The sequence below is a fragment of the Aulonocara sp. 'chitande type north' Nkhata Bay genome, linkage group LG8 (assembly GCF_057382095.1).
Source record: "Aulonocara sp. 'chitande type north' Nkhata Bay isolate Kocher_YH1m ecotype deep benthic linkage group LG8, A_spYH_male_GT1.1, whole genome shotgun sequence".
Classification (NCBI taxonomy): Eukaryota; Metazoa; Chordata; class Actinopteri; order Cichliformes; family Cichlidae; genus Aulonocara; species Aulonocara sp. 'chitande type north' Nkhata Bay.
The window spans coordinates 9585298-9646351 of NC_141351.1; the positions used below are offsets into that span (position 1 = coordinate 9585298).

The 61054-nt window shown below is 41.5% G+C and overlaps 8 protein-coding genes across 20 annotated transcripts; 3 read left to right on the forward strand and 5 right to left on the reverse strand.

Annotated features, from left to right (window-relative positions):
• Nucleotides 1-298: 298 nt before the first annotated feature.
• On the reverse strand, nucleotides 299-11208 carry LOC147323164 (lysosomal dipeptide transporter MFSD1-like). Of its 4 annotated transcripts, XM_086303359.1 has the most exons (15): nucleotides 8555-10909; nucleotides 8391-8475; nucleotides 5117-5220; nucleotides 4699-4799; nucleotides 4494-4603; nucleotides 4355-4410; nucleotides 4109-4252; nucleotides 3853-4011; nucleotides 3656-3771; nucleotides 3419-3519; nucleotides 3125-3236; nucleotides 2757-2894; nucleotides 2479-2618; nucleotides 1587-1698; nucleotides 300-1490 (listed from the first exon to the last, which is right to left on the reverse strand). In XM_086303359.1, exons 3-15 carry the CDS (start codon nucleotides 5205-5207, stop codon nucleotides 1335-1337), a joined length of 1536 nt encoding a protein of 511 aa, XP_086159485.1. In that variant the 5' UTR covers nucleotides 5208-5220; nucleotides 8391-8475; nucleotides 8555-10909; the 3' UTR covers nucleotides 300-1334. The 4 variants fall into 4 exon arrangements, with proteins under 4 accessions (XP_086159486.1, XP_086159485.1, XP_086159484.1 ...); XM_086303360.1 differs by lacking the exons at nucleotides 8391-8475; nucleotides 8555-10909 and adding an exon at nucleotides 10924-11208 and having other exon boundaries at nucleotides 299-1490; XM_086303358.1 differs by lacking the exons at nucleotides 8391-8475; nucleotides 8555-10909 and adding an exon at nucleotides 10918-11208.
• Nucleotides 11209-12928: 1720 nt separating this feature from the next.
• eme2 (essential meiotic structure-specific endonuclease subunit 2) lies at nucleotides 12929-16186 on the forward strand. 3 transcript variants are annotated; one of them, XM_086303367.1, is made up of 8 exons: nucleotides 12929-13476; nucleotides 14069-14190; nucleotides 14272-14373; nucleotides 14467-14591; nucleotides 14711-14774; nucleotides 15236-15351; nucleotides 15435-15624; nucleotides 15701-16186. In XM_086303367.1, exons 1-8 carry the CDS (start codon nucleotides 13056-13058, stop codon nucleotides 15854-15856), a joined length of 1296 nt encoding a protein of 431 aa, XP_086159493.1. In that variant the 5' UTR covers nucleotides 12929-13055; the 3' UTR covers nucleotides 15857-16186. The 3 variants fall into 3 exon arrangements, with proteins under 3 accessions (XP_086159493.1, XP_086159494.1, XP_086159492.1); XM_086303368.1 differs by having other exon boundaries at nucleotides 14275-14373; XM_086303366.1 differs by having other exon boundaries at nucleotides 14272-14591.
• An 8-nt stretch (nucleotides 16187-16194) lies between these two features.
• spsb3b (splA/ryanodine receptor domain and SOCS box containing 3b) lies at nucleotides 16195-22180 on the reverse strand. 4 transcript variants are annotated; one of them, XM_086303365.1, is made up of 7 exons: nucleotides 22047-22180; nucleotides 19864-19999; nucleotides 19193-19373; nucleotides 18472-18659; nucleotides 18271-18373; nucleotides 18067-18192; nucleotides 16195-17246 (listed from the first exon to the last, which is right to left on the reverse strand). In XM_086303365.1, exons 1-7 carry the CDS (start codon nucleotides 22085-22087, stop codon nucleotides 16744-16746), a joined length of 1278 nt encoding a protein of 425 aa, XP_086159491.1. In that variant the 5' UTR covers nucleotides 22088-22180; the 3' UTR covers nucleotides 16195-16743. The 4 variants fall into 4 exon arrangements, with proteins under 4 accessions (XP_086159491.1, XP_086159488.1, XP_086159490.1 ...); XM_086303362.1 differs by having other exon boundaries at nucleotides 19193-19460; XM_086303364.1 differs by having other exon boundaries at nucleotides 19864-20032; nucleotides 22047-22120.
• Nucleotides 22181-23486: 1306 nt separating this feature from the next.
• On the forward strand, nucleotides 23487-25938 carry LOC147323167 (cytosolic Fe-S cluster assembly factor nubp2-like). The gene is made up of 4 exons (XM_086303369.1): nucleotides 23487-23641; nucleotides 24072-24187; nucleotides 25073-25271; nucleotides 25546-25938. Exons 1-4 carry the CDS (start codon nucleotides 23626-23628, stop codon nucleotides 25779-25781), a joined length of 567 nt encoding a protein of 188 aa, XP_086159495.1. The 5' UTR covers nucleotides 23487-23625; the 3' UTR covers nucleotides 25782-25938.
• A 28-nt stretch (nucleotides 25939-25966) lies between these two features.
• Nucleotides 25967-29175, reverse strand: LOC147323168 (V-type proton ATPase 16 kDa proteolipid subunit c-like). Its single transcript, XM_086303370.1, has 2 exons — nucleotides 28917-29175; nucleotides 25967-27436 (listed from the first exon to the last, which is right to left on the reverse strand). The coding sequence occupies exons 1-2, from the start codon at nucleotides 29162-29164 to the stop codon at nucleotides 27229-27231; spliced, it is 456 nt and encodes a 151-aa protein (XP_086159496.1). The 5' UTR covers nucleotides 29165-29175; the 3' UTR covers nucleotides 25967-27228.
• Nucleotides 29176-29863: 688 nt separating this feature from the next.
• Nucleotides 29864-33459, forward strand: LOC147323169 (cytosolic Fe-S cluster assembly factor nubp2-like). Its single transcript, XM_086303371.1, has 7 exons — nucleotides 29864-30017; nucleotides 30448-30563; nucleotides 31449-31647; nucleotides 31922-32076; nucleotides 32319-32429; nucleotides 32636-32705; nucleotides 33136-33459. The coding sequence occupies exons 1-7, from the start codon at nucleotides 30002-30004 to the stop codon at nucleotides 33273-33275; spliced, it is 807 nt and encodes a 268-aa protein (XP_086159497.1). The 5' UTR covers nucleotides 29864-30001; the 3' UTR covers nucleotides 33276-33459.
• A 28-nt stretch (nucleotides 33460-33487) lies between these two features.
• LOC147323170 (V-type proton ATPase 16 kDa proteolipid subunit c-like) lies at nucleotides 33488-41495 on the reverse strand. The gene is made up of 3 exons (XM_086303373.1): nucleotides 41195-41495; nucleotides 36440-36623; nucleotides 33488-34959 (listed from the first exon to the last, which is right to left on the reverse strand). Exons 1-3 carry the CDS (start codon nucleotides 41268-41270, stop codon nucleotides 34752-34754), a joined length of 468 nt encoding a protein of 155 aa, XP_086159499.1. The 5' UTR covers nucleotides 41271-41495; the 3' UTR covers nucleotides 33488-34751.
• A 2772-nt stretch (nucleotides 41496-44267) lies between these two features.
• Nucleotides 44268-58088, reverse strand: tbc1d24 (TBC1 domain family, member 24). 5 transcript variants are annotated; one of them, XM_086303374.1, is made up of 8 exons: nucleotides 57777-58088; nucleotides 55588-55677; nucleotides 52068-53174; nucleotides 50961-51119; nucleotides 50598-50661; nucleotides 49405-49500; nucleotides 46633-46879; nucleotides 44268-45300 (listed from the first exon to the last, which is right to left on the reverse strand). In XM_086303374.1, exons 3-8 carry the CDS (start codon nucleotides 53051-53053, stop codon nucleotides 45146-45148), a joined length of 1707 nt encoding a protein of 568 aa, XP_086159500.1. In that variant the 5' UTR covers nucleotides 53054-53174; nucleotides 55588-55677; nucleotides 57777-58088; the 3' UTR covers nucleotides 44268-45145. The 5 variants fall into 5 exon arrangements, with proteins under 5 accessions (XP_086159500.1, XP_086159502.1, XP_086159504.1 ...); XM_086303376.1 differs by lacking the exon at nucleotides 55588-55677; XM_086303378.1 differs by lacking the exons at nucleotides 55588-55677; nucleotides 57777-58088 and adding an exon at nucleotides 57052-57750.
• Nucleotides 58089-61054: the final 2966 nt, after the last annotated feature.

Sequence of the window (61054 nt, forward strand, 5' to 3'; positions counted from 1 at the left end):
CGACAGATCTGGTTGACATTCCTGCTGTCAGCATGCCAATTGCACGCTCCCTCATTGCTTGTGGCATCTGGGGCATTTTGCTGTGAGTCAAAACTGCACATTCCAGGGTGGCCTTTTGTTGTAGGCAGTCTGAGGTACACCTGTGCACTACTCATGATGTCAGATCAGCATCCTGATGTGGCACACCTGTGAGGTGGGATGGATTATCTCAATATAGCAGATGTGCCCACTACCACACATTTGGACTGATTTGTGACCACTGTTTGGGAGGGATGGTTATATTGTGTATCTGGAATGAATTTTAGGTCTCTACGTCCATCCCATGGGGAATGGGAGCAAAAACAAAAGTGTTGCGTTTATATTTTTGTTCAGTGTATATAACATGATTTAGTAACAGCAGTAATGTCCACACAGTTATTCATGGCAGTAGTTATTATAGCTATTTCAGCAGAGATAAAATGTGTTTTAAAATTGAATTATCTACTTATGTCCTGTAGATAAAGTCAAATAAATGAAAATCTGTCATTTAATAACCTGAGTGAAATCAACCTGTGGTAATGAGTTAAATATTGCTTAAAAACAAACAAACAAGCAGACACATACCTAAGTAGATGGTAGTTACTCATTCACTGCATGTGAAGACGAATAACATGACATCGAAGAAAATCCACGCTTACAAAATGACTTCAGAAGCATTCAGGAACACTTTGACTTAAAGAACATTGAAGTAGAAGACCTTTTGATTTGGCAGGACTCTTCACATGCTTTTCTTGCAAGAAGTATCTCAGTCAGGGAGGCGACCAAGGACCTGAGGTTGACTTTAATGGTAGTTCTGTTATCTCTGACATGAGAAATACTGCTGACCACCATTTCAGCAGCACCTTACTCAGTCCCTTTATAGTAGTGATGCTTAGATTCATTCACTGAATTCCAACATTATACTGTCTAGTGTAAAGACAGTATAAATGGTATATTTGCCCAAACTGAATTTGGTAAGAGAGCTTTTGTTCATTTAGCACCCTTAGCTTGGAACAAACTGCAGAACGAATGGAAAATGACTGAGTTCATTACATTAAGTGCTTTTAAATCTAAACTACAAATCTTTGAGGCCACATCTGTAACATGCAGCTGTTTCAATTAGATTGATTGTCATTTTAACAGTTCTTGAAGGACAATTCAGTAGAATTGTCCTTCAAGAACTTTTTACTTGCCTACTTTGAGTACATTTCAGAGCCTGTACTTTTTCTCTCTTGCTTAGGTAAAAAAATTGCTTCAGTAGTTCAACTTTTAATTGAGTATTTTATTTTAACCCAGGTATCTGTACTTCTACTTTACTAAAGAAAGTGTGCACTTTTTCCTTTCTGTTCATTTGGCTCTTCCTCTCCTCTGCCTGGGTGAGCGGCTTTCACTTCAAGTTTCTCTGCGCCCGAGTTCTTGGAGCCTTCTTGTGCCTGCCCTGACTTCTTGGTTGTCTTGTTGAGGATCCCGTCCTGTAAGGGTGGGGGGCATCATTAACTTTCTGCTGATAGTGTTTCGAGAAAATAAAGTCATGAGGTAACCAAATGAGGTAACCTCAGATGTCTGACCTGTCTGTGATCAACAACGTTAAGCAGCACTGAGGTCACAATGCAGCTGATGGTGTTGGCCAACATGAAGATCATCATCCTCTGCCAACGCCACAGCGGGATCTTAGTTTCACTGCAACACAAATGGAGAAACTGCAGAGCTAAACAAGACTGGAAGGACAATTAGTGCTGTACAAAAAGGTAGAATTGTGTGTGGGATTTCCCATGTACCCTTGAATGCACCATAGGTGTGCATGTGGGCAGCTTCATCTCAGAGACAAACAGCAGCTAAACAACTGACAGTGCGTGTGCTCATGAGACCGTATGTTTAAAGATGTACTTCACTTAGTCATGTTTTTGTTTAGCCATGTTTAGCGTGTTTGATGACATATGAGCAGTTCTTTGTGCTTCTGTTTAAATGAGGTTCTGCATAAGTGGCAGTTCGCTAACATAACAGATTTTATTACTGACTAGCTTCTAGCAGAGAGATTTGTTGTTTCTGTGCTCTGTGTACTGGATGTTAAATAGTGTGAAGTTGCTTTCATTGCATAGCTGTATGTGTGTTAATTCATATTATCTGACTTTAGGTTTACATAACCAGTCTGAAGTAATATGCCAGCTTATTTATTTATATACTGCATTTGAGTACAGCTCAGCTGTATCTTTATGTGTATGATGTAATTTGAAGTGTAACTGGTTTGCATTATTATGCTTTGTACACACACACACACACACACACACTTCTCAATTTTAAATATGAAGAACGACAACTTGGACTCTGCTGTTTTGTTCCACACTCATGTGAACATTAACAAATGTTCTGACCCGACACTCTGAAGCGATTGCTGCAGCTTTCATGGTACCTTCTAAACAAGTGCACTGCAATGAGATTCTAATGTCAGGTTCTCCCCACCTGGACTTGGTGCCTAGTATCTGTCCAACAATGAGATTGGAGATCCCGACCCCAAACATCTGTACGGAGGTGGCCAGGCCCATGGCAGTTCCCAGAGTTGCCTGAGGTATGACAAGGGGAATAGACGGCCACATGCTGGCCTGGAATGCCACACAGGCAGCAACAAGTTTAACATACTAGAAAATACATTAATTCATTGTAATAATTTACCATTTTAACTCTGACGTCTAAGATTTTATTTATCAAAAATGAATTTAAAAAAAAAAATCCGCACTCACAGCAGCAAAGGAGTAGGTGACTCCCAGCCATATGGTTGAAACCAGAGGAGGGACAAAAGTGAAAGCCAGGAGTCCAAACACGGGCAGCGTGAAGACGGCGCTCGCCAATGCAAAAACTCCCCGCAGACCCACATAATCCTGGAACGCATGACAGCGAGAGTGTTTCAAGATTCCTCCTGTACCTGATGAAGGTTTATTCCTATTAAAAGAGAGTTTTTCTTCCCACTGTCACAAAGTCCTTGCTCATGGGGGGTCTTAGCATACCATATAAAGCACCCTACAGGGACAGTTGTTTTGATCTGGTGCAGTATGAATAAAATTGAATTGAAGACAGGAATAAGATTTGGGTTTAAATTAAAGATACGTACAATGAGAATGCCCACGATGGCTGAGAGGACCACTAAGCTGTCATAGACTGCTCCCACAATATAAGCTGCCTCCTCCTGGCTGTAGTAGCTGTACTTATCCTGGATGAACTTGCTGGGATATGGAAAAAAAAAAGAAAAAAGAAGAAGACAGATGTAAATGTTTGTGACACTAGTATCACTTGCAATACGTGCTGTTGTATTTAGAGGAATGCAGGTTTAAGTTTCACGGATGACTCTGAAAGCAGCTCTGCATGTACAAGTCTTTATGCTCACACTTTATGTTGAGAACTCTACCTTGCATCAGCAATGAAGGGGAAGACGCCGTTGTAGAAGAACATGATGGTGAGAACCAGCAGCCAGTATCTTACTGACAGGAGCTTCACATCCTGAATCCTCTACACATAAAAACACACAACAATAAATGATGCTCCACACACAGATCACTAGTGTGTCCATAATACTGAAAAATTAAGGTTTTAATCTTCAGTGTTATGTATGCATGTTGTTATTATTAAAGGATATTGATCGTACCACTTTGCGAGACTCTTCTTGGATGGCTCCATCGAGACCCAGCTGTCTCACTCCAATCTTGTCCAAGGTGCTGACAATGACAGCGGAAGTGAAGCCCAGCACACACAACAGTGCGCCTAAGAAACAATAACATAAGAAACCCAGGTCACATGGCACCACACCATAAGCCTTGAGATTTCTACACACTCGTCACCTACCACCCCAGAGTGTCCACTGCATGCCATATTTTTCTTCAAACTTCTGCGTGAGGAAGAAGTTCAACACCGAGCCCAGCCGCGAGAGGGCCAGGGTCAGGCCGAAAGCCAAAGCCAACTCCTTCCCTTTGAACCAGAAGGCTGTGATGCGATTCTGAACAACTAATGAAGAAGGAGAAAGGTAACTGAGTGGTTAAGAAATGCTCCTCAAAGGCGATGCTGCAGAGAATATTTGTTCATATCCATGAAGAGAACTTACTAATCAGAGATCCATTGCCTGATCCAAACAGCAGACGGCCGGTGAGCATTAGCGGCAGCAAGTAGGGAGATCCCTTGAAGTGGGAGCCGAGAGCAAACAGCGATGAGCCCAAAACACAGAGAAAAGAGAAGAGAAACACACCGACTGCAAAGAGGAGCAAAAGAAATGGTTGTACCATCATTTTACTGTCAGTAGATTAAAAATAACTGCAGACCATGCAGAGAGAAAACATAAAACAAAACTTACAGCGATTTCCTAATTTGTCAATCAGGAATCCAGCCAGGATCACCACTACTGCATTCCTGTTGATAACAGAGAGAAGCTTCTCATTGATAAGCCACTTTTCTGCATTTTCACAGTGAAATCAATGCATTAACGTGCTTACGTCCAAGCATAGATGGCATAGAGAAGATTGTACTGCTGAGGGGTCATCCCCAGTCCCTCCACACAGTCCACTGTCCCATTGATCACCGTCGCATTGGGACACGTCAGGTTCTGTCAAACATTAAAAACAACATCAGTCTTTCCCTGCTGATAATCAAGTCGTGCAATATTGATGCGATCTGTAAGCAGCGCTGCCTCTTGCTCACCCCTTGGAACTGATCCTGTAACACACTGGGAATGTCGAAGCAAAAGTAGGACCCAAAGGTCAGCAGACAGTTAAAGAAGAGCACCACAAAGCGATAGTATGCTGCAAGACAGTGAAGCACAATAAAGAAAGGGCAACATCAGGTGATTTAAAAAGGCAACAGCCTCAGATCAATATAACAAATACTTGTCTTTATGTCTGAGGACATTTTTGGCTTTCAACAAAGCGCTATTGTGCGTTTTGGTTTTTAGCTTGTTTTTAAGGAGAAAAAAGTATGTAATTCTGTAATCCCAGTGGAAGTATAAAATGCTGAGATTTTAGGGAAGCGTGTTCAGGGTCACAAGCAGAGGTCTGGTTCGTATCAGTAATCTGTGCTGACTTGCTGTGTTTTTAATAATTAACTTTGCAGTGAGACGTACCTTTTTCCGCCGGCTGCGCCATCGTTTTCGTTGTAGAAACAGCGTCAAAAATCATAGCCGCTTCTTCTGTGGCTGATACTGGGAAACTCATATCTTAAAACCACCTGGACAGAAACGTATGTGTTTGTTGCTAAGTAACTTACAGGTGTCCTAGAGAAATAAAACATTATATAAATTACAATCAGGGTTCTGTACTGCTCATTGGACTGATTATAGTTTGATGTTGGCCATTTATTTTTGTAAGTACATTTAAACAACTTAATACCCAAATTTGCAGTACAGTACAGTATGTGACAGTATTGATTGAAACATCAATTAGTTATTTTCTAATAGAACTACAAGCTTTTGAACAGGTCGCTCAACTACGTGAGGTTTGTGTGCTGTTCCCTGCTTCTTTATTAAGCCTCGATCGCCAACTTGAAGCTTGACTCTGCGGACCAAACCGTCATCTTCTTCTGGAGCTTCAACCACTCGAGCCAGTTGCCACTGATTTCTGGGAAGCATGTCTTCTTTGATAATGACTATGTCATTGACTTTAAGATTTCGACGTGGTAGGTGCCATTTCTGTCTCATAGATATGTTCAGAAGGTACTCTCTTTTCCATCTACTCCAAAACTGCTCAGTGAGATACTGGACTCTGCGCCAACGTTTCCTTGCATATAAGTCCTCTTTCACAAACTTTCCTGTTGGAGGCAGTGCAACCTTTGATTTTAGTCTTTCCAACCCATCTTTCCAGTCCTCCCACCGTGAGCGTAAGTTGTCAGGAAGGGGGTCATCCCATTCAATGCCTCTGCGACACAGTTCCTGTAGGATACCTTTGCCTCTTAAGGTGAAGGGAGCTACGAACCCTAGTGGGTCGTACAGGGATGAGATCACTGACAGTATGCTCCGGCGAGTAGGAGGTTGGTCCTTAGTGTTTATTTTGAAACTGAAAGTGTCATTTTTGATTGACCACTGGATGCCGAGCACATGGCCTTCAGCTGTTGTGTCAGGTTTGAGATCAAGCAGTTCTGTGGTGTCTGCTCTGTCTGAGGGTTCCAGCTGGGAAAGCGCATCACTTTTGAACTTGTGCAAATGTAGACCGCCAAGTCTACAAAGTGCTTGTGTTTCGGTGATGAGTTCTTGTGCCTCTTTAACTGATGGGACACTAGTTAGACCATCGTCTACATAAAAGTTCTGTTCAACAAACTCTGAGGCCTTAGGATAGTCTGCTGTGTACTGTTGTGCCAAATATTTCAGGCCGAAATTAGCACATCCAGGGGATGAACTGGCACCGAATAGATGTACAGCCATTCTGTATTCTCTGGGTTCTTTGTCTAATTGTCCATCCTGCCACCACAGAAATCTCAGATAGTTGCGCATGTCTGGACAAACAGAGAACTGGTGGAACATTCTCTCGATATCACAGATTATGGCTACATTTTCCTTTCTGAAACGACAGAGTACCCCCACCAATGAGTTGATAATATCTGGACCTGTGAGAAGAGTGTCGTTTAATGAGACACCGAGAAATTTTGCTGAACAGTCAAAGACAACTCTTAGCTTGGCTGGTTTTTTCGGGTGATATACCCCATGGTGTGGGATGTACCATGCAGTCTTGCCTTCAGACAAAGGAGGTGCTAATTCTGCATCACCACTGCTGATAATGTCTCTCATAAAGGAACAGTAATGTTCATGATACTGTTTATCAGCCTTTAGCCTTTTCTTCAGGTGTTGCAGTCGGACTGTGGCTAACTTCTTATTGTTGGGAAGCGCTGGTGGATCATTGCCCTTGAAGGGAAGCGGCATCTCATAGTGCCCATCTGATCTTTGTTTTATTGTATCACTGAGGATTTGTATGAAGCGAACATCATCCTGTGATACATACTTATCCTCATAGTTTCTCTCATTAAAGTCAGTCTCTAGGACTTTGAGTACTTCTGTGGCTGATGGTATGGGCATTTCTTTGACTGTGATCCTGTGCACATAACTCTGGTTACCTTCTCTGTCTAGGTGAGGATTACCAGAACCAATAATACTCCATCCTAGTAGGGTTCTTTGTGCGAAAGGTTCGTTTATTTTGCCTGTGACGATCTCTAGGGGGGCTAGTGCTGATGGGCAGTCATAACCAATCAATAGACCTACTTCACAGTTCTGTAATGGCTGTAACTTGTTAGCTAAGCCTTCAAGGTGTGGCCACTGAAGTGCAGTTTCCTTGGTAGGGATATGAGACTTGTCAACTGGGATAAAGTCACGAGAGTAGACGTGTTCTATTCGGACACGAGTCTCAGAATCAAACCCACGCACCTGTAAGTTGTTGGCAAGTTTACTTGCAACGACTGTGTCGACGGAAGTCATGGTGCTAAGCTTTAACTGCACTGGTTGGGCGTCTACATTTAGTTCTGAGGCCAAATCCTCTAAAATAAAGGATGAGTCACTCTGGGTGTCAAGCAGGGCATATGTAAGTATTTCTTTCTCAGGCTCAGATGCAACTGACACAAATACTGGTACTATGCTGGATGTGGAAGATAGTTTCCTTGTTAGTACATGAGTCATAACATTATGCACTTCCTTGTTTGCACCTTCATCTGGGGATTTAGAATCCTCAGTTTTCTTTTCTTTAGGTTCATTCACTCTTTCTGTGTGTAGACAGGTGGGGTGACGCCGACCACACTTACTACAGGAGTGACGTCCTCTGCATTCTTTGGTTACATGACCCCTCCTCAAACACCCAAAGCAGAGACGATTTTCTTGAATGAAAACTTTCTTGTCATCACTAGTTTTCGCTGCAAAAGCAGGACACTTAGCTATGCCATGCGATTCTTCTTTGCAAAACAAACATGGGGGTTTAGGTCTAGAAGTAGATACTGGGATTGGTGGAGACTTTGGTTGGATGGTAGTACTGAGTGCCTTCGCTCTTTTAACATGCCGCTCTTCTGATGCCCTTTCGTTTATTAGGAATGGTGAGGCAACAGGATTGCAAACTACTTTAGCTTCATTTTGTATGAACTTTGTAAAGCGAGCGAAGTTGGGGTAGTCTTGGCTTTTGTCTAGCTCCTCCACCACAATGCGGCTCCATCTCTGCACTATCCACTCAGGCAGTTTTCTTAGAAGCTTGTGATTTTCCTCACAATCATTAAGGATCTCTAGGCCTTTGACTTGAGGGATAGCCTCTGCACAGCTTTGGAGAAAATCTGCCAACTCCCTCAGTGCTTTAGGATCATTGGCAGCTATTTTAGGCCATTTTGTGAGTTTAGCCCTAAAGGCTCTTTGGATAACAAATGGGCTGCCATACCTTTCCTCTAAAACGCTCCAAATGCCTGCGTATGCCTGCTCACTGTTGCGGAAGAAATATCCCTCTACTGCCTTTCGTGCTTCACCTGCAAGATAGCTCTTTAGATACAACATTTTCTCACACACAGGTAAAGGTTTGTCACCAATTAGTGCCATAAAGGATACCTTCCAATCCATAAACTTTAGGGGGTCGCCACTAAAGATGGTGGGCTCAGGTACAGGAAGCCTGTTTAGGGTAAGAGAGCTAGCGAGGGCTTGAACTAAGCTAAGTTCTTCACGTTCTGGAGTAGTATTGTGAGGTCTAAATTAGGGCTGCCACGATTTGTCGACTAGTCACGATTACGTCGACTATCAAAATCGTCGACGACTGATTTAATAGTCGACGCGTCGTTTGAAGCTTTGTAAGATCCCAAAAGACGCAGGAATAAGTAGCAGGATTTAAGAGTGTAATAACGGACTGAAACAGAAGATGGCAGCACTGCATGTACAAGGATGCCAGCTGCCGTTAAACCCCGAAGAAGAAGAAGAAGAAGCAGCTGTGTCCCAGAATTCATAGCGCGGCCCAGCTCAGTTTCCAACAATGGCGGCAGCTAGTTAGTTTTAATATTACTCTTATTATTCTTTCTGGGTCACAAAATAAACGTTTAACATATTTTCAGGCGAGAATGTAGCTGTGTAAACCTCAAATATCGGCTCAGTTTATCAGGACACCACATATTTTCAAAAGCGCTCCGACGTTTTCGGAGACGTCTGTTACCCACTAGCTCGATAGCTAGCCGGGGGCTAGGTCACTAGCGCCGTGAGAACACCGGACTCCCGGCAAATTGTTTTCAAACCCACCGCCGTCTTTCGCTACTCAGGTTAAATATATATGAGTCACTTAGATAAATTAAAAATGTTGTTGTTTGGCTTTTTTTTTTTTTTGTATTTTATTTGTTCCTGAGTAAATCGGTTTGTCTGAGATTAAAGTTATAGTTTTTACACAGCTGAATAAACGTCAAGCAGACAGCTGATTATCAGAAGTGTGAGATGCTGGAGAATATACTCCGTTGTCCTGTTATATTTTAGATAGCAAGGAGTTTATTAAACTTCACCGAAACAATCTGCAAATTTCATTAAAATTGAATAAACTATCATCTTGTCTTTATTTTTAGTTAGCACCTTAAAAGCTTAAAGCTGTAAGCTAATGATAGTTATATAAGAGCAGATGCTGCTGGTGCAATAAGCTGTAGTTTTACGTCCAGTGGATGATGATCTGATTAGTCGACTAATCGCATAAATAATCGGTGACTAGTCGACTATCAAAATAATCGTTTGTGGCAGCCCTAGTCTAAATGTTGGTGCTTGTGGATTTAAAGAGAGCCGTGGTGCGCTGTTGGGGAGATTTGCGGAATTTTCTAAGTTGTAGCAGGACACTTGATCATGGCTTTCAATGTCATTTTGAGCGCTAAGGGCTCTTACTCGTGCAGCTGCTACTTTCACTTCACTGTCTGCCTTTAACTGTTGAAGTTTAGTCTTTTCCTCCTCCAACTTTGCCTTTGTTTCCACTTCCTTTATTTTCCACTCATTTTCCATTTGGCTGATCTTGGTTTCCTGTGCCAATATTTCTTGTGTGGCCTTTGCTTGTTCCACTTTGGCTGCAAGTTCAGCTTCTGCTTCCACCTCACGACTGCCAGTAGAATCTGCCTTTGAGCGTGCAACTGAACCCTCTGGGAACGACGTTTCAGTTTTTGTATCACCAAACACAGAACCATAGTCCCTTTTGTTTAACATCACTCGTACTCTTTCCTTTTCAAGGCGATCGTTAAAGAGCTGATCGATATTTTCCTGTCGTTTAGCAACAACTTCACAAATGTCAGTTGTAAGCACTGCACAAGCATCCATTCGCTTAACAATGTCGGGCGTCATGGATTGGCTGCGGCGAACGGGTTCATAATGCTGTTGTACTACAGCGTGCTTGTCTCTTATGTCATGACTGGCATTGTTTAGCTCTTCAGGTGAGCAGAAAGTTTTCAGCTTTGTTCTGATTTCTTTAGCTGCCTTCTTCCAAGTGTCATAAGCTTTGTTAAATGCCTTCTCATTTTTCTTTGCCTCATATTCCTGCATTTCTTTACCCTTTTCAGTTAAATGCCTTTCACGATTGCTGGATCTTACTCCTTGTTGCTCTGAGTCGTCGGCTTCTTCAGCAGCGTTCAACATTTTGTTACTGTAATGTGTATGTTGCTCTATGCGATAACGTCTGGACTTAAACTTACGTGAGTGTTACTTTTGGAAACAATGCTCACATCAGACGTTTACATCACATAAATAAACAGATTAGCACCCACATATTAGACAAAATGTAACTGTAAATACCGCTGATATACGTTACTTTCAAGAAGAATAAACCCATACAATTTAAAGATTGTAATTACTCAGTGCAATGCAGTATACCTTTAAGGCTGTAACCACAAAAATATTTAAGGCAAGTAATTCTGAATTAGAGTGCAGAGTCCTGTTATCAGCAAAGTCCTTAATGGGCATAATACCTGCACCTTCGTAAAGTGACCATCAGAGTTCAAAGGGGAGGTAGGTGAAGGAAACGGTTTCCAGGGCCTAATCCGTGGATCGACTTCCTCCGAGGCGTGGACGTCTATCAGCAGAGAATGTACCTTCACCTATCAGCAGAGAATGTCCCTTAGTCTGTAACACAGTCAAATATATTCTCAAGTAATATTCAAGCATGCCATTCAGCGTGTTAGTACGAGCTCGGGAGCAGCTTGGGAGAACAAGAAAACAGAGACTGCTTCAGGTTGTCTTCCCAAGACAGCAGATTTATCAGTTTAAACCAGTACAGACCAAGATAAGGCAGCGTCTTCCTGCCCATGGGTGAAGAAGCATCCTTTGTGTAGTTTATCAGTTCAGCTACAATTGTGATTATCTCAGCGACATATTTTCAAGGCACAAAATAAAGAGTTCTTTCATTAGTGAAATCTGAAACAAACCATTTGGCCTTCAACAGGCGTCTAAAAGATTAAGAAACTAATGTAGCTGAGGGAGTGATCTCTGTGGTATTTCAACCTTGTACCAGCCTGTGATTCTCACACATCAATTCTTGGGTCAAAGAGAAAAATAACTAAAACAAAGGGGCCTTATTGAATGACAGAGTTTTCCTGCATAATGTCACTATAAAACAATATCCAGTAAATGCTCCCATGGTACTAAAATACCTAACAGTAGGCAACGAAGCAAAGATGATCTTGACTGGTGTAGAAATCTCTCACAGCTGACACACGGACCCAGCTCGTGGCACGGGCTGCACTCATCTGGCATGGGAGCTAGCAAGTAGCCTTCACTCAGCGATCAAGTTTTCACTGTAGCAGTCCCCCGGACCAAGGAAGAAATAGAGAGAGCCTCGACGGGTGCAGTAATTTTTACTTTGAGATTCATTCAGAATCTAACAGTGCGCCAGGTGCGCCAATGCACCGTGAAAACTAAACAGAAACACAAAATACATTTTCTTAGACGCTTATTACAAATATGAACTCAAATAAAGCAGAAAATACAACAAAATATCAATTAAGCAAAGAAATACAACTTAAAACATGTACCTCGCTCCGCATTCCAAGGGCTGCAAATTACTCTACTGGACACTACGCGTAGCTGTTCAGGCTTAGATCAATAAACAAAACTGGACCTTTACAGAATGTGCATGCTCTTTTTGTTTTCATATTTTAATTTATATTTAATTGTGTTGTGGTTTGCAGTGTTTTGTGTTGTTTCACTTTTAATTTGTTTCACAGGAAAAAGCTGAAAATTTAAATGGTTAAAAGTAGAAATGTAAATAGTTGTTTTTAGTATTATAAGATTTATTTATTACCTTTTATGTGGAGTGAATAAATTAAAGTATATTTACGGTGGGCGCTAGAGACAAAGCATGTACAAACCCCGAAGTACGTAAAAACTCCAAAACACGTCAAAACTCCAAAATACGTAAAAATTCCGAAGTATGTACAAACACCAAAACACATAAAAACTCCAAAACACGTACAAACCACAACAGAAGTGCTCTAGGATGCTAGGATCCTAGTGGCTACACAAGCCAGAAAGTACCAACGACCGGATTTGGTGTGTGGTAGTAACAGGTAAATGAACTTTTTTTTTTTAATTATTTGAATCTATATGAGTGCTTGTGTATAAATACACAAACAATACACATATGCTTTCAATTGTGTAATTTAAGTGATCTAGGTAGCTCTGTTTTGGAAGTTCAGTTAATGCTAGAAATGTGTTTTGGAGTTTGTACATGCTTTGTCTCTAGGGACCACCGTATATATTTATATATAAACATATATAAATAAAACCACTTTTTTTTACAATAGTAATTCCTTTTGAGCACAATTTTATATTGTTGTTAATAATAAATTAATTAAAGCAACAAAACAACCTGAAGAGTCGGCTGGGAACCGAAAGAGTCGAATCTTTTTAGTGAGTCGAGCCGAAAGAGACGGTTCTCTAAAAAGAGCTGGAAATCCCATCAGTACTAAGTATCGCGAGTTTTGGGTGATTTGTCCCTCATCGAACACCATCGTGGGCTTATACAAACAATGCCGTACCACTCAGATATTCCCAAGTTTTTTTCAGGGTTTTACAAATAAGGACTTCGGCTGTGACTCTAACATGTGAGATGTCTTTGTTACGGAGAGCTAAAACGTGGGAAATCTCTGAGTCTGAGGACAGCGACGCTGAAACAAAACCCGGTTTGGGCAGCGATAACAGCATCCAGACAGCCAGCACAGAAAAGCAGGAGCAGGGTTCACACAATTCAACAGCAAATAGGGGGGGGTCTGCTGCTCTGGCTCCTCCAGCAGCAGGTGGGTCCGGTACACCGAGTCCTGCCAGGAAACGTCGCAGTAAGGAGGAAATAGAAGAGGACAGGCTGAAAGTGAAGGAGAGGAAGGAGGCGAGAGAGAAACAGAGAGCGGCCAGAGCCCAGGAGCAGGAGGAGAGGAGACGGGAGCAGCAGAGGAGGAGAGAGGCAGCCAAGACCCTCAAGAGTCTCCGGCCAGAAAACTGCCTCAAATGCATCACTGTCTGCATACACCCAGGTACACACGGACACAGGGATGCCTTCAGGTGTCGCCGGAAATTAACTTTACAACTACAATTTGGGGCCAACTTTAAAAAATAAATAAATAAATATGTGCAGATGTAAAATGACACAGGTAGGATCTCTTTTGTGTTGACTGTATTTGTGCCATGTATGATCCCATCCCTGTCTCTTAAAGAGTATTTTCTGTATTTCTAGTTTACGATACAGTTTTCCACGGCATCTTTACTTCTTCAACACCCTGCATAAGCTCAAAAGCGTTCACGCCCCCACTCCACAGTCATTACCAATAACAAGATGTCCAGTTTGAATTTAAGGGGGAAAAAGTGCAGCAAAGTCAAACTGCAGTCTTGCATTTCCATCCTGGTCTACGTTCCACATCAGTGACTCAATGCTCCTTGCAAGGGCCTGTCTAAATCTTTAAGAACCATTACCTAAGTACTGTTTAAGTAATGGCTGTTGTTTCCAGCCTAAAAGGCACCACCTTAAAAATGTCATTTTCCTTGACTATGACTCCTGCGGGGATGGCAGTGGGCTTTATAATGCACAAAAACGCACAAATTGCTGTGTTGTTTTGTATCTTTCTTCAGTTCTTCTGCAGCAGGATGGCTCAGACGTCCTGCTGGACACTCTGGTTTCCCTTGACTGGAAGTTCAGCATCGAGAGCGAGCAGCTCGTTGGCAGCATCGCCTGGACCCAAGATTTACCTCAGGTAGGCAGCTCACTCAATCTAGATTTAGCAATTTGCTACATTTTTGTTGATTCCCGTGAGGGATTACTGTTTTGGCTTTAGCAGGGAGAAGGTGGCATGGTCTCAGTGGTGGAGGAGGAAGAGCAGGTGCTTCTGGTCCTGAGTCTGGCTGATTTCATGGATGTAGTGATCTCTGTGATTAGAGTAAGCAGTCCTTTGAGCTGTTGTAATGGTGTCATTGACTGTATGAAGGAGCTGTGGCTCCTCGAACTCACACTGCGCTCTGCCACTCCGCAGATTATCCACAGCCAAGCGGTGGAGACGGGGGTGGGGTCTTTCTGGAGTCCGATTTTGGAGTTTCTCAACCGTGATGGCAAGAAGGTGGTCACTCTGTTAGTGACAGACTCTGAGCCAGATTACAGGTCAGCTTAACTGGGAATACTTAACTTCCTCTGTTACCCAGTGGCTCCTTCACTTCTCCACTTTCTGATTATAAGTAAAGTGCGGAAACTGTATGACCTGATCTATTGTTTACCAACAGGTCAAACGCCCACAGTGTGCCTCTACAATACAAATTGGGGATGGATCATCTGGACATTGAGGAGGTCAGTTTGCTTTGAATCTCTGTCTTTCTTTCAAGGATTTGCGATTCTTACTTCCTAATTTTATCACATGTACACACAACTCACAGCTGACCTACGTCAACTGCAATTTGCACATCAGGACACTTTGCACACTAAGTTCATTTTGTACATTAAGCTCCTTTGTACATCCATTTACATCAACATCTGCGTACCTCACTTGTCTTCACTTACTTATTGTTGTACTTATTTATTTATCTTTCATTATTTTTATCCTTATTGGTCTTGTTCCTTCAACCCTATCTAACTTGGCATTTGTGTATGGACAGCAAAGGAAGAATTTCATTGCACAGAGAGATGCTATTTCTCTGTACACATGACAATAAACACTTTGAATCTTGAACTCGTATACATCTTCAAAAAAGCTTGATGGATAACAAATAGCTTTCTCTCTCTCTCTCTTTTTGAAACGCTTTCATCTCCAGGTTCTCATGTATCTACAGCTCTACAAAAATATCTCCGTGGTTTTCCTGGATAGCTGGCAGGAGGTCACCGATCATGTTTGTGCTGTCACCAAAGCTTTGTCCAAACGCCCTTTCAAGTATGCCACAGTTCTGTGCCCTGACATAGACAGTATAGCGGCTGACTGTGAATTAATGAAACCTCCACTTTGTGCTCTTGCAGACTCCTGACAGAGGGAGCAGAACTGCCCTTTTGCGTGGATGGCTCATGGGCCAGTGGGGTTTGGGTAGAGAAGGATGGCTCCGGCCTGATTCAGGTCTGGAGCAGGCAGATCCAGCAGCTGAACAGAGTCAGCCCTGCTGTGGCCTCTGCTGTGACCGCATCCTATCCATCTCCCCAGCTGCTGCTACAGGTGAGGAGACGCTGTGGTCTGATAAGGTTTGCGTGAAGAAAAACTCTTCTTCTGTAATATGTTCTGTTCATTTTAGGCTTATAACAGCTTGGGGTCAGAGGAGGACAGAAAAGGGCTGCTCGCGGGCCTCTCAGCGAAAAGCGGAGGCAAAGAGAGACGCGTGGGACCGGAGATTTCAGCCCGAGTCTATCGCTGCCTCACAGCCCACAACCCCCAGCTGGTCCTGGACTAATCCGAGAGCAAGAAGACCGGGAGACATCAGCGAGGACGAATCTGGTTTCTGATAATGCTCTGTCTCCACTTGGCTGCTAATATGTTAATGTTGATGTTTACAAGTTAAAAATATGCCTTGGATTTGAGATTTACTTTCCAGGAAAAGCACTTTTTCTTCTCATTTTAACTCCTGCAGATTAAATGTATAGATTACCAGAATATAATCTGGAGTACAGGGAATAATGTGATGACTGTTTTTCAGCACAGCTTTTTGTGTATAAATAGGAGATATATAAGCTGCATAAATTGTATGTATATGTATGAATCTTTCTAGAATAAATAAGCTGAAGCAGGCACTTTCTAGTTTTTTGGTTTTATTTTAAAGAATGAACCTGAGTAAGAAAATCCATAAAGAAAAGTAGCAAAAACTGGAAATAGAAAATGAAACAAAAAAAAAACTGCAGAGTGCAGTGCAGCGCTACCTTTGACATTTAAGCAAAATGGCGATTACAAAACACGTTTACAAAAAGTCGATTTCACAGTATCAAAAAGCACCTCTGTTCCTTCCAGAGTCTACGGCTTTCTAGAAGTTTACCTTTTGTTTGCCTCTTCTCTCTCTGAATCTAACCTCTTTAAATGGCAGCAGGCCTCATCTCTCACTCGCGCACACACACACACACACACACTCTCTCACACACACACACACTCTTTGTTCTTGTTCATTTCAACATTATGTGGAAGACAAATACTTGTTACATAGCAAACAAATAAGCAACGATCCACTCAAATGTTGGCTAAAATATCTCTCTGTGATCAACAAAAGGAGAAATTTGTGGCAACAGTAGAAAAGCTGTGTGCCAATTTTCTTTCTTTTTTGTCAAACATCTCCTCCGCTGGACCACGTGGTCAAGTCCAACGGCACCTTTTGCACTGATAATCTTCTGGCTCGGAGCAGCAGCTCTCGTAGTCGCTGCTGGGAGGAGATGGGGGACAGGAGCAAGCGCTGGAATGAGTTTGAGGTGACGGGTAAGGGTCCGTGTTGGGAATCGGACTGGTGCAGGGGCTGGGGGAAGCACAGGCACTGGACACCGGGCTCAGGTTGGGGCAGGGGCTCGAAGGCAGGCTCGTCTTGCCGAAATCCTCCTGCTCCTCTGAGGGTTCGGGGCTGCTGCTGAGGCTGAAGACCCAGCCCAGCTGTATGTGGAGGAGGACACGCAGGCCAGGGGGCAGATCCAGGGCATTAAACAGGTCTGGGCAACACGGCAACATTTGGCGCAGCCTTGCACAGCAAAGGTACTGCAGGGAGGTGGGTGTATAGCAGGCCTGCATCACCTTCATGCTGCTCTTGGCTGCTGTGGAGCACACCATGGGGTACAACTTCTTGTTGTGTAACCTTGTTGCAGCCACACCTGTTGGCAGGACAGGCAGAGCCCATTGGGATTATTAGAATATGCAGACAAACGTAACTAACTGAAAAATGGATGCAGTCCGTTCGCCCTAAACCAGTTACCTACATCTCTAATGTGGCTATACCCCCACCCCCCGATGGCGCCAGCTACTTGAAGGTTGACACCGAGGAGAACAACAACATGCTTCCAAGAGATATGATAACGAGAACAACCTGACTCTCTGCCCTATTCCTCAAGGCCACCTGCGTAGGCTGCGGACTGTTGATCTTGGCCTAACAGGCGAAAGGACACTTTCTCAAGCTGAACTCAGGACACACACCCCGACACGCACACATGCACACTGATACTGACGTGCACTCACCACACTCCCTTCCACGGATCCAATGCCTCCTCCCATGCTTACCTCCCACCCGATGGAGACAGCGGCTCAGCTGGAGGCGCGAATAATCGCAGTGACCATGACCACTGTGTACATTGGTGCACCCACCCTCCCCACTTATGTTGCTTATCTGTGTTTCATGGTGTTACAGTGTGATGATATCTGTGCTTCTTTATGTGCTATGGAGGTTTTTGTTTTCTCCTCATGATGACTCACTTGTTGGAAGTCATCATGGGCAGAAACCATTTTTTTTCTCCTGAATTGCCCCTATGTGTTACACATCTCACTGTCCATCCCTTTTTTTTGCTGCCTAGCCCGACCTGTCTCCCCAGTGTTTGTATATTTTATGTATGGTCGAGTAGGTCTGTCATTTCAGCTACAGGCAACTGCAACCGACAAATAAAGCTTCTACTTATCCTTAAAACGCAGGAAAACACAAACCTATGCAGTGCCGGTTCTTGTAGAAGGTGAGGGTGCCGTGCCACGTATCCAGGTGCACTCCGATGATCGAGCCTTGACCGAACCGAGAAGAGAATTTTATTTTGTCCCCTTTGTGCTGGAACAGACCTTTGAACACACAGAGAAACATTTTTGTTTTATTTACTGTTTTCTTATCAATCAAAGTCATTATATCTGATAACTCACCGGTGTAGGAGAGCCCCCAGCTGTCTTCATCATGGCCCAGCAGACTGCCAAAGTTGTACTTGAACTTCTCCAGGTTCACCTCTGAAGTTCCAACTCCCACCATCTACACCAGAAAAGCAAAACAAAACAAACATTTTAAAAATGTTCATGTTCAGGTCACTTTGTTACAACTTTAGTATTCTTTTAGCTTCTCTTACGCACCATATCTGTACCGTAGACAGGGGAGGTCATCTTGATTTCCCAGTAGTGTTGGCCGTCTGCGAGCTCCTTGTTGCCACGGATTGCAGCAGTGCCGCAGCTGTAGTCTGAGTGAAAGCTCACCTTCCTGTTGTCACAGCTCAGAAAGGCTCCAGAGGACTTACAGTGGTCATCCCACACCCAGTCAAAACCTGGACACACGCCATGCACGAGCAGTTATGCCAGATGTTCTTCCAAAAACGAAGCACACCGACGTTTCTTGGCTTTTCATCTACCGCCACTTTAAGGCTGTTCATCATGCAGTTTTGAGGGATCTGTGATCAAATAGCTTTAAACTTCATGGCACCGCTATATGCTGTGCTCAGTATAATTTGCAGATGGTAACATCTTAATGGGTAAATGTTACAGCTGCTTATCATGAGCGTGTTAGATCTATCGGTGTGTACGTGACTCTCAGCCTTCTTATTCTGTTCATGAGTTTGCAAAGGAAATAAATGAAGATGTTGATTTCTGACCATCCTGAACCTTAAACATGACACTGATAGTGAAAGCTTGTTGTGGCACTAATCACACCTTTACAATGCACAGAAGTTGGAATATGAATGAATATAGTGTTAATATTCCCCGACAGACAGCCGTAAGCATATAAAGACTCTACAACATGCCCAAATTATAATATTGTTTACATGCATCTTTATGCTGTCTTTCATCAGCTTCTGCTCACCTTTGTCCTCCTCCCCATAGAGACAGTCACTGATGACGCCAAGAAGCGGACTGAGCTCTTCCTCTGGGTCACAGTGGAAGAAAGACTCCCGTTTCACTGGTACTGTGCTTGGCAATGCCACCACCTCAGAGACAGTCTGGAACCCGGCCCGGTAATCCACCTCAGGCTCCAAGTCACTGATCTGGTTGACGCAAACATTACAAACAGGATCCTGTAAGTCCACGGACGTGGCCCTAGTCCAGGGGGGCAGTGAGCTCCAGCAGTAGAGCTGAATCAGGATCACAACAAATTGCTATCAAAGAGCAACATAGGTTGCCAAGGCTGAATGGAAAAAAAAGGGGAAAGTTTGCAATCTAAAGAGCCAGACGGGAACTTGTGTGCTATGTTTTTGAACACTGTGTATCACTAGTGATGTGAGGTCATGCATACAAGCAAGTAAACTTAGAAGATTCTTTAAAAGTACTGGGCATGCTGTCATGTCATGACCACATTTCACACACTGCTATTCCAGAAAGTGAACAGTCCAAGTGGAAAAACTAGCTGTACTTACTCTAAATAGAACTATTCTGTTTCACATTGCAGGGATACAGTTCTTCATTTCCAGTGAAACCACTTTTCCATTTAGCCCAGTTTCAATTATATTCCAGTAAACACAAACAGGAAAGTCTCACCTGTGTGACTGTCCGACCCTCCTGTTCCTCTCTGTCTGATGACTGGATCACAGCCATGGCATCTGTCTCTTGCCAGGTTTGACTCCAGGCCAAGTGCCGAGCCCGTCTGTTTCTGCCTCTTCTTAGCATTGCAGTTCTGTGGAAAGCCAACCCAGCACCTGATGACCAGCTGGCACAAGTACAGGAGGCCACGTATTTCTTATTTATGTCAAGTGCAGTCACTGCTAAACTCCTGCTTAGCACTGTACGTGTACTTGTTAAATATCAACACTTCACCGAGTTCTTTTGATTCCTCATAGGCATCCGATGGAAGACAACACACTGCTCAGTATCATTTCACACTTTGATTCTCTTACACAATACTTCTAGAAGAGAGACGCTTCCTGCATGACACATTGCCGCGGATCTCAAAATGGTGGTGTGCCCCTAACAGTTTTATTACCAGCTCGCTCATTCAAGTCTAAACAACAGCGTTTCAGCAACTTTTCACTAGAAGATGGTCCCCTGTTATCTATTTTTTCCCAGGCAAGCATGAGCGAGAGTCTACAGCATTCCACTCCCCAAGGACACGTAGTCTAATGCCTTTATTTTTCAGGGCCGTGTCCACTTAATACTACACTATATAATTATATGACACTTTAGTTAATATAAAGCCCCCCCTCCCCCCTTGTATAAAATCTGGTGAGGGTCGTCTAGGAATAAGCAGCATACTGACTCATCTAAATTTAACTACAAAATAAGGCCCAGGCCCAAAAACATGTCTGAACCACCTCTCACTGCTATCATATTTCACCAGTTTCTAACAAACCTGCAGGGCAACTGAAAGTAGGTCAATCCAAACTACTCTCTGTCAGTTCAGCTGTTTTGTTTGCTGACCTTATTTTTCACTTCCACATATGATATTACAGTTAGAGACAAGCTGCACAATTTACTGTGAGGAAGCCTTTCTAGTCACCTCGAATGATCTTTGTGTGTCAGCTTCTCTATTTCCATCTGTCCCATATGCCACAGTTAGCAACAGGATGTGTTTTCATGCACGCCTTTGACTTTTTAAAGCTGACCCCCATGCTTCACAGGACCCCCATGCTTCACAGGACTCCCAGGGTCACCTGACCACTGATAAGTGGGTCAGGTGTAACAGCAATTACAGCTAAAATAAGAAACCTATATCATTTGTATCATGTGATTTTGGCTGTTAACAGAGCAATAATTCAATTCAGTTTTATTTATATGGCGCCAAATCACAACACTAGTCGTCTCAAGCTGTAACGTAAAGATTCCAACAAGCATATGACCACCTTTGAGCAAGAACTTGGCAACAGTGAGGAGGAAAACAGGCTGGAAACTCTGGCAGAAACAGGCTCAAGGAGTGGCAGCCAGTAAACAGCTATAAAATGCGCGCACACTATTGAGACTACAATAATAGCTGACTGCAGTCAATTACAAATGAAGCTGTCAACAACACTGTTTCCATTCTTAGTCAGCTTTACTCGTTAAAAACACTGTAATTACAAATGCAATAACCAGAACATCACCAGACTGTGTGTGCTTTTTCAAACATCGAATCTAATCTTATTCAAACTGTTTACCAAATGCACAATCACATGCCTCAATGGCAGCGTTTGCCTCTCTGAAATGTACCCTTGTTTACAAAATAATATGAGTAGCAGACTTATTATACCCTGTAATAACATACAGTTAACGACCCAAACCACAACCAGAGCCTTTATTTGCTAAAAACTACACATCTTGAGTTGTTAACTCTCATGGTTAATGCCTGCAGGGAACAGCTGGTTACCGCTTTGCAAACAGGTGCAGGAGCGTGCCATTAATTTAGATTAGTTAGTCTGGAGCCAGTCTCATTTTAATTGGGCCTTACCCTACATTACTCTAAATGCATCATCATCCGGAGCACCGAGTTTGAGCAGCTCCTTTGTCAGTCTATGTAAGGACAGGTATGGTGCCAGTGGACTGCCACAGCAATAATGAAGGCACGTTTAAAACTACTGAAAATGTACGCATGTACCTGAATCTGATCCATTTCCTCATGAAGGAATGCTGTCTACTTCATAACGCTTGCGATGAATCGTTCCGTTAAATATGATCAGATCCTTTATCTTAGCACATATATAACAGGCAGTGCAACAGGACTGTGTCATTCCCAGCAGGAATTCTGTGCTTACCTTGCTGTACTCTTCCTGCTCACTGTGTTGCAGTGGCTCATTGGTGTGTCTCTATATCCAAGTGTGTCACGGGTGCAGCGTGCATCTGTCCCACTTCTTACAAGACAGAAGTAAACATTACTTCTCCACGCCCTCTTCACAGCTTATTGGATAAGACCTGTGTGGAGGAGGAGTTCATGTTGGTTTGTGTAGTCACCTAGTTGCGGTATTTATAAAGCATAATAACTATATATTAATTATATATAGGGTATATTCATGCTGTGGGATTGTTGCTACTGAACAGATTCTGATCTGTGGGTTGCTGATAATACAAACCTGGAGACGAATAAGTTGGCATGAACGCCAAAATCACCTCAAATTTCTACAGGTGTGCAATTGAGAGCTTGCTGACAAGCTGCATTACAGTTTGGTACAGAAGCTGCTCTGCCAGCAGCCGTAAATCACTACAGAGGGTGGTGAAGGCAGCAGAGCACATCACTGGCATGAGGCTTCCTGTCATTCAGGACATTTGTCTTCACCGTAAAGCACACAGCATCATCAAGGAGCACAGCCACCCAGCACATAAGCTCTTCTCCTTATTACCATCTGGCAGACGTTACAGGAGTCTGTTTGCTTTACAAGTACTCTGTTTAATCTGCACTGGTCACTCCACTTTATTGATATTTATATATATTTTAAAAAGTGCAATACTGTAACAACTGCCACAAAAGAAAACCTTCTGTACTGTTCAGTCTGTACTGCTGCTCATTCCTGCCACTGTGCAATATCCCATCTGCCCCCCCGGTCACATTCCTATTTAAGATTTTTCCCCACACTGTATGTCTACAAAAAACAAAGAAAAAAAGGCTGAAAATGTGTGCACGTCCAATTCAGGCGAAGTTTTGTGTTTTAAATGGAAAGACGAATTGTGAAAACACATCTTCAATACGATCCATTTAAGAAAAAGAGAGAACGCTAAAGAGGAAAATCAAATCCATGGGCATGGGTGTTGTGCGTCACTCCGAAATTTCTCTAAAATGGGCTTGGCACTCCTCTCGTAATAAAGTCTTATAACCCCAAAAACTATAAACCATATTCATCCGTCCCAACAAGTTGCTCTGTGGTTTGTTTTTGTGTTCCCAGTCAACAGCAACGTTAATAAAAGCATTTTTTTTCTGCTTTTCTCCAAAAAGCGTTTACACAGAAGTAAAGTGTCTGTGAAGGTTCTCAGTCATCCAGGTCATCGTAGTCAAAGGAAGTAAAGTATTTTAAACACGACATTTAATTAAAACTGTTGCTTTCTGGTCAGATAACAGTCTCAACCAAAGATTTAAAAAAATTGGCGTGGTAGGACTCTAGATTTCGACCCAGATTAAAATAATGATCACCATTGTCATGCAGTCAAGGGCGTGTTTACTCTGTGTTTTTGAACGTTTGCTTCGCTCTTGAATGCAGCGCACTACCCTTCAGAAACCTATTGGTTGTGTTTAAAGAAAGGCGGGACTTGGATGTAGGATGTATTGTATGATTGGATAGGTGCTGCGTGACTATATCGGAAGTTGATCCCTCATGTTCTGTGCGCATATTTGATATCCAAAATATGGAAGAAATTAATGGTAAGTCGAAGTTACCGGCGAACAAAAGTATTCGCAGATACCTGCAGTTTTTAATTATCATATATTTTGTGTATTGTCATGCTAGGAGACGGTAGTTGACGGTTAATTTAGCCAATTAACTACCAGAAGCTAACTGACCGTTTCAGATTATGTTTGACTGTCGTTTGCTAAGGATTAACCACCGTGTCGTTCAATACTCAGTAAAAGGCCTTCATCGCCTTAGAAAAGTGAAGTTTGTAATAAACATGTATAATTATATAGTTACTGTGCACTGTAACGACAGTAACTTGATGCTGAACTTGTGAACTGGGCTCGTGCCCTCCGCACTATCTAAAACCTATTTCCAGATTAGGTAGAGTGTCTCATAGCTTGTTTAAATTTAAACTAATAAAGCCTTAATTTATTAGTTTTTTTCTGCTTTTTAAATCAGATGGAAACTTGGGCCAGGTCCGACACGTTGTGTTGGTTCTGTCAGGGAAAGGAGGAGTGGGAAAGAGCACCATCACCACAGAGCTGGCGCTGGCCCTGAAGCATGCTGGGAAGAAGGTGAGCTTAGTTCATGTCAAGATATGCCACCATGTAGGGCTGTGCGATATGACCAAAATCTCATATCCCGATATAAGACATCTATCGTCCCGATAACGATATAAATCACAAAAATGTAACATTTTCTGTAAATTCTGTGAATCTCGGGCAGCTCCATCTTGCGGGAAGTGTTTCCAGCTGCGCGTCATGTAGCTGGAGTCCAGTGTTTTAACCGATGCATGAAACTATACATTTTTAGACACAAGTTGTAACAGCCACCGTTTTCTTTGTGAGTGTTTATTACACGGAGTGCTGTGGGGAAAAGCCTGTTCTAACGTTTGAGTCTAAGGTTTATTTTTTAGCACCTGGCGGCTCTTTTTTACTTCTCATCCGTAAATAATCTGCTCTTTCACGTGATTCAGTTTATTTTGAAAAGTCTCAACAGGATCTTGAGCTTTATTGTGAAAGGTTTATGTGGAAGATAAACAAGCGGACACGCGATGGTGTTACCGTCATTGTTGCTAACCACAACGCATAAAAACAGGGGCTTGTCCGTCCATAGTGTGGTTATATTAAATATAAGAGAAAGAGAGAACTTTAATAAAGCCACTACAGTGACCATCAAAACATGAAAAAATATTACCGTAAACAGTTTATTTTGCGACACCACGAAACAAAGGATAGCATAAAATGAAACGACATATGTTTTTGTATCGTCATCCGATATCGTTACATCGAACAGCCCTACCACCATGCTGTTATATTACAACACATTATAATGCTTAATTGGATTCATTATTTTTTTTAAATGGAGAAATCACCCATCAGTGTTACTGTTTTGTTTTGCTATGCCTGACTATGTTCATACAAATGGGAAGCTCATTCAGGAACTTCTGGTTTAATCAGGTTGGCATCCTCGACGTTGACCTCTGTGGGCCAAGCATTCCTCGTATGCTGAGTATGGGCCAGCCCGACGTGCACCAGTGTGACTCGGGTTGGGTGCCGGTATACACTGACACCCAGAAGAGCTTGGCCCTTATGTCTATTGGCTTTCTATTGGAGGACCCAGATGAAGCTGTGGTGTGGAGGGGTCCCAAGAAAAACGGTATCTGCTAGACTACTAATCTGAAAGGCTTGAACTGTACAAGACCTGTGAAGGTGCTCTTCAAGACATCCTTTGAGGTCTTGAAGAGCACCACAAACAAGCACCCTGTGCTTCCCAAGAATCTCCAACCCTGTGTGCATTCACAGTACTAAGTTTAAGTAATTGTGCAATGTGACTGTTTGCATCACCAGCCCAGTGTTTGAAGACTTTGCTGTTGAGCTCAAGTTTGTTCTACCATTCATCCTATCCATGTCTGCATGTGCTTTACCCACAGCTTTGATTGGTCAGTTTGTGTCAGATGTAGCTTGGGGAGAGCTGGATGTGCTGCTGGTGGACACACCGCCCGGGACATCAGATGAGCATTTGTCCGTACTGGAAAACCTTAAGAAGCACAGAGTGGATGGAGCCATTTTGGTCACCACCCCTCAGGTACATATCAGAATGAGGCAAGAAAAAACACACGTTTTGTATAGTAAGGTAAATAAGAACATTTGCATAGTTGTGGTGTGAAAACTACATGAGAAGTGTTGACTTCCTTTGTTTAGTTCCAGATAACTACTGTTAACAACTCAGCTGACCTTTCTTTGTATGTTGGTCTGTAATACGATGGTAAGCTGTGCTGCCCAAGAGAGGCTTTAAACGACAATAAAATATGGAGTACTGAAAACTCTACAGTCTGTGTGTTTGGACGCAAGTCAAATCTAAGTTGGAATCTTTAATTCAATTGTGAAAACATTCACGTCGACACATCAGGATAAATTCAATACCAGTGACAATACAGGTTTGTCGATTGGTGCTTCGGTAAAATGCGTCAGCAGCAGTACCATTTTCAGAAAACAAGACTCCAGATCAAATTGGTCAAGTCCATGTAGGAAACTAGGTCGAATTTTGCATACTAATCTCCCTGTTACATCCTACAACACATCTCCCAAACACCATTTAACCCTCATTTTTTGCAATGATATTATTTAAATCTGATATCATAAGTCTTGATTCTTGATCTGGATCATAATCTTCTGAAACCAGCCTGTGCTTCAGGTTCATATTCCAACAGCAACAAAACACTAAAACCCATGCAGGATTCTTACGGCTGGAATGTGGAAGAGATGAAGTACATCCACGGATGAGGGGAGGAGAAGGGGGCAGGTGAATAAGATGGAGAGGAGATGAAATGTGGAAATTACACTTGTGAGACCCCAACACAGGGCACACACACTTTTAATGCAAACAGCAGTACTACAGGAAAAACACTGAAGTTTGAGAATGTTCGCAATGATTAGAATACAGCTACACATAAAACTCCCACTCCACCAGCAACATACTAAAGGCAATCTTAATTATTAAACCAAGAATTACGTCCAGAGGAATTCCAACCACTTATCACGATTAACCCACAGTGCATTAAATCTATCTATATAGATATTTATATGTCTATATATTTATATATGTATATATCCTGGGGAATTAAGAGACTTTTGCTGCATTAAACAGTTCAAAGAACAATTTCTTATAAATAAAATCAGTGGAAAAAGAAAAAAAAATTTTTTTTAGTCCATACACATTTCTTTTTACAAATAGATCCTCAAGATTAATGCAGAAACTGTGTCAACTCCCAGGCTGATATGGGAGGAGAGGGAAAAAAAGAAAAGCTGTACGGCCCTTTGGTCAGCTCTCTAAGACCAGAGGCCAAGCTGGCCTCAAAGCCTGAAATAAGTGGAGGGAGAAAAGGAATCTTCATCATACAGTTGTTTTTAAACACACGCACACACCCACACACAAGACAGACAAATCACTACATTGCGCATTTACAAGTTAACTATCAAATTGGGACGACTGTACACATTGTTGAGATAAGACCATATTTATGGAGCCATTTTAATTTATTTTTACCCCTCCTGCATCACTTCTTTCATCTTGCGTGCCAAAATCCCCCGCCCAAACCCGTTCCTCTCTCTTTTTAACCTTTTGTTGAGAGGATGAGAGCAACAATGAGCCCATAGAGACCCAAGACCTCAGCAAAAATCAAAATGAGGATCATGCCCACGAAAAGCCTTGGCTGCTGAGCTGTGCCCCTCACGCCCGCGTCGCCGACAATGCCGATCGCAAAACCTGCTGCCAGTCCGCTGAGGCCCACACTCAGCCCAGCTCCGAGTTGGAGGAAACTCCTGCACAGAGAGAGACACAGACAGTGGTTAGCACAAAGATGTTGCTTTAACCTTTGAAGTTGACACAAATCAGAGCATCTTCAAGACTAATGTGACTAATCACAGCCTGTCCTTCGATACAAGTCTAGTGACCCGAAAAGCTGATATTTCTTTTACAAGCTGTAACCCATGCAACATTTTATTCAATCACCAACATGTTCATTTGATTCTTCCCCCCAGTTACTGAGTCATACTGTTGAATCTCAGTTCAACAGTATGACTCATTCCCCATTTTTTCAATTAACAGACTTTCCTTATAGCAAGGGACTCGATAGCCCAGGCAAACACTCAGAGCAGCTAAAAGTCTGATGATACTGAGTAAAAGTCATTCTGAAATTTAAAAAAACAAAAACAAAAAAAAACCCAAAGTAGATCATGTGGTGTTCATCTCCAGATCATTATACCTTTCCATTGTGTAGTAACAAAAACAAACAAACAAAACAAACAAACAAACCATGTGCGTTACTCAGTGAAGTGCGTAAAAACCCCCACAACACTTTTACTTCCTTTAAAAAAAAAAAAAAAAAAAAGCAGTTTCAATAGCTTATTACTTTTTCTGGTAAAGCTCCCTGTATATGGCCATACTGCACACTGCCCATACTGTCAGGCATTACACAGAATAAATGAATTAAGATAGAAATCAAGGATGTTTGGAACAAATATTTCTTAATATTTATAATAAATATGGAGTGTGAATAATTGTCCGTCTTGATCAGTTATCCCCGCAACAGATTGGCGACCGTGAAACAGGTTGCTACGGAAAAATGTGATATCCGACCTGCCAGCGAATGACTGCTGGCTGGTGATAGGTGAAACAGGCTTACAGTGCTGGACTGAAAACTTGCTTGTGATTGATTTGGTTGCTAGCAGGTTGTCGTGGTTGCCCAAGGTTCAGATGGAAGAGGCTGACTTCTCTCCAAACCAACTACTTTCCAAGTGGTAGTAAGGCTGAAAAGTGTGAAAGAAACCAAAAACGTCTGCACTTGTTCAAGTTTTACCACCACTTGGCTCCTGGTTGGCAACTGTTTGCAGAGAAGTCTGAGTTGTTCATGAAATTATTGGAAAATGCAGCAACCAAAGCAATCATAAGGTGGTTTTTGGTGCAAATGGCCTTTTTCACCTAGTGCCTGCCAGCAATTGCTTACCAACTGATTGAAATTTTATATATTTTTATACATATATCTCGTCTTTATACTTGTGTGACTTGGCCTTAGATAATGAGGGACTTGACACTTTTTCTTTGCCCTGTTCACCATCCCAGAACTCATTATTTTGAGCGAGATTGGAAGAACGTCCTTTAACGATTGAATATTCCAAATTAGAGTACACACAATGAAATCCAAATTGTCTAAAAGCAGAACTGGACGGTCAGTCTTTCAGAAAGAAAAAGAAAAATTGCAAATTGTGCATCTATAGAAAATAATTTGTCAGGCGAACTCACTTGTAAAGAGACTGCTTCTCTGCAGTGTTGTTGGCAATCAGCACTGCTACTACCAGGCCGTAAATGGCTATGATACCCGCCATGACCACAGGGATGATTGACTTCATGATGAGCTCTGGCCTCATCACAGACATGGCAGCAATACCTGTACCGCTCTTGGCTGTGCCATAGGCTGCTCCCAAGGCTGTAAGGAATGACAGAAATGATAACGAGTTAGATAAATAAAAACACAGCAAACTAGAGCACATAAACTACATAATCTACCCCCCCCCCCCCCCCCCCCCCCCCCGTCACATTCCTATTTAAGATTTTTCCCCACACTGTATGTCTACAAAAAACAAAGAAAAAAAGGCTGAAAATGTGTGCACGTCCAATTCAGGCGAAGTTTTGTGTTTTAAATGGAAAGACGAATTGTGAAAACACATCTTCAATACGATCCATTTAAGAAAAAGAGAGAACGCTAGAGAGGAAAATCAAATCCATGGGCATGGGTGTTGTGCGTCACTCCGAAATTTCTCTAAAATGGGCTTGGCACTCCTCTCGTAATAAAGTCTTATAACCCCAAAAACTATAAACCATATTCATCCGTCCCAACAAGTTGCTCTGTGGTTTGTTTTTGTGTTCCCAGTCAACAGCAACGTTAATAAAAGCATTTTTTTTCTGCTTTTCTCCAAAAAGCGTTTACACAGAAGTAAAGTGTCTGTGAAGGTTCTCAGTCATCCAGGTCATCGTAGTCAAAGGAAGTAAAGTATTTTAAACACGACATTTAATTAAAACTGTTGCTTTCTGGTCAGATAACAGTCTCAACCAAAGATTTAAAAAAATTGGCGTGGTAGGACTCTAGATTTCGACCCAGATTAAAATAATGATCACCATTGTCATGCAGTCAAGGGCGTGTTTACTCTGTGTTTTTGAACGTTTGCTTCGCTCTTGAATGCAGCGCACTACCCTTCAGAAACCTATTGGTTGTGTTTAAAGAAAGGCGGGACTTGGATGTAGGATGTATTGTATGATTGGATAGGTGCTGCGTGACTATATCGGAAGTTGATCCCTCATGTTCTGTGCGCATATTTGATATCCAAAATATGGAAGAAATTAATGGTAAGTCGAAGTTACCGGCGAACAAAAGTATTCGCAGATACCTGCAGTTTTTAATTATCATATATTTTGTGTATTGTCATGCTAGGAGACGGTAGTTGACGGTTAATTTAGCCAATTAACTACCAGAAGCTAACTGACCGTTTCAGATTATGTTTGACTGTCGTTTGCTAAGGATTAACCACCGTGTCGTTCAATACTCAGTAAAAGGCCTTCATCGCCTTAGAAAAGTGAAGTTTGTAATAAACATGTATAATTATATAGTTACTGTGCACTGTAACGACAGTAACTTGATGCTGAACTTGTGAACTGGGCTCGTGCCCTCCGCACTATCTAAAACCTATTTCCAGATTAGGTAGAGTGTCTCATAGCTTGTTTAAATTTAAACTAATAAAGCCTTAATTTATTAGTTTTTTTCTGCTTTTTAAATCAGATGGAAACTTGGGCCAGGTCCGACACGTTGTGTTGGTTCTGTCAGGGAAAGGAGGAGTGGGAAAGAGCACCATCACCACAGAGCTGGCGCTGGCCCTGAAGCATGCTGGGAAGAAGGTGAGCTTAGTTCATGTCAAGATATGCCACCATGTAGGGCTGTGCGATATGACCAAAATCTCATATCCCGATATAAGACATCTATCGTCCCGATAACGATATAAATCACAAAAATGTAACATTTTCTGTAAATTCTGTGAATCTCGGGCAGCTCCATCTTGCGGGAAGTGTTTCCAGCTGCGCGTCATGTAGCTGGAGTCCAGTGTTTTAACCGATGCATGAAACTATACATTTTTAGACACAAGTTGTAACAGCCACCGTTTTCTTTGTGAGTGTTTATTACACGGAGTGCTGTGGGGAAAAGCCTGTTCTAACGTTTGAGTCTAAGGTTTATTTTTTAGCACCTGGCGGCTCTTTTTTACTTCTCATCCGTAAATAATCTGCTCTTTCACGTGATTCAGTTTATTTTGAAAAGTCTCAACAGGATCTTGAGCTTTATTGTGAAAGGTTTATGTGGAAGATAAACAAGCGGACACGCGATGGTGTTACCGTCATTGTTGCTAACCACAACGCATAAAAACAGGGGCTTGTCCGTCCATAGTGTGGTTATATTAAATATAAGAGAAAGAGAGAACTTTAATAAAGCCACTACAGTGACCATCAAAACATGAAAAAATATTACCGTAAACAGTTTATTTTGCGACACCACGAAACAAAGGATAGCATAAAATGAAACGACATATGTTTTTGTATCGTCATCCGATATCGTTACATCGAACAGCCCTACCACCATGCTGTTATATTACAACACATTATAATGCTTAATTGGATTCATTATTTTTTTTAAATGGAGAAATCACCCATCAGTGTTACTGTTTTGTTTTGCTATGCCTGACTATGTTCATACAAATGGGAAGCTCATTCAGGAACTTCTGGTTTAATCAGGTTGGCATCCTCGACGTTGACCTCTGTGGGCCAAGCATTCCTCGTATGCTGAGTATGGGCCAGCCCGACGTGCACCAGTGTGACTCGGGTTGGGTGCCGGTATACACTGACACCCAGAAGAGCTTGGCCCTTATGTCTATTGGCTTTCTATTGGAGGACCCAGATGAAGCTGTGGTGTGGAGGGGTCCCAAGAAAAACGGTATCTGCTAGACTACTAATCTGAAAGGCTTGAACTGTACAAGACCTGTGAAGGTGCTCTTCAAGACATCCTTTGAGGTCTTGAAGAGCACCACAAACAAGCACCCTGTGCTTCCCAAGAATCTCCAACCCTGTGTGCATTCACAGTACTAAGTTTAAGTAATTGTGCAATGTGACTGTTTGCATCACCAGCCCAGTGTTTGAAGACTTTGCTGTTGAGCTCAAGTTTGTTCTACCATTCATCCTATCCATGTCTGCATGTGCTTTACCCACAGCTTTGATTGGTCAGTTTGTGTCAGATGTAGCTTGGGGAGAGCTGGATGTGCTGCTGGTGGACACACCGCCCGGGACATCAGATGAGCATTTGTCCGTACTGGAAAACCTTAAGAAGCACAGAGTGGATGGAGCCATTTTGGTCACCACCCCTCAGGTACATATCAGAATGAGGCAAGAAAAAACACACGTTTTGTATAGTAAGGTAAATAAGAACACTGGCCATCACTGCACCTCTCTTGTGTAGTATTTTCTGCAAAGACCAAAATATGTTGTCATATATTCCTTTTATTGGGGTCATTATTACAGACAGAACTGCTGGACCACCTAATGCATGCTAATAAAAACACTCTTTTATGAATGACACTCAAAGTAAGTTGGTCATGTATTTTCTTACAGGCAGTATCTACAGGTGATGTGAGAAGAGAGATCACCTTCTGCAAGAAGACAGGTGTACGGATCCTGGGGATCGTAGAGAACATGAGTGGATTTGTTTGTCCACACTGCTCTGTGAGTGAGCCTTTATGCTGCTGTTTATTTGTTCTACTGAAATATACAACTTATCAGACACTGTGCTCCTTTTAATATGTCCTCAGTTATTTACTCACCAAACTGTGTTTATTTAGCACTCTTCTAGTCTTATCTCCGTTCTTTGGTTCTCCATTTAGAATAACCTGATTTTATTTTAATCATTACCTTTTTCGTTTTTTTTTAAGGAGTGCAGCAATGTATTCTCAAAGGGTGGTGGTGAAGAGTTGGCCAAAACGACTGGGTCTGTGTTTCTAGGTGAGAGTCACAGCAGTGAATTACTTGTAATGCTAGCATGCAGCCACAAGGTGTCTCAGTACACTAGCAGGAAGTGTCACTCCTGACCCACCAGTCATGATTCTGGGGGTTTTCCATCACTTCCATGCTGCTTAAAGTCTATGCAGACACTTTGTTCAAAAGAATGATGCATAACTGATCAGTAGGTGTCACTCAGATGAATAGATAATTCAATAATTTCTCCTGACTGCATAACCACTTTGTGTGAAAATCAATAATGCAGATCGATCAGCTCACCAGTGGCATTGAGTCGCCAGCTTTAGCCAGCACACAAAACTATAGCACATTTCATCAATGACTAATTTGAGTTGCACTACTAACAGAGGATGCTGGGATGTGTATTAAGAGTTAACCTCATGTGGGATCAGTCATCTCTTTTCACTCATTTCAGGTTGTGTGCCATTGGATCCTCTTCTCAGCGCCAGTATAGAGGAGGGCAGAGACTTCACACAGTCATTTCCTGACAGTGCCACCTTCAGTGCCATTAGCAGTATTTGTCAGACTTTGCTCAACAGCCTACAAACTGACTGAGACAGATTTTGCATAGTTGTGCTGTGAAAACTACATGAGAAGTGTTGACTTCCTTTGTTTAGTTCCAGATAACTACTGTTAACAACTCAGCTGACCTTTCTTTGTATGTTGGTCTGTAATACGATGGTAAGCTGTGCTGCCCAAGAGAGGCTTTAAACGACAATAAAATATGGAGTACTGAAAACGCTACAGTCTGTGTGTTTGGACGCAAGTCAAATCTAAGTTGGAATCTTTAATTCAATTGTGAAAACATTCACGTCGACACATCAGGATAAATTCAATACCAGTGACAATACAGGTTTGTCGATTGGTGCTTCGGTAAAATGCGTCAGCAGCAGTACCATTTTCAGAAAACAAGACTCCAGATCAAATTGGTCAAGTCCATGTAGGAAACTAGGTCGAATTTTGCATACTAATCTCCCTGTTACATCCTACAACACATCTCCCAAACACCATTTAACCCTCATTTTTTGCAATGATATTATTTAAATCTGATATCATAAGTCTTGATTCTTGATCTGGATCATAATCTTCTGAAACCAGCCTGTGCTTCAGGTTCATATTCCAACAGCAACAAAACACTAAAACCCATGCAGGATTCTTACGGCTGGAATGTGGAAGAGATGAAGTACATCCACGGATGAGGGGAGGAGAAGGGGGCAGGTGAATAAGATGGAGAGGAGATGAAATGTGGAAATTACACTTGTGAGACCCCAACACAGGGCACACACACTTTTAATGCAAACAGCAGTACTACAGGAAAAACACTGAAGTTTGAGAATGTTCGCAATGATTAGAATACAGCTACACATAAAACTCCCACTCCACCAGCAACATACTAAAGGCAATCTTAATTATTAAACCAAGAATTACGTCCAGAGGAATTCCAACCACTTATCACGATTAACCCACAGTGCATTAAATCTATCTATATAGATATTTATATGTCTATATATTTATATATGTATATATCCTGGGGAATTAAGAGACTTTTGCTGCATTAAACAGTTCAAAGAACAATTTCTTATAAATAAAATCAGTGGAAAAAGAAAAAAAAAATTTTTTTTTAGTCCATACACATTTCTTTTTACAAATAGATCCTCAAGATTAATGCAGAAACTGTGTCAACTCCCAGGCTGATATGGGAGGAGAGGGAAAAAAAGAAAAGCTGTACGGCCCTTTGGTCAGCTCTCTAAGACCAGAGGCCAAGCTGGCCTCAAAGCCTGAAATAAGTGGAGGGAGAAAAGGAATCTTCATCATACAGTTGTTTTTAAACACACGCACACACCCACACACAAGACAGACAAATCACTACATTGCGCATTTACAAGTTGACTATCAAATTGGGACGACTGTACACATTGTTGAGATAAGACCATATTTATGGAGCCATTTTAATTTATTTTTACCCCTCCTGCATCACTTCTTTCATCTTGCGTGCCAAAATCCCCCGCCCAAACCCGTTCCTCTCTCTTTTTAACCTTTTGTTGAGAGGATGAGAGCAACAATGAGCCCATAGAGACCCAAGACCTCAGCAAAAATCAAAATGAGGATCATGCCCACGAAAAGCCTTGGCTGCTGTGCTGTGCCCCTCACGCCCGCGTCGCCGACAATGCCGATCGCAAAACCTGCTGCCAGTCCGCTGAGGCCCACACTCAGCCCAGCTCCGAGTTGGAGGAAACTCCTGCACAGAGAGAGACACAGACAGTGGTTAGCACAAAGATGTTGCTTTAACCTTTGAAGTTGACACAAATCAGAGCATCTTCAAGACTAATGTAACTAATCACAGCCTGTCCTTCGATACAAGTCTAGTGACCCGAAAAGCTGATATTTCTTTTACAAGCTGTAACCAATGCAACATTTTATTCAATCACCAACATGTTCATTTGATTCTTCCCCCCAGTTACTGAGTCATACTGTTGAATCTCAGTTCAACAGTATGACTCATTCCCCATTTTTTCAATTAACAGACTTTCCTTATAGCAAGGGACTCGATAGCCCAGGCAAACACTCAGAGCAGCTAAAAGTCTGATGATACTGAGTAAAAGTCATTCTGAAATTTAAAAAAACAAAAACAAAAAAAAAACCAAAGTAGATCATGTGGTGTTCATCTCCAGATCATTATACCTTTCCATTGTGTAGTAACAAAAACAAACAAACAAAACAAACAAACAAATCATGTGCGTTACTCAGTGAAGTGCGTAAAAAACCCCACAACACTTTTACTTCTTTAAAAAAAAAAAAAAAAAAAAAGCAGTTTCAATAGCTTATTACTTTTTCTGGTAAAGCTCCCTGTATATGGCCATACTGCACACTGCCCATACTGTCAGGCATTACACAGAATAAATGAATTAAGATAGAAATCAAGGATGTTTGGAACAAATATTTCTTAATATTTATAATAAATATGGAGTGTGAATAATTGTCCGTCTTGATCAGTTATCCCCGCAACAGATTGGCGACCGTGAAACAGGTTGCTACGGAAAAATGTGATATCCGACCTGCCAGCGAATGACTGCTGGCTGGTGATAGGTGAAACAGGCTTACAGTGCTGGACTGAAAACTTGCTTGTGATTGATTTGGTTGCTAGCAGGTTGTCGTGGTTGCCCAAGGTTCAGATGGAAGAGGCTGACTTCTCTCCAAACCAACTACTTTCCAAGTGGTAGTAAGGCTGAAAAGTGTGAAAGAAACCAAAAACGTCTGCACTTGTTCAAGTTTTACCACCACTTGGCTCCTGGTTGGCAACTGTTTGCAGAGAAGTCTGAGTTGTTCATGAAATTATTGGAAAATGCAGCAACCAAAGCAATCATAAGGTGGTTTTTGGTGCAAATGGCCTTTTTCACCTAGTGCCTGCCAGCAATTGCTTACCAACTGATTGAAATTTTATATATTTTTATACATATATCTCGTCTTTATACTTGTGTGACTTGGCCTTAGATAATGAGGGACTTGACACTTTTTCTTTGCCCTGTTCACCATCCCAGAACTCATTATTTTGAGCGAGATTGGAAGAACGTCCTTTAATGATTGAATATTCCAAATTAGAGTACACACAATGAAATCCAAATTGTCTAAAAGCAGAACTGGACGGTCAGTCTTTCAGAAAGAAAAAGAAAAATTGCAAATTGTGCATCTATAGAAAATAATTTGTCAGGCGAACTCACTTGTAAAGAGACTGCTTCTCTGCAGTGTTGTTGGCAATCAGCACTGCTACTACCAGGCCGTAAATGGCTATGATACCCGCCATGACCACAGGGATGATTGACTTCATGATGAGCTCTGGCCTCATCACAGACATGGCAGCAATACCTGTACCGCTCTTGGCTGTGCCATAGGCTGCTCCCAAGGCTGTAAGGAATGACAGAAATGATAACGAGTTAGATAAATAAAAACACAGCAAACTAGAGCACATAAACTACAATGCACAGGTCACAATGGGCTGGTAGACAGATGACTGAACCCAGAAGGCAGAGCTGAATAATGAAGCAGAAGCGAAACAGGAGATTGAGCAACGACACAGCTGTTAGTTTCTGTTCCCTTTAAAAATCCAACATGGCTCTACTTGGGAAATTTTCCCCTTCAAATTGAAACCAATGAAAACATTTTCTACAAATACAGATTTAGACAATTAAATATGTATTCTCATTCAACCAATGTTATTTCAGAATTAGGCTGCAGAGCTGTATATATCACACTCTGAAGAACTTTGGGCTTCAGTACACACACAAAACTGCAGTGTGAATACATATTTATTCACAACCCTGCAACATCTGCTGTGTAACATCTTTAGCCTGTCAGGCTGTAAAGTAATGGGGGACGTAGAGAACAAAAAGCTTCACCAGCGAATTTAGCTCTGCTGATCTGTGACTTACAAAGGCACCGTCTGCGTCACACACAATCAAGTCTGACGGCAGGAGCAGAGTAAAAGAAAAATCAATAGTTGCCCGTTTCGAAATTAGAAAAGCATAGTATAAACAAATATAGAAGAAAAGACATCCATTAACAACAAGTCATAATTCTGCCTGACAAAAAAAGGTCAATGTGGCTCATTTCTCAATATACAAACAAAAGGCTGAAAGAGGGTCGAGAATCAGAGAGGCTGGTTTGACAAGGTTTCCTCTGTCAAAGGTGTGTGCACATTAATGCAAACCTGTTCATTCACTTCAAAGCAAACAGCTCAAAGCTCTGACCACACACTGCTTACATTCTGTATGGGCCACCATTTTGGCTATAAACACATTCACATTTTTATTGGGAAATTTTCAGTTTTCACAAATTCAACAATATTGCTCAATACAGCCTTTGCACTCAAATTTTGTTACCAAGCTGGCAAATCCCATGTAACAAAATATTTGAGAATACGGGGAAAAAAAAAAAAAGTGTAAATCTGTAACATCTCATTTATGAGGCCACTATGATCTTAAGCTGACCTTGTCATATCAGTGGTGTAAAAACCAATGCCCTGACAATGTCATTTTCTTGGCTCTCTGTAGCCAACACGCAGATGATGATTAAATCTGAAAAGTCTCTTGTGAGATCATCCTTGGAGACAGCCTGGTAAACACAGCCCGAGGTGTCCTGCACTGTGTAGAGCCTGGAGAGATGGCTTTCTGGTCAGTTTAAATAAAACTAGCTGCGAGGATATCTGGCAAACAGATCTAGAGACAGACAGGAAGGAGATTCAGGCCAATCCACAAATGTGCACATGGCAGCCAGCCCACAACCCCCTCACTACTTATATTGATTTAACATCAGACTGATGATATCACTAGAGGTTAAATCACTCCTGCTCATCTACTCAGATGTGTCTTTGTATGACTGGGCATTGTTTTTTGTGAGAATTGCAAGAACCAAAAGAAGTGAGAAAAAGAGTTTTACTTTTCATTTTGACTTTGGAGGTGCCAAACTTTCAGCCGGGGGTGTAAATGCTTTAAATTAGACGTGACACTGACCGAAGTGCTTCAATATAAAAACTGATTGAGACAGCAGCGATGTTTAAAGCATTTTCCCCAAAAGAAAACTATTATATTGATAAACCAAATGACTACAGGGCAATATGCTAACACACTTCAGCCTTCGTCTATTTAAAAGTTTAGAAAAATTCAGCCGTCCATCATCAGTGAGTGTAATACATTACAGTCAGTAATATAATCCCTCGACTATTCTTTCTTGGTCTATTAGGCCTTACTCAAGCGTGACAGGTGAGCGCTGATAAACATTCTTATTCTGTCCTGATGATTAAAAGTTTGATGTGTGGCAGAATGGTTTCTACAGTGGTGTGGAAGAAAAACCTCTGGATTTTAATCCTAATCCCCGCAGCGTAGGTAAAGTGCTTTTCCTCCTTTCCACCCACAGAATATTTTATGTATGGGATGCCCTTATGACGTCTTATTCTGTCAGAGCAGGAGGTGCCTGCAGCTAGAGATGATCTTGCATGCGAAATGCCTACGCAGCAGACAGCCCATCCGTCTGCCATGAATGCAGATAAATGAGGAAGCACTGGTTTTGAGGAAAGAAAAGAAATTCAACATGAAACTGCAATTTCTTCATTCGAAAACCGTTAACCAGTCTTAGAAAACAGGACTTCTAGCTGCAACGTGGAAAGGAAAAGATGCTGGTTGTGAAAACTAAGACTTGCCCTGACCGATATATTGCATCAGAAGCTTGAGGGGGATGTCTAGAACCTATATGTGCCATCACCAATCATCTCTCAACACGGAAGACAGAGAAATAACGCAAATGTTAATTAAAGGTCAAGTAACTAAAAATCACTTTCTAAAAATGATTAGGCAGAAAAAAGAAAAATAAGCTTTGCAGGAAATCGAAAATTTACTGCAGCGCAAGAGAAGCAGTTTTTCAAGCAATGAACATGCATCAACCCCACAATCAGTAGGTTTGTCAATCAGGATATAAATCTACATTTTATTTTTATTGGTTCTGCAGAGAGAAAAGGTGCTGTGGTGATTCATGAAGGAGGAGAAACAGAAAGAATGCTGCCACAGGAGAAGTGCTACTTGTCCCACAGATTGTAACACCCTGAGTGTATCACCTGTTCTTAGCTAAAGATCACTAAAACAATTCATTATCACCTGACACCACTGCTGCAACTCACAGCATGTGACAGCAGGACGCCAAGTGCCGTTATTAAAAACCAAGGCATCCACTTATTTCAGCAGATACGTTCAAACATTTTAAAATATTCTATTGTAAGAATCTTTAGCCAACCCCTTAAAGTACAACATGTTGAGAATAAACTTAAATGGCAGCCACTATTTTAGAGCTCATGTACACTGCAGTGATTGATGTCACAGAAGCACAGGCAACAATTCCTGTTAATGAAACCACAGAACAATTAGACTGCTCAAAGCTGAAGCTCGATTCATAAAAAGTCCCCATTTTCATGCAAGCACGAGCCCCCTTTCTTCTCTGCAGTGTCCCACTTGTTACTCTTTCACCATCACAGACTTAAAAATAATAATAAGTATTCTAACATGGGGCAATTACATATAACACATGATTAATCGCTGGGCATTATTACTTATTACTTGCACTCACTATATCATATTTGAATCTGAATTGCTGCAGCTCATGAAATCTCATGATGAGGTCTGAAAATGCCAATTTTTCACAGATCTTGTGATGTCTTGAAAAAAAGGTATCAACAAGATAAATATGACAGAGCTCCCTCATGCCTGGAGTTACAACTCTGTAAATTGGTCAATTAGTGGCTTGGTGGTTTAACTGTTGCAGCATGATTGTAAACTTTGTCAATGTGAAATTATTTTTGAAGTGTGGAAAAACATTACTGCCATTACACCAAATTAAAGGAAGAGAAGTATTAAATTAGGAAATAGTCCATAAAACAATTGTGACCTGTAATAAAAAAAACAAGCAGGTATCAAAGTTCACTTTTTATATTACTTCCCACTTTCCATCTTAAAGCCCTGAAACCAGTCCTGTTGAAACTAGTTAACAATGACTTGATATTTAAAACAATTCCCTGCTGACTTCTTAACTTTAACATCCTGAAGTTAACGTGTAAGAAGATAAATACCCAGATGGCATTTCCGAGTCAGAAGGCTCATCATGTGATAATCATGTGATCTTGTGTCATTCCTTACACCAATAAGGAAGTTAACCAGCTGATCCTGGTTTCCAGTGCTCAGTTGTAAGAAAGAGGTTTTCAACCAACCAGTAATTTCGATAACACGCTACAAACAAAACTCAAACCGTTTATGTAGAGCGAAAAAACTCGAGCTTTACGAGTTTCACTTTCTAAAATTGCGTCCTTTCTTAATACAACTCCTACAACTTATTACTCAACACCCTTGTAGCCTTAATGCAGCAGGGTGGCATTTTAGAGTAAAGTGGCAATCAACCCAACATGCCTAAAAGAAGCACCCTAACAAAAGGCTGTGTTACGAGTGAACCATATTACAACTCAGTCTCATAATACTACTTTATTTGAATAGAGTATTGGCACGATCGTATATGTTCGCATCCCTTCCTCTCTCGTGCCTTTTGCTTTAGACAAAACAGGCTAACGCCAGAGCTAACTTTTGTAGTCGTCATCAGCTAGTCAACTAGCTTTGACTAGTCCTCGCAGTCTCATGATGAAGCGGGAAGGCTAGCTGTGACAATTGTATTCACAAAGAAATACAAACTAAAAATTAGCAAGTTGGGAACACGCCAACAATCACTGGCTGCACCAGCGAAGTCTAAATAAACGACTGCTCGAGATTAGCTTTGCCACGATAGCGGACGGCCCTCACACTTAGCTCGGAAAGAAGTACTATGGCTGAGATCGCCGCGTTGGGACACATGCACACACACACACAAAAAGGATTAAGCTGCAAAAGAAAACTGCACCACTGGTTAAATAATAATTGATATATGAAATATAATCCTTTTATAATTACCGCTGAACACCATCGCCGCAGAGGCACCCATCGCTGAGAAGAACGGGGCGTACTCGGGGCCTTCGGAAGACGACATTCTTTCTCACGTTTTACGGTATAAAAAAAATAAACTAAATATACAAAATTAATTATATCTGGTGTGTCAAAAAGCGCACTTCACGAAACCTGTCGAAGGCCACGGAATTGAAATGCTGAAGCGACTATACTAAGAAGGAACCTTCTTGTCGCCTAACCTAACAGTGTAAACGAAACAGTCACGACTCCTGCGATAAATACCCGGCGCAGCAGTACAAAATGGCGAAGCGGAAAATATCACCTGACTGGTCGTACGGACAAAACCTATCACTGACAGGGTGAGAGGGGGGCGCAGTAAAAAAAAAGGTTAATGATTTACTGTTCGACACAGACTGTTTACGAAAGAAAATGTACGGGTTTAAAGCGATGTTTTAATGACGTAGTCTGAGCAAAAACAGCGTTTTTGTTCTTTCTTTTCACCTTTTATTTTAAAGGTCACCCCTATTGTGCTTCACTTTGGTATGCTCCGCTGCAGGCTTTCCCTTTGATATCTACATTTAATTCACCCTTCTGAAGAATGAGGACGAAATGATGGGTGAAAGCAATAGATATCTTATTTATTATTTTCTACACCTTGCACCCGGGCTAGGGCCATTTAGTGGAAGGTGGTTTGCAGTCAGGTGTGATATGCAGCAATGTACCACATAACAGTGGGAGAATCCCCATTTCACTGAGATTAAGAAAGAGGAAGGGGTCATGAGAGCTCGCACCCCGAGTTAGAGATGAAGAATGTCTGCATGTGTGACTCAGAGAAAGCTTGTGCAGTCCCCATGCCTCCTCCTCTTCTCCCATCTATTCCTCTTACCCTGCTCACTCTGCATTGCCTAGTCAAGTCAGCACTACATGCAGGCCCCCTCCGCCAGTGCTACTGTAATAGCCTCATGACTCGTGATGCCATTTCTCCACAAGGACCACAGGCCTCCTTCCTTTCGATCACTTTAACTGGCCAGTATCTTAGTAAATCAGGGGTATAAAACAAGAACAGAACATTTGGAGATGGGGATGGTGTGTGTGTTTGTGTGTGTGGTGATGCTGGTAGCAAAACGGTCACTATGAATGAAATGACTTTCATTTCTGTTTTCTCTTTTTCTGGTCCTTGACTGAACACTCATTGATCCGGGTGGGGGGGTGAAGAGAGAGGTGTGTAGCATTTCAGCTGAGACTGGATTATAGTGTTCATACTCAGAGCCTATTTAATAGCATGTAATGTGATAGTCTACATACCTACTTCATTGATTCCTGTTTGTTTTGAGTAAATGGTAATGACTGTGTTGTAAGGAGAGCATACGCTATAATTTATTGGCTGATCTCTGGAATTACTTTTAAGGAAGGGAAAGAGGGAACTGTGAGAAGTTCTCACAAGGGCATCATGAAAGGCACGTTTGCTACAAAGTGTCAGTGCACACTGTCATCCTTTAGCTTTCAGTGATTCTGCTCAGTTCCACACATGTTATATGTCATAGATAATGTAAAATTTTCCCTTTACATAACAACACTGAGATACCCAGTGTCTAAATTTACATAAGAAACAGAAATCCTCGACATCATTTTAAACACACACACACACCCCAGCACCAGCTCCTGCAATATTCAGTCATTGAATCAGATCAGTACTCGTTGGGACCTCCTCAGCCTGTGTTTTAACCCACCCACTCACTAAGCCAAGTGGCAGGGGTGGCGGTCAAGGAAAAGACCAGTCTCAGTGTACTGTTAAACACTTAAGCATCTTATTCCTCGAGGCTAAGAAGCATGGTTTTTCAAGGAGATGCGCCAGACCAGCATCCAAAGGAGCAGCTAAATATAGCCGTGCATGTGCGATTAGGAGAGTGTGAATCCTGAATGGAGAGCACAGCCTTGGTGAGACAGAGTCAATTCCACTTACTGTAAAAGAAGGAATTACACCACTCCTTCGCCATTTAAGCTGCTGCATCTCTGCAGATACATTACAGCGAGGCGCGCACACACACACTGCAAATCAGTTTGCGCTTTTTTAATTTATATGACTGCACTGACATTGATCGCTTGCACATTGACATGCCAAATAAAATGTCTGATAAATAACCAGGTGTATCAGTTTCCACAGCTGTGAGTTGGTAGGTATGCATGATTCAAATACAGCAGGCTCGGTTTCTCTGTTAGGTTTGATTGAAATGTGGCATGGATTTCTATGAATTGAATTCTGCAGCGCAGCTCACTACCAAGATATATTTATAACTATATCTGACTCATATCTGCTGAATATTTTCCAGTCATGCAGCGTCAGTGTCAGCTTCCACAAAAGAGAGACATGCACAAGACAGCCAAACGAAAATAGACGTGGTGCGTGTGTCTGAGCAATTTACTTGTCATTCTTAGTAGTTTAAAGCTGGAGCTTTACTACAGATTTATATGCAATTTGCAAGAATTTAATTTCTGCTAATTAGGGTGTCAGTTGTGGTTTTAATATCACAGATTTCTCTGTGGGTTTGAGGTGCTTTGAAGGCTTACAACCCCCTCCCAAAAAAACTCAATCCCTATGTGATATGGCTTTCAGTATACACTTGTATAACTTTGCAGTCCCTTTGGGAAAAGGCTAACTGAAAGTAACCGCTGGGAGTACAGAGCAAACACAAGACAATGTGTGGTCAGCTGACCGTAAAGGCATGTGGCACACTTCTGTGAAAATCTGAGAAAATGCAACTCTTGCTTTGCAGGAACAAACGTGACAGATTTGAAAGGATTAGAAAGCTAAATCTTCAAATGTGAACTGTGGATAATGTCAGGAGAATCAGGGTCTGGAGTTCACTTTTCCTCACCGCAGCAGATGGCTCGCTTCAAAATCATTCTCACTAGTAGAAATACTTTTACTTACACCCATTTATTCACTATGAATTCATTAGTATTACTCTCACACTGAGTTGTTTTAGGGAAATGGATGTTTAAAGCTGTTTTTGGACTGCAGTGTGTGGGTGAAAACACCTTCAGTAACAAGACAAAATAACAATGACAACACAATGACTCTGATGAAAGCTTAATGCTGTATTTTCACATTTGCAATTACTCAATTGACACTTTACTGAAGCACATTTTCAAATCCACACTCTCACACAGAGGCCCCCCAACGACACTTTAGGAACAGGACAGCGTTTCAACTTCTCATTACAATCTTTATACTGGAAAGGACGGAAATAACAGGAAAATGATGTAGAGGAGAAGAAAAAACAACAACAACATTATATTCATATACTGCACAAAAGGGAGACAATCATCACAGACTCAAAGAGAAAGCTGGAAGCAAAATGGCAACATAAAAATTCACTAGATCTTCATAAACATTTACACCATGAATTCATTTGTCAGATCTCCCATCACGATATATCAGGAAGTGTGGGAAGATACGACAGGTTCTCTAACATCTAGGTTCTTTTGTTCATCATATATCACAAACATGGAGACTCGACTTCACACATGCTGTTGTAAACCTCATGACCTGATAGTAATGTAAGGACTGCAGAGTTAGCTTAACAATGAGTTTGGCAGATTGAGATAAACTACAGAAGAAAAAAAGGACTTAAATTTACATTCAGAAAATCAAATGTTTTTGCTCAGCAGGTTGATCCTGGACATTTCCATTATCACGTCAACAAAATGAGTACACAAATCTATAAATACAAAAATAAACAGGAAAAAAAAGAAACATTTTTCTTCATTTGCAGAAATTTGAACAAACTGCTTTAATACATTTTTAAAAAAAAGTAATTCAGAGTTGAATTTGCAGGACGGATGTGGTTTTGTTTGCATGTCTGTTTTCCACCTAAAACACTTGACTTCTTATTTCACATGTTTAAGTGTTTGTGGATGAATACCTAAGTATGTGTTGCATGTATGTGCTCAGCATTATGAGGCCATGGTGTCCTGGAAGCCCCACACCTCTAGCAGTGAAATCTGGAAGCTCTCTGCACACAGGGGCGGGTTGTCAAAGGTAGTGCAACTGCCAGTGCGCCCGTGGTTCAGCTCAGAGTCGATATACAGAGCGTTGCCGTTGCCTCCTCCTGATCGGAAAGAAGATGACAGAGTTTGCATGAGTTACCAACGATCAGCACTTCTTCCAAGCAGATTCTTTAATATTAACACTGTTTCATCGACATATAGTGATCAACACATCTGATCAGTTTGGCAGCAACTCAGTGCAAGTAGGCATGTAGACATGGTCAAGATTACTTGGTAAAGTTAAAACTGAGAAATGGAATAAGGAAGAAAGGTGTTTTAAGTGACTGAATGTGGTCATTGGGTTGGTATGAAACTCAGAAACTGCTGATATACTGTGATTTTACCCACACAACCATTTCTGGGGTTTACAGAGACTGGTCCACAAAAAAAAAAGGAGCTAACGGAAGGAAACAGTAACTTAAATATGCAGAAGAGCATCTGTCAACGTACAACACGTGCAACCTTGAAGCAAAAGGGCTACAGCAGCAGAAGACCACACCAGGTTGTTGGTGGTGTAATGGTGTGGGGGATATTTGCACACTGTGTCTCTTGACCATTGTTCAAACACCATGGTCTGCATTAGCTTTGCTGCTGATGGTGTCCTTCCCACTTTATGAGCACCATCTTCTGATGGCTGTTTTCAGCAGGATAAAACACCAGGTCACAATGCTCAAATCACCTTTAACTAGTTTCCGAACATGACAGTGAGTTCACTGTACTAAACCACCTCCAGAGTCAATAGATCTCAGGCCAATAGAGTACATTTGCTCATTTGGTGAAACAGGATTTTCCCAGACAATAAAACATCAAACTTGGACCATAAAACTATCCAGACTCATTCTTTGGTTCATTATTCTGTTTAAGTATTTTAGTAATGTTATTTATAATGTTTGAGATTGCAAAAAGTCTTTACTGCATGTGCAGTAAAAGCTTTCCATCAAGTGCTACCCTGTTTAAAATCAAAGGATATCAGTAAAGGTCTTTAGCATTACTGATCAGAGTTAGCATAAACCACTTTTACAAATCACAAAAACATTTACATTCCAGGTCTCTAAAAATACAGTTTCAAAATTTATTAAAAGCTGAAAAGTGTGTTTTACACCAATAGCTCACTATTGTGGAAAGTAAAAATCACAATGATTTAGAAGTCATTAAAATGTGTTCAGAATTTGACAATTTGATGACTATTCATCATCAAATCATGTAGGGGGAGAGCAGTGTGCTTAAAACAGCACCTGATTAGAATTAGGTACGCCGATGGCACCCCCTTTAAGAAATTAGGCGCTAGTTCTTTACCAATTTTCCTAATTATGACAGAATACAAGTTACTATTTAAAAAACACGCTTTAAAATGGGAAATACACATAAAAGACATACTGTCAAAGTCCACTCACCCACTATGATGGAGTCAACATTTCCAGACATGAACATAGAAGTATTCTTAGAGTTCAGGTTGAAGTGGCGGGCAGACAGAAATGGTGACAGCTCTCCAGGAGGTTTTTCTGGCTGCTGTAAGCTATTGCTGTCTGTGATCTGGTCTTCAGATGTTGCCGTTTCTTTCTGAGCCTGGGTCTTGATGGACGAAGCCAGCTCAGGGTGACTGATTACTATCCACTCGTAACGCTCCATCTCCGGCTTCAGCTAACAAGAGAAACAGAAATGTCTATAATTAACAACTACACACCAGAAAACTACACATTAAATGAAGTAATAATAGAACAAAACACCCATTTTCTTAAAAATCACATAAATTAGTTAATATCCCAAAATGAATCCTGATTTTAACAAACAGATGCATCATGGAATTTAGCATTCTTTAGGAAAAACAGTCTCCTGTGGACATTGGAATTTTCTTCACCAAGCAAATTCAACAGCTCTGTCTTCCACTGCTGAGTTAAGGCAGCACCGTCTAATCTCTTTAACAAAACTGTTGCTTTTGGCAACAGTTTTGCCAATCTACTGTACAATCTACTGTTTCAGTACAATCTACTGTTTCTTGAGCTCCATGGGGGGGGGGGGGGGGGGGGGGGGGGGGGAGAAGTCACATCACAAACACAGAAGATGGGGGACTCTAGAAGTTTGGAGCTTTAACATAACTTTTACTTGTTAGAGTCATGGCTGCTTTAAAAATTCTCCTCTAAGCAGCCATCTGGTACTCTGAAATTTTCCCAGAGGAGACACTCAGCCTCAGGGGTCCTCAGTTTGAGATGTAATTAAGAAGTTGGAGCAGTTTTCTCAGAAGATTTTCTTGGATTTCTAGTCATGAAATTTACCATTAAGAACTACAAACAAGAAAACTCAGCTTTTTACTGCAGAGCAGCTTCATGATGATTTAGTAGACTCTGGTGTGGCACCTTTACTGTGCCGTAACACCTGCAAAAACGTGGCTCATCAGAAGAAAACCTCTCTTATGCCTCACGAGTCTACAATCAGAAGATTTCAAATGAACATCTAAACATGGCACATACATTAGAAAACTAATCCAGTGTGTTGATGAAGTTGAAACAAAGCTTTATGGCCACAATGAATAAAGAAATCTTTGGAGAAAATGGGGTAAATTAAGTCAAGCAGAGAAACAATACAAGCTCTAACACGAGCTTTCTTTGATATGTACTCATTTCTAATCTTGTCCATCCTGGTCACTCCCATTGAAAATCTTAACATCTCCAGCTCATCCACAGTCTTTTTGTCAGTGCAATGTGCTCAAACCATACATCACAGCATGTCTCACTAACATCTTTTAACCCTCCCTTTCATTCTTGCTGCCATCCTTCAGTCACAGATCACCTGTGATACTCGTCTCCACTAACAACATCCTGCCCGCACTCTCTTCTACACGGTCAGTTGTTTTGGATGGCTGACCCCAAGTATTTAAACTCATGTACTCATTTGAATTACTTCTCCTTCCAGCTTGATATGGCTCATCATTTTTGTTCTTCTGTAGGTACTACAGCTCTGCACGTTGCCTTTGTTTTAGAAAATCTGTACTAGTACACTTCTTCATTCTTCAGGCATCTTCTCTTCTCTAGGTTTTTGAAAAAAAATCTCTCTCTCCCTAACACTTGAAAATCTAGAATAGGCTCCTTGAAGAGGTGCAAACAGAACTGAACTGAATGTAATCTTTATTTTGAACATGTTAAAAAAATACAACCACATAGAAAAAAAAAAAAAAAAAAAAAAAAAAGAGACAAACAAACAAAGCAGAAGTTTTCCTCTTTACAATCTCTACCTAAAAACCGTGGACAGAGCTCAAAACAGAAGTGGATACAAGTCCCAAAATTACAGAACTAGAAGCCTTATGAAGGAAGAATGGAGGATCACCTTCACAGCTTTTAGCAAAGCATTAGAAAGCTGTGAGACTTGTCAAAGGGGCATTACTGATCATGTAAGAAAAGGACCTCAAACATCAGTTTGAGGTCCTTTTCTTGAATTTGAAAATGTAAACGATAGAAAAAAGAAAAGAAAAATCCCATAAGAGAAGGTAAGACCTTTAAGTTTATGTCTTCTGGAGACTGATAACTTTTTTTTTTTGGTAGGGTTATTCTAATGTTTGCATGGCATACATTATCTTGTATCCTACTAATTTTCTCCTGGTCCTGTTCAAACCTCTACTGCCCATCCAATAGACATTGGTCCTGGAGTCTGTCTCTCGTGTGTGTCAGGTGTGGTATCAGGTACGAGCCTGCTACGATACTGAGGGCTTCGGGTTACAGGAGTTTCCGATATGTGTGTGCTTAAGTATTGGTGTTTGAGATGACTGTGTTTTCTGGTGTCTAGGCTCAGACAGCACACAGCTGAGCTTTACACAGTTAGCCAAGTAAATAATTCATAGAGAAGGGAACAGACAGCCAGTCTTTATTTCTATTTCTAGGCAATGTTGCACTGCTGCCACCAGAATAGCAACAAGAGTGGCTGTTTTTTTTGCACTTGACAGCATGTCAATGAATAGGGAACTGTGCCCTAGTATGAAAACTTCTCCAAATGATACACCAACTGGGGCCATTGATATTGACAACAGTAACATTTGAAAAAAGATAGATGGTACCCCCTGCTGGTCATACAATAGCACTACAAAAAAATTCCAACTATCTCTAAAAATGACTCAAATGATGTCTTTAAGAAAAAAAATTGGTTTTTTGCTACTAGATAACTGAAAATAATCTTACCCTGAAGACAAAACATTCCCCTGTGCCGAAGAAGCTCAACTTGTTGCCTCCTCTCTTCCTTTCCTCCCAATCAGTGGACAGAAACGCTCCGCATACCTGTTGGAAAAAAAATTAAGTAAAAACTGCATGAGTGAGATAATTTGTGGATTTATTCACCTTCAGCGGTTGTGACAAAAGTCAAGCAAGTGGAAGGACTCTGACTGTGGTGTCTGTAAGATGCCAACACTAATGCCAGGATAATCCAATCATACGACACATGTATAATCAGGAACTTTAAACCCAGTTCACAGAACCCAGGACAAAAATATAACCCGAGTCTACTTTGAAAAACAGAAACCTAATCTTAGCCTCTTTAGCTCCTTAAATAAAGAGCAATGACTGAGTTAATGCTACGAGTAGGTCACACCTATTGCATGTGCTAAGAAGGACTTTGCTTGTCAAACATGACATTTTTACCTTTGATGCTCCCTGTATCAGACAAAGATAGAAACTAATGATAGTTATATATTAGGGAGGGTCAGAGGGCAAGAATGACTTGGGGGTCGGCAAAAGCCCTTAAACTAAGAAACCAAAACAGAAACATAGAAAGAAAAAGTGCAGAAATATGTTAAGACATTTGTGCAAATGTTTTTACTTGTGCATTAAACTCAAACTTTAACGCAATCTCAGTACAGACCTGCATCCCTAAATGGAGAAAAATTAAGCTAACATTTATGCATGCCCGTCTCTGACAACAATCCAATCCATTTACTGATAAGACTGTTAAACTCCACTTTGTCTTGGACTGCAGCCGGTGACAGCAGTGCTTCTGCTCTGAAGATCCTCTGCAAGCTGGAGGGTCACACCACCACAGAGGCTGCAGCAGGTGGAGTGCTGGTTCAAGCGTCATCACGCTGAGCTCATAGAGTCACAAACTGCAGTTCAGTTTTCTGCAGTTCAGAGAAAACTGATCTTTGCTTCCTCTTTATTGTGACAAAATGTACAAAGTATGATGAGGTTGCTTAATTTTTCCTTCTCACACATCACAGACTGGATCGAGATCGCCCAAAGGTTGGTTCCAAATATGAGGTCGCATTTTACTCGTATTTTATCTTAGCTCGTTGATCATAATAAAATATCTGATGGCACATTCCACTGTTTCCTTCAGACAAAATAAACAATATTTACGTCAGTAGAAAAAAAATGCTACTTACATCGCCATCTGTGGTCCTGATGAGGAGCAGAGTGGGTTCGTGGCCCTCACAATGCGAGTAGAATCTGTAAAAAAGGAAAAACATTTAATTCACTGCAACAGTCTTATTAAACACCTAATACTGAAACTAACACATATCCAGTGGATCGTAATGCAGCAACAGTAACACACTTTTGTATTTTGTACTTTATTAAAACAAGAAGCCGTTGCTTTAAGCCATGAAAGAAATTGATTTGACTCCATTAAAAGAAAAATGTAACCTTAAATTCAGATTTACCCAAACTTTTAGTTATTAATTTCATTCAAAGTTATAAAATGTAAATTATGAGCAGCAGCTAACACTTAATTAAATTGTAAAATGCACCTGTTCAGGCTGCAACCGTGAGTGGAGGTTGTGAAGAGAAGCTGTGGTTGGCACAGGGCAAAGCGCTCTGGGATCCATGACCAGATGTCATGCATCTCCTTGGCACTGACTATCTCCGAGGAAAATGTGTCAGGGTTAAGTGCCAGCTGCACGTTCCGCCTGCAGATGCCAAAGCAATTTAGACACAGGAAAGAGAGAGAGGTTCGGAAAGAGCATCCCATACAGTGAAGAGATATGTATAAAATACACCCCCCCCCCCCCCGGGGGAAAAAAACAAAAAAAACCAAACCACAAAACAGCAACTTGGTCACAGGTTATTTAAAACGGGTATCAGAAATAAGTGTAACCATGAAAGAGCACCCACCTAGAGCTGTAAAAGAACCAATGTGGCAAACACAGGAGTGGTGTGCAGATGAGACAGAACATGGTGCATGGAAAAATCGTGGCACAAACCAAGCAGAAAAGAAAAAAAGAACAGACGGTGAGAAAAGGATGCAAAGCAACTCAAACAGTTTCCTACAGCATGCCAGAATATAAAGCTTAAAAGACAGAGGGCATTGCTACCAACAAAAAAAAAATAAAATAAAAAAAATGCTAAAACAGTTAAGACTGTAAACATATCTACTCTACACTTGTGCTAAATTATATTTCAAATGGTTTATATTGGTCGTCTGCATGCCATGCATACCAGGGTGAAGTCCACAAACCGTGAAGGAAGTTTAGTCATGTTCAAGTATTTTCATTCTAATGGCAGTAGATTTCCAGACTGAAGGTAATGGTAAATTATGAAACATTAGAGTTCACATATTGCTAGATTAACAAAGTGGACTGATTAATTTTATTAAAAGAGCTCAACTCCTAGTATGGGACTGTGAGAAGCCATTTGGTTAAGTTTATTATAAAAATTATACAACATGTGGTAACATTAACTTAAAAAAAAGCAGAGTAATGACATAAAGCCACATTTTTAGACATAAACACAGCGTGTAGCAAAGTGTCCGCACAGGAAATAGCCCAGTTTTGAAGTTTAGAAAGTACATTTACCCACTTAAAAAAACAAACAAAACAAAAAATAAAACATTTACTTTTTTCTTTTTTAAACTTTACCGCTTCTGCTTCACAGTGATTCCTTTTTGCTGCAGGGACTTCTCATTTGTAAGCTGCAGCAGGGTGATCTCCTTGCGGCTGAACAGGCGGATGGAGAATGCCTTCTCGAGCAGCTTGTCAGGTGTGACGGTGGAAGCAATGCCCTTAACAAATACCTGAATATCTGCCTTGATTTTGTTTGAATCCTGCTGCTGGTTGCCCTGCCCCCCCTCTGCTCCCATTTTATGCTTGCGATAGAACTTGAGCAAGGCTACTGCCACGCGGTAAAGAACCTTATAGCCCTCTACTAGGTAGACATCTAGGACCCTAACCACATGGCTAAAAGGCAGGTCACCGAGGACCCAGCGCTGCCAGTCTGAGTAGACATCCATCACATCCTGAGCCGTGGCAACGATCAGTTTGTGAGCAGCTGTGCAGTACTTATTGGCTAGGTCACCGAAGGTCATGCAGCTAGACTCATAAGCCAGGAAGGTCTGGTCTATAAGTCGCTTCCCTGGCTCGTTGCATGCCAGTATGCGGCTGACATGCTCAAAACACTGAGCTTCGTCTACACTGAAGTGCAGGAGCAATGAAGTAACTGCAGGAAGAGCTGGGCAATGAGAGATATCTGGAAAGTGTCCAGCGAGGCAGTTGATGATCTGATGGGCTGAGGCTACTGCCTCCGGCTTCAGACAGTACCGCGGTATGGGATTTCCATCCACAAACTCTGGTAGTGGGACGTTGGTGGAGGTTTTCTTTGTGGCTGCATTTCCCATAATGTCACGATACACTGCTGCATCTGGGGTCACTGTACGGCAAGGAATGGCTTTGATGAGTTGCTGGTAGACTTGTGCCCGCAGCTTGTGGTTCTTGGCCCAATAACCTTGTCGAGCCATCCGTTTGAACTCTTTCAGATCTTTAGTGTCCACCTTGGTGGGCCCGCTGCTCTTGGCCAAATCGCCCATCTGGTTCCAGTCCACAAAGCTGCCATAGTCTTCTTCAGCCATTGTGCTGTAAACTTGCTGGACTGCTCGTGCAGGAAAAGAGGAGGTATCTGCCGAGGTCTTACTAACCTTCTAGCCTCCACACAGCAGATATTTTGTCTTTCTTATCTGCCCATTGTGGTCACTGGAAAAAAACAAGGGTGACAAGAATCAAAAAAAGCTTATAGTTATGCACATGCATTATTAGTAACTGTCAGTAGCATCATAGAATTATTCAGTTCCCACCGATGTAAATTTCATATTTATCACTTGAAAGATTTGTTCGAAAATGGCTTCCACCTTCTGAGCCCTTAGTGAACTTATCTAATTAGTCCTGATCTACACTAAGTACAATATATTACCAGAAGTATTCACTCACCCATCGCCGTCATTGAATTAAGGTGTTCCAATCACTTCCATGGCCACAGGCGTATAGAAATTGAGTACCTAGGCATTCAGACTGTTTCTACAAACATTTGTGAAAAAAATGGGTCGCTCTCAGGAGCTCTGTGAATTCCAGCGTGGCATCATGATAGGATGTCAGCTGTGCAACATGCCCAGTCGTGCTACTAAATATTCCAAAGTCAACTGCTAGTGGTATTATAACAAAGTGGAAGTGACTGGGAATGACAGATACTTAGCCACAAAGTGGCTCTGCTGGCTCAGCAGATGCTGAGGCACATAGTACCCAGAGGTTGATTACTTTCTGCAGAGTCAGTAGCTATAGACTTTCAAACTTCATGTGACCTTCAGATTAGCTCAAGAACAGCGCGTAGAGAGCTTCATTGAATGACTTTCTATGGCCAAGCAGCTGCACCCAAACCTAACATCATTAAGCACAATTCAAAGCGTCAGGTGCAGTGCTGTAAAGCATGCTACCATTGGACTTTAGAGCAGTGGAGACGTGTTCTCACAAGTGATGAATCACACTTCTCCATCTGGCTAACCGATGGATGGGTCTGGTTTGGTAGTTGCCAGGGGAACAGTACTTGTGTATTGTGCCAACCGTAAAATTTGTGGAGGGGGGGATTATGTGTGAGGGTTCTTTTTCAGGAGTTAGGTTCAGCCCCTTAATTCCAGTAAAAAGTAACTCTTAATGCTTCAGTATATCAAGACATTTTGGGAACAGTTTGGGGATTACCCCTTACTGTTCCAACATGACGGCGCACCAGTGCACAAAGCAAGGTCCATAAAGACATGGATATCTGGGTCAGTGTGTGGAAGAACTTGACTGGCCTGTGCAGAGTCCTGACATCAACCTGATACGACACCTTTGGGATAAATTAGGCTACGTTCACACTGAAGGTGAAAGCGCATCAAACCCGACTTATTTGACGCTATGCGACCCATATCCGATCATGGTATGACAGTGTGAACAGCACAAATCAGATATTTTCAAATCTGATCTGGGTCACTTTCGTATGTGGTACTGAATGCGATACATATCCGATGTTTTAGAAAGCGACTGCTGTTTGAACGGTCATGCCGCATTAAATCCGTCTTTTACGTCACTGACACAAGACAGACGCCAATTATCAGCGCCGGAGAAGCGCCCGAGAAGACATTGTGAATGCTTCCTGGCCATCCAGTGTAGATGTCAGTGAAACTGTTGGGAAGACAACGTTGGAGAAACGTGAACATTTTATTTGTACTGTATAATCTGCAGATTCTGACAGAAATCTGCAACTATCCTTTGAAGCACCGCTCCGCTCTAAAACAGCAATAAGGATAATTATTAGGCCATATGTAAATAACAAAATAACTTTACATTTCCCAATTTTGCTTTAAGTTATAGAGTATGAAACAAGTCTTTATATTAACGGCCATCAGTCAAACAATACTGTTTGTTCTGGGCCTAAACAGAGCGCGTTGTGTGTGACGTCTTCTTTTGTGCATGCGGGCCGCTTTGAGGGTTCACACTAGAGCGCGTTTGCTGTCACATTTTATTTGTAGTGTGAACAAGCAGACAAAAATATCGGATTTGATTAAAAAAAAATCGGAATTGAGCATTAAGACCTGCAGTGTGAACGTAGCCTTAGGGTCTTTTGGGATGTCACTCAAGTTTATATGACAAACGAGTGAATACTTTTGGCAATTTAGTGTATATGAGCTAGCTGAGGATAAGCATACAATTAGGAAGAAATATGAATATCTGAAAGTGGAAAATTAGACTTTATAGCATGGTACTGTACAAAATACAAAAAAAACGAGTGCTATAAAAAGAAAAACTAATAAATGGATAACAAATGTAGCATTGGTATTTACACCAGAATACATAAAATACTGCCCAATATGTAGCAATGTTAAATTAGAAAAATGCACAAAAATAAAGACTCAGAAAGTTCTGTTTCCATAAGAAGCGATTTGAGAGATGGAATGCATAATGACCACAGTAAATCTGTAATGAAGACACACTACTGATCAATTTCCCTAATCATGTTCTGACAAATACAAAAATGCATGTGCATCATACACCTCATACACCTGTGAAAGCTTGAAATGACTTGTGTGCAAACACCTTTGGCTGATTTAATTGGCTACTAGAAAAAAAAACAAACCTGTAATTGTTGAAGGTCACAAGCTGTTAACTAACTGTTTCACATCCCACATGATACAGGCAGATGGTACGTCTACAAATCAGTTGCGCCCTGAAACATACGGAGAATAGCTGAAGCACAATCTTTTTGGGTGCTTTTATTTCCCCTTTCTCAAGACGTCACATGAAGATGGCAGTCCAAAGATCACTTGCAATACACTAAAAGAGACAGTCATTAAAAATCTGTTTATATAACTGTCACATAGAGGACGATATCAACATATCCTTGCATGAGAAGCTGGGAGCACTCGCGATATAACTGTCCTACTTATAATAAATAAGGGCATGTTTCACCTAAATGTTGCCATTATACACGTGACACTGGGTGCAACTGATCAAAGTCAGACTCGATAATATAGTGGCTAAGATTAGGTCTAAGAATAGTTTGGCAGTCTGTAGCACAGTCGCACACTGTTTTATAGTGCGGTCACACCTGTAGTCTGGGCTTCATCGGAAAAACTGTGCTCTATCACACAGGTCTTGTTGTTTGCTTGAATTAAAAATAGAAATTTCTGTCCGCATTAAACACAGGAATGTTCTGAGAAAAAAGGTTTGGAATTTCATGAACCACATACTGGAATGAGCAGTTTTGGTCTTGTTTTGCAGGATGAATATTTCACTGGGTGACTAAAGAACAGAATAAATCTGTATTTAAAAATAAAGAAAGAAGGCAAAGATGAAAAGAGGGCAGCTTCTATTACAGGAGAATTACACCGTAAAATCCACAAGGAATTAATGACAACAAAAGGTACGAGCTGAAGTTTTTACCATGGCTCTGAAAAGTAAGGAAAACTCACTCGAGGCGTGCAATCACTATGAATGACTGAAGAACCCCCAAAACAAGAAGTGAAACAGTCTTATTCGTCCCACAGAATTGCTAAACTTTTGCTTTACGGCCATTTCCTTTTTTTGTGGTTTTGTTTTGTTTGTGACCTGTAAAATCTAAATGCAATCCTGTTTAAAATAATTACACAAATGCTGCTCAATAAAGATGTCAGACTGATACAGCCTAGCCATTATTTTGACCAATTACGAGTTCCCAAATCTCAGGGCTCAAATGGTTGGATTTATCCTAACCAAACTGCATTTTAATTGCAAACCAAAGCAAAGATTTTTAACCTTTCATCAAGATAACAGAATTTTCCTGTAGGCATTTAAAAAACAAAAAAGAAAGAATATTGTAATAGTTTAAGGGTTTCCAGCTAAAGAATGTTTGATTTAATCACTATATACACTTTACATTCACAGATAATAGATGTAGATGAGAATGACACTGGGATGGCAGCTGTATTACTATGTGTCTGAAAATTTACAGAAAGACCCCCCCCCCCCACACACACACACATTTCCGTACTTCTTTTGATGCTCCATGTCCATTTGAAATAAACAAAACAAAACCTGCCTCAGATATTAATGTAAAACGTACCGAGGGGAGGAGGAGGAAGCTTCTTGCTAGCCTTAACGGAGAGCGTACTGTACTGTTAGCTAGCTGTACTATAAAACCAATTACTGCTTTTAGTTTCATTCTGGACGCTCAGTAAAAGCACACAAACGGCTAAGGTAAGGCTGCAGGTACAATTGTGTCATCACATACTGAGGTGACAGCTCCAAATTAGCTGCATTTTCAATCCTATAAACGATTAACGTCAGCTAACCAGCTGAGGCAAAATAAGCTAGCACGAAACAAGCGGCCACGGGTCACAGGGTATTTAACATTACCGCCGGAGTAAATCTGATATACCCTTTTCCATTCACACTTGCCAAGTTAGCACTGTTAGCCTTAGCTAGCCGCATCTGTCAGTGCAATTCAGGAGCAACCGGAACCTTAACTAGCCGCACAAAACCTACTCGCTAAACACATAACCTCCACAACAAGCGTGCAGATACGGACAAACGCTAAAACATTTGAGCAAGCTCTTGGCTAACGTTGCTTCATTAGCCAGCATGGACGTTGTCAACCACAAATTAATTTGGTCCAAAGGCTGTCTTGGAGTTTGTTTATAACAAGATGTTTCCGCTTATTTATTTATTTTTTAGAAAAGCGTGTCATATCCACAAAGCTAGAAACACGCCAGAGTATGACCTTTACTCCACAACAAGGAAGACGATATATAAATAGCTGTCAGAAGAAAATTAAATGAATATCCCTACCTGAGTCTGAGATGTCTTGAGACGGGAGACAGCGTTCATATTAAGTACCCTCGAGCATGCGCACTGCCTCCAATCCCGGACGCAGCGTTTTTGAGCGTGCAGCTGCTGAAGCTGCAGACAGGGGCTCAGATGGAGTGGTTAAATATAAACTGTTCTCAGTTACTTATCTGTACACTCACTAGGTTGTTAGATTATTTTTGTGAAAAAAAACCAACGTTAATACAAACATAAATCTAGAATACAAACTATATAATATTAGTAGCAGACACGCCAAATTTGGGGTTTATGACATGGGCATGCCAGTATCAAACATTTATGTTACACAAAAAGCTATGAAATTCCATAAACTCTGCTGAGTGCAACAAAGAGTAACTCAAATATTTATCCATGGCTTAGTTTCTGAAGAAAAGTACTGTTGCGTGGTAGATCCCATTATCTGCTATGTCCTGTTTACTTCCAGACCTTCTGTGTCCAATATGTGATGGCACTGGAACAGGACAGGAAGTACCCTGGCAAGCACAACAAGCCCTGCCTTTGTCCAGGACTCAAAGCAACCATCAAAATACAACCGCCCAACACATGACAGTTATTACTGATGATTAAATTGTGGGGCCATCACAGAGCGACTCTGGGTAAAATGTTATTTGGCTCTGTCTCTCTTCCTCTCACGCACTGCCTATGTCTTTTTATACCGTCATTTTGTACTTCAGTAATAAAGAAAAAGGGGCAAATACTACTACTAGTAATAAACAAACATATCAGCATTTGTTTTTCCCTATATAATATAAGTAAAAAGCCACCACAAAACTGATTACGTTGCACAGCACACAGAAATGACAAAAGAAGAGAGCAGCTATGTCACAGTGAGGCAGATCTAATCTGTCATCCATGTACATGGTTCTCTGGATAACTCATAACTCATCAAGTCTTTTCTATTTCACACTTTGCACCACCCAAGACGCCATTTACCTCCCACTCCAGCCAGAATGGATGTATTATCATGCATACAAATATCAGCACACTCTCTTACATGAAGCATATGTGCAGGCATATGTTGGGGCTAGGGCACCGTTAAAGCATAGATAGGATCAATGCAACTTAATACATTTGCTCCAGTACTTTAATTACTTTAGTCAATCCGTATTAGAACACAGGGATGCACATGAACCTCACAAAAATGAAAACAACAGTTTAATAATAATAATGGATTGCATTTATATAGCGCTTTTCGGGTACTCAAAGCACTTTACAATTCCACTATTCATTCACTCTCACACACTGGTGGAGGCAAGCTAAAGTTGTAGCCACAGCTGCCCTGGGGCGAGAAGCGAGGCTGCCATATTGCGCCATCGACCCCTCTGGCCATCACCAGTAGGCGGTAGGTGTCTTGCCCAAGGACACGACAACCGAGACTGTCCGAGCCGGGGCTCGAACCGGCAACCTTCCGGTTACAAGACAAACCGCCAACTCTTGAGCCACGATCGCCCCGTTTACACAGTCTACACTGGGTTCATTTCTGATTTCTGATTTAATTCCCACATCTCTTGTACTTGATCACCGCTATGCAACCCCATTTAAATACCCCTGTTTTTGATTCAGTATATGTGTCCTCTCATGTCGACAGTTTATTTCAGTCATCCACTGTCACCACACTATACTAACCGAGCCAATTTTAATAGACAGACAAATACCCCAACTGGGGGTGGATGCTCTCACCATCCAAGCCTTTTGGCCAGTACCTTGTCTCACAAACACCCGGTCTTCTTTGCACCTTCCCCCCAATCCCTTTAATAATAACCCTGCTTCACATGGTGAGACCGTCAAATCACAGGGTCCACTTACTGGTGTCCAAATGACCATTAGGGACCTGATTTTCAAAGCTCCTCCATGTACCACACAAAGACCTGTAGCATCACATGAGGAGAACTGACCTCCCCATCTAGCTCGATGGGAAGATAAGGCAATTGAAGGGATTAAATCATCCCTGACTGATTTAGGGCTTCAGTTTGTGGATACCACTCTGAATGTAAGGGGTTCTTTAGCAAGGATGGTGGGTCAATACTTTTGAACTACATTCTCGTCATAGGGCACAAATAGCCAAGAAGATCCTCTCTGTCAGGAGGCAATGGACCCTCTGAGCGAGTCGTGCAGCAGCACTGGACCTTCCATTGGTCTGACAGGTTTTGGACAAGTCACCCTTTGAAGCCAAATCAGGAATGTCCCTGAGAGAGAACTCAATCAGTCAGTGAATACTGTTTTCTTTCAGCAGTTAGTACAGCCAAGAGACCTCCACGCAGTCTCTGTCAGCTGTACATGTTGGCATTGGAAGCCACGTGGCTCTGGAGTCACACTGTGGCCAACATTGTTTCACCCAGACATATTACTGAGGACACAGAACTTCAGGTATACTACCCTGTATACTTATGATCTGAGCAAGAAGAGAGGGCCAGTTTGACTTGTCCTTTCATTCTGGCTTAACATGAAATTTCCCACTTGTGGGACTAATAAAGGTATCTTATCTTATCTTATCTTATCTAACCGAGCTTCAAGTTCTTAGAAAAGCTCTTTGTGTGTTATAATGGGAAGAATAAAGGAAAAGCTCTGTTTAAACAGCAGGACTGTTGCCACAATAAAGCAGGTATATGAAGTGACAGGTGTGTCTATGCCCACATATTTTATTTTTCATTCTACCAGAGGTGTGGCCACATCATAGACACCGATATGTCTCTTTGGGGGAAAACTGTACTGCGACATCCTAGTTGTACCAAAATGCATCGTAATGCGTCCTCTGGGACCACGTTAGCATGATCCACTTTGTTTACTGCCACTGGCACTAGAGAAAGAATGAAGCAGAGTTAGGAACAGGTTAAGAAGGCAACTATGCTTCTGTGAATTTCCTGATGACTGCCAGTCATGGTGGTCACTTGGAGCGTTTCAATGGAAGAACTTTCTCAGAAGCCGGATGCAGTGTATTTACAGCATACATGTACTCGTAGCCTACATGCTCACAAAAACAGTAGAGTTTGTGTTCTTAAATTACTCCTAAAGGAACCAGCTTAGAATGTTTGCTGCCCTGAATCATGTTAACTTACACGTGACACACATTAGAGCTTTTTCTGCCAAATAGGACAAAGAAAATATAGGTCCCTAAAAAAAATGCTCTGCTATAACGTTTAAGCCCAAGTTAACACTGGAGTGCTTTAGAAAGACCTTTTTCATTTTCACTTTCTCACTTTCCACTGCAGGACTTGGACTATAAGGCCATCTCAGAAGTAATT

Coding starts and splice junctions, on each gene's coding strand:
- tbc1d24 (XM_086303376.1), bottom strand. CDS start 53,053: ATGGCTGAAGAAGACTATGGCAGCTTTGTGGACTGGAACCAGATGGGC. Junction 46,880..49,404: donor GGGAATGTTTTGTCTTCAGG/GTAAGATTATTT, acceptor TTCTCTTGTTAG/CTGAAGCCGGAGATGGAGCG. Junction 45,301..46,632: donor TGTTGACTCCATCATAGTGG/GTGAGTGGACTT, acceptor CTTTCCGATCAG/GAGGAGGCAACGGCAACGCT.
- spsb3b (XM_086303361.1), bottom strand. CDS start 22,087: ATGAGCCACTGCAACACAGTGAGCAGGAAGAGTACAGCAAG. Junction 20,033..22,046: donor AGCAGGAAGAGTACAGCAAG/GTAAGCACAGAA, acceptor TACTTGTGCCAG/CTGGTCATCAGGTGCTGGGT. Junction 18,374..18,471: donor CTGTCTACGGTACAGATATG/GTGCGTAAGAGA, acceptor TTTCTGGTGTAG/ATGGTGGGAGTTGGAACTTC.
- eme2 (XM_086303366.1), top strand. CDS start 13,056: ATGTCTTTGTTACGGAGAGCTAAAACGTGGGAAATCTCTGAGTCTGAG. Junction 14,775..15,235: donor ATCATCTGGACATTGAGGAG/GTCAGTTTGCTT, acceptor TTTCATCTCCAG/GTTCTCATGTATCTACAGCT. Junction 15,625..15,700: donor CTCCCCAGCTGCTGCTACAG/GTGAGGAGACGC, acceptor TGTTCATTTTAG/GCTTATAACAGCTTGGGGTC.
- LOC147323169 (XM_086303371.1), top strand. Junction 32,077..32,318: donor TTTTGGTCACCACCCCTCAG/GTACATATCAGA, acceptor ATTTTCTTACAG/GCAGTATCTACAGGTGATGT. Junction 32,706..33,135: donor GACTGGGTCTGTGTTTCTAG/GTGAGAGTCACA, acceptor CACTCATTTCAG/GTTGTGTGCCATTGGATCCT.
- LOC147323167 (XM_086303369.1), top strand. Junction 24,188..25,072: donor TGAAGCATGCTGGGAAGAAG/GTGAGCTTAGTT, acceptor TGGTTTAATCAG/GTTGGCATCCTCGACGTTGA. Junction 25,272..25,545: donor GAGGGGTCCCAAGAAAAACG/GTATCTGCTAGA, acceptor CTTTACCCACAG/CTTTGATTGGTCAGTTTGTG.
- LOC147323168 (XM_086303370.1), bottom strand. CDS start 29,164: ATGTGCTCTAGTTTGCTGTGTTTTTATTTATCTAACTCGTTATCATTT. Junction 27,437..28,916: donor GAGAAGCAGTCTCTTTACAA/GTGAGTTCGCCT, acceptor CTCTCTGTGCAG/GAGTTTCCTCCAACTCGGAG.
- LOC147323164 (XM_086303357.1), bottom strand. CDS start 7,651: ATGACTCATGTACTAACAAGGAAACTATCTTCCACATCCAGCATAGTA.
- LOC147323170 (XM_086303373.1), bottom strand. CDS start 41,270: ATGTCGTCTTCCGAAGGCCCCGAGTACGCCCCGTTCTTCTCAGCGATG. Junction 36,624..41,194: donor TGCGGCGATGGTGTTCAGCG/GTAATTATAAAA, acceptor CATTCCTTACAG/CCTTGGGAGCAGCCTATGGC. Junction 34,960..36,439: donor GAGAAGCAGTCTCTTTACAA/GTGAGTTCGCCT, acceptor CTCTCTGTGCAG/GAGTTTCCTCCAACTCGGAG.